This window comes from Papaver somniferum, chromosome 6 (genome assembly GCF_003573695.1).
Source record: "Papaver somniferum cultivar HN1 chromosome 6, ASM357369v1, whole genome shotgun sequence".
Classification (NCBI taxonomy): domain Eukaryota; kingdom Viridiplantae; phylum Streptophyta; class Magnoliopsida; order Ranunculales; family Papaveraceae; genus Papaver; species Papaver somniferum.
The window spans coordinates 175997626-176069714 of NC_039363.1; the positions used below are offsets into that span (position 1 = coordinate 175997626).

General features: G+C 36.4%; 3 protein-coding genes and 2 long non-coding RNA genes across 7 annotated transcripts; 2 read left to right on the forward strand and 3 right to left on the reverse strand.

The window, feature by feature from the left end:
• Nucleotides 1–19250: 19250 nt before the first annotated feature.
• Nucleotides 19251–20564, reverse strand: LOC113291871 (LRR receptor-like serine/threonine-protein kinase RCH1). Its single transcript, XM_026541355.1, has one exon. The coding sequence runs from the start codon at nucleotides 20562–20564 to the stop codon at nucleotides 19251–19253; it is 1314 nt and encodes a 437-aa protein (XP_026397140.1).
• A 3706-nt stretch (nucleotides 20565–24270) lies between these two features.
• Nucleotides 24271–25374, reverse strand: LOC113286468. Its single transcript, XM_026535088.1, has 2 exons — nucleotides 25202–25374; nucleotides 24271–24939 (listed from the first exon to the last, which is right to left on the reverse strand). Exon 2 carries the CDS (start codon nucleotides 24920–24922, stop codon nucleotides 24338–24340), a length of 585 nt encoding a protein of 194 aa, XP_026390873.1. The 5' UTR covers nucleotides 24923–24939; nucleotides 25202–25374; the 3' UTR covers nucleotides 24271–24337.
• Nucleotides 25375–29033: 3659 nt separating this feature from the next.
• LOC113286469 (F-box protein At5g07610-like) lies at nucleotides 29034–31050 on the reverse strand. The gene is made up of 2 exons (XM_026535089.1): nucleotides 29952–31050; nucleotides 29034–29801 (listed from the first exon to the last, which is right to left on the reverse strand). Exon 1 carries the CDS (start codon nucleotides 30915–30917, stop codon nucleotides 30036–30038), a length of 882 nt encoding a protein of 293 aa, XP_026390874.1. The 5' UTR covers nucleotides 30918–31050; the 3' UTR covers nucleotides 29034–29801; nucleotides 29952–30035.
• A 13121-nt stretch (nucleotides 31051–44171) lies between these two features.
• Nucleotides 44172–46179, forward strand: LOC113286470. 3 transcript variants are annotated; one of them, XR_003329310.1, is made up of 4 exons: nucleotides 44172–45678; nucleotides 45835–45933; nucleotides 46028–46040; nucleotides 46114–46179. It is a non-coding gene; the product is annotated as an uncharacterized LOC113286470 (long non-coding RNA). The 3 variants fall into 3 exon arrangements; XR_003329311.1 differs by having other exon boundaries at nucleotides 44172–44491; nucleotides 44593–45678; nucleotides 46028–46173; XR_003329309.1 differs by having other exon boundaries at nucleotides 46028–46173.
• Nucleotides 46180–46188: 9 nt separating this feature from the next.
• LOC113286471 lies at nucleotides 46189–48246 on the forward strand. Its single transcript, XR_003329312.1, has 3 exons — nucleotides 46189–46560; nucleotides 47870–47982; nucleotides 48107–48246. It is a non-coding gene; the product is annotated as an uncharacterized LOC113286471 (long non-coding RNA).
• Nucleotides 48247–72089: the final 23843 nt, after the last annotated feature.

The window sequence follows — 72089 nt, forward strand, 5'->3', positions numbered from 1 at the left end:
TTAATAAGATTCTAAGAGTAACAACTCAATCAAGGAACATTATATTATTAAAGGGTTATCTCTTTCTCTACATGTAACCAATAGTTAAACAAAAACGAGTCTGTAAGCCTGATTATAGCGTGAGAGAACTTGGATGGTACCAAAGACCAATCCGAGATCAATCAAGTCTTATACAACAAACAAGGTTGGACTTAACAACTGTTGATGGTGGTTTTTAGCTTAGGGCGAAAACCGTAAAAGTCTGTCTACTTAACCCAACATCAGAAATAGTAGACCTTGATATGTCTATATTCTGCAAGGAATTTGAAGGATATATCAAAATCTGATGAGTGCCTATGCCGCTCTTCATATTGTATTGAAACTCAAGCTCCTAGATGAATTGTTCACTAGTATAGAGCCTAATGAGTATTTAATCTCCCGCCTGCATTATCCATTAATGTATGGCTTATTGAGTATTTTTCCTAAGCAATGTTCCTCGGCTGAACCCTTAATATTGGTATGACATGAAAATTAGTGTTCACTCGTAGCTAAGTAGCACAAATTTCCCAAAGTATCAAGATTAAGGTCTGCATGAAGGTGCTCAATCATAAGACGCGCTAACAGCTATCTGAGAATATAATTAAAGAATTTTGTGTCAACACACAGAATTTATCAAATTTGTGATAACTCACAAAATTGAAATTTTGGCCTAATAGTTAATTTACAAAAATTAGGTTTTTTGCGCATGCGCAATATCTCGAACCATATTGGTTGAGGTCAAACCTAGGTAAGATAGGAAATTAATCCTCCTTGGACTAGTAGGAGCAAATTCCTACCAAAAAATCAGAAAACAAGAAATAAAAGTGGAGTTGCGAAAAATAGGAGCAGCAACAAGAGGAGGCATGGCCGGGCCACATAGCCGGCCAGTTCGCCCTAGCAAGCGCCACCGATAGCCGAATGGCCACGCTCCATGTTGCCCCTGTCGTCCCCCCTTTTTTCCATCGACCAATCAGGTCGCTCTAAATGCGCCACATGCACTTAGAATGTGGCCGGGCTCATGTTGCTTGCCGACCCCCTTTCCAATCGACCAATTAGGTCGCTCTAAATGCGCCACATGCACTTGGAATGTGGCGGGGCCCATGATGCTTGCCGGCCCCCTTTCCCATCGACCAATCAGGTCGCTTTAAACCCGCCACACGCATTAAATAAAGTCAAACTACGCCAACCCCTAGTGGTCGTCGCGTAAACATGGACACCATGCCAATTGACTAATCAACCTTCCAAATCGCGCCGACATGCTAATTGGCAAGCCATGCTATTCCAGGGCAGCAATATGCCAACGTGCCATAACAGCGCATCCGCGTGCTATCTCACTTTTCGTTCGTGGCCAACGCCTTAACAAATTTTAACCAAGATATTCTGATCAAAATAGAACTCTTGTTTTAATGGAATTGGTCATGGCCTGACTATTCCACTTCGGGCCCACAACATGCCACAAGCCATGTTGGGACCCAGAAGACTCTAAAGAATGGTGCCCGCGCGATATTATGGCTACCTATGATCGTTGATGAGTGCCAAATAGTGCATATTTCTACACCTTTTTATTGGAAATTATCTCATCTTTTGTGCTTTAAAATCATATATTATCCTAAATTCTGTATTTTCATTGTTTTGAAGAATAAATACTTGTACTAATTCATTTTGTGTTTTTAGGTATTAAATAAAGCTTGGATGAATAGAGAAGCCAAAGGAACAGAGAAGTAGAGACAACAAAGACTCGCGCTAGAAATCAGTGAAGAATGTCGTTTGCACCTCCTCCGCAAGTGAAGAATCTTATTTGCAAGACCTAAAACTAGGTGTGGGATTGAAATATTATCTTTGAAGAAGCATTGTGCCTGAGGTAGTGAAAGAACCCTAACCTATATCCAAACCCGGTTCATCAAGGTTTGATGCAACTGCTTAACACCCTAGCACCTACCACTCTTCCCTTACCCGAACAGAAGCCAAACACTCCTCTCCATTTCGTTATCATCTTCTCCACCCTCTGCAAGACCATCATCTCACCTTCACCTCCATTGCTCCATCAGTTACTTCCATCCCCGACCACTTCTGAGCTCAGCCACCCTATCCAATCAATTAACCTTCTAATATCTACCTATCTCCATCTTAGATTCTCTCTTATCAAAAGAAGTAACCCTAGAAGCTATGATCGAGAGGGATAGAGTTAGGGTTATCTTCAATAGAAAAAGAAAATATCAAATCAAGAGGTGAAGAGTCGAATTTCAGAAGGGGTTTGTCAGAAAAGGTGTTTTGGGTGAGTGGTGTTCTCTAATTATCAAATTCTAAGTGATTGAGTGATAATTGTGTATAAATAGAGAAGGAAGTGTGATGTAAAATTCATGCCCGGATTATCCGGTGCACCAAGCAGTAGTTCATGTTTGATTTTATCATCTCCATGATGTTCTAATTTCATAGTTTTGGTTTAGATCAAACCATTATTCCATTGCTTAGTTTAAGTCAAGTTTTGATATTGTTCTTGCTGTGCTATAATGTTTTGGATAAGTATAATCTGAGCCTTCATCATTTTGCCCTCACAGTGTATGTCATGTACCCATTGTAGTTAGAATAACACTATGTTGATTGTCATACAACTCATGCTTAATTGATTGTTGTTCGATCCTTTGACTAGTTGTTCCTTAATCAGACAGTTAGTACTTTGGAGGGATACCTTAGTTGCGATTAAAATATCCATATCAGGGTTTTTTAATTATCTAAGTGATTAATCTGCGGTTAGTTTTTTTTATGAGAGGGAAACTAATACTAGGATTAGGAATCATCTTAGTGACACTAAAATATCCTCCCGGAACTTCCCTGGATAGGAGGAAGACCACCGGTGTCCATTATAAGGGCCAAGAATAGCATTGAGACTGAACTGACTCAGTGTAGGTGGATTCGACTGCCCTAGCATCTTATTTATTTGCTTGTAGATTAATCTTTGCTTTCTTTTTTGTTATTTCAGTCACTACCATCATCTAGTCGTATCGGAAAATAAAACCCCCCTTATGGTTACTTTTGTTCCAAGTCAGTTGTAGTGAGACCATAGCTTCAACTCTACACCCACCTTGTCCCTAAGGATCGCCCTGTATTTTCCTTGTCTACAATAGGACGTTGTGCACTTGCAGTTTGACATAGTCGTATGTACTATTTATAAGCTTACCAAGTTTTTGGAGTCGCTGCCCTCACCATGACTTTGATAAGTGGCGATTGGTCGTTATCCTCTATGAAGGACTAGATTTTAATTCTTTATCCATGGTTGATTATATACGTAATGGTGAATTTATTGATAAAACTGTGGATGATGCATATAACTTTTTATAGTTGACATTGCAGAGAAAACCCATCAATGGGAATCCGTTAGGGAAACTAAGACAATGTCATATGCTAGGAGTGATCTTCATGGGAGGGAGTCTGATTTTGACTTTGATATAAACATGACGTGTATGGTTAAGAGAGTGAAGCTCTAGAGAGGGGCACAAATGAAGATGTTTTTGTCCCTAACTCATGTACCCAAACTGAACTATACGCTTGTGCCGTGTGTGGTAGATTAGGCCATATTGTTGAAAACTGCCCTATTTTGCATGACTTTTGGCAGTCCAAAGAACGTCATATTGATGCTCCCTATCAGAACCATCCCTAATCGCAGACTTGCGATTCAACATGGAAAAATCCGTATTTCAATGATACTAACAATGAATTAAATTTTGAAAATAGTATGTTTAGTCCTACTCATGCAACTGATATTGAATATGAACCTAATCCAGAGAAAATCGAGTCCACTAGAGACACTATAGTTTTGAATAGGGAAGTGCATCTTTGTTACGATGATGATGATGATGATAATGATTTAATGTTGGAAGGGCATGTATACTCTGAAAATGTTCTTATGAAGTCCCCTGTTTCTGAAACATTAGATTCTGTTAATGCTTCTTCTGATTTTCTTATTCGTAACACTGAATTTTTGGGTGATATGGTTACTCATCTTGAGCCTGTGCAACTGACCTGTGAAGAAGAGCATGACACACAACTTGTGCATAACTTAGGAAAGTCTGATTTTTTGTGGACATCAATAATTCTATGCATGAAGATGATTTTGGTATGTCTGATTCCCTACGTAAGTCAGAATCTGATGTTTCTTCTGACGATCCTATGCTTGAGATGAAAATTTTGGATGATCATGTTTCTGAATTGGGGTTTGATGTTTTGTTCTTTTAATGTGAGCATGATTTACCTGTTTCTGACTTAGAGAAAGTATGTGATGGTACTAACGGTCTTATACATGAAAACAACTTACATGTGCCTACTTTCTTGCCTAAGTCACAAACTGAGACTCTTCCACCCAACCTAAATTTGGTTTGTAACAAAACTGTAAAATCAACTTTTCTAAGAGTACATAATCTAGGATTGGAACTGTGTGCTTCCCAAGTCCTCTTGGACTATTTTTCGGCCAAATATGATACCTTTGAGGAACCACAGTTGGAATGCTGCCAAAGTCCATTTCGAATTAGACCTGATGCATGATGAACCACTGAAATTGTTAGATTTTGTAACCAAAAGTATATGTATTGAAAAATCTAGGTTTGGGGGTATCTCATTTCGTTTTGCATCCTCACTTGCATTTATGTCCTATTATAATTGTGTGAGGCTGTTAAAATTTCTGCACTTCGTCTTTTGGGTTGATCCTCAACTCTTTCGATTGTTGGTATATGGTGAGTCATCATTGTATAATCCAGTAGGTAATTTCTAGATCTTCTTGAATATATGTGGGATAATCCAATGTGACATCAACTGAGTTACCGTTGGATTCTATCTATGAATAATGAAGCCCTTATCTTGCTTTCGCCGACATCCGGTAATCTCTTCCCTTTTCTCTACTCAACATAGTTCTCATGGTATGTAGCTGTTTAAATTCTTATCATCTTTAGAAACATTGAGGACAATGTTAGATTTATGTTTGGGGGAGTATTTTGCATATAGAGTTTTTAGTCATTCGCATTAAAAAAAGATAAAAATAAAAAATCAAATATTCAAAAATTTTGTAAATACTTGCATAAAACATCCAACTTGTAGAGATTTTAGAGTCACTAGCGTGCTTCTAGCTATGTTTACATAGAGAGCCTGACCGAAATAACTGAACTTGGAAGAACTAGAGAACACAATCAGGTTTATTGTTTGTCTGAGCGTTAAAGTTGGATTTAACCATGCCGGTGGGCAAATTAGGTGCAACAAAGTTATTTGGTATTAGAGTTGTGATCATCCTTAGTGGAGACTACCTATTTTTACATCAAGCGAGGAACCAACTTTCATTTTTGTGACTATCTAAAAAGTCCTTTTAGAGTGTGTGTCACCGTACGTCAATTCCGGGTAGGAATGGTGAGCTACCCAACTTCGCACCACTTTCAACAATATTTTTGATCTCCTGAGTGCTAATTTTTCAATTATGAGGATGACGTCTAAAGATGAAAACTCGTTCTTGTAGTTTGATTTGCTGTTAGCACCATTCTCTTTCACTCGACAACATCAACAAATTCATAGAAACACATCATCATCAACAAGCAGAGCAACGCCAGATTCTATGAAGAAAAGTTGAAATAGTCCAAGGTTTACATGCAACAATTCAAGTAAGTAAAATTCTTATTCAAAGTGAAGATACTGTACACATTTGAAGAGATATTTTACAAGAGAAAAGAAAACAGAAAAAGATGAGAATTAGTGAAGTTCATAAAATCAAGGCAATACAGGTTGTGAAGAATTAAGTGATAAAGTCCTTCCTCCATGACTTTAGTGGTTTCTATTTATATTGTTATTTTCAGTTTTTTCATGTTAATAAAAAAAAATAATAAAAAAAACTCGTTGTACGGCTATCTCTAGATGGGTTGATTTTTGCTACGCAAAACCTGCACGACTTTATTATGACAGCTTCATCCTATCTTCTGCCAAGGCGTTCAACAAAGTGACCCACTGGGTCCCCTCCTTTTTTCCCTCACGCTTCACCCCTTGGTGAAAAAGATAGCTTCGCAGTGTAAGTTAGATTTACATGCATGTTACTTAGATGAAGGCACTATTACTGGGGACACAGTGGAGGTAGCCAAGGATTTAAAGCTCATATAGTCTTAATGTTTGTCTAGGGGGTTGCATCTTAATATTAAGAAGACAGAAGTTTTTTGGCCAACCGTTGATGTTAGAAGCTTCACTGAAGGTATGTTTCCTACCGACATTGGGAGACCCGTTGATGGTGTGAAGCTTCTTGGAAGTCCTATTAGTCTTTATCCACAATTTTTTAGTGATATGCTTGTTAACAGAGTTAACAAAACCATCCAGCTCATGACCTCTATTAAGAAGCTTAAGGATCCTCAGTGCGAATTTATTCTTTTACGTAATTGTGCTGGGGTTTCTAAGTTATAATTCACTATGCGCACCACCAAGCCTTTGGCGCTTCAACAAGGTATTGATATTTTTGATAATCATGTTTTGCTTTTTTTTGAGGAACCTTGTGACCGGAGATGGTGCTGGTTTTGGCCCTTTGCAGCAACGTATCTCCACTTTACCTATTAAGTACGGTGGTTTAGGGGTTTATACGATGTCAGACACCAGCAATTATTGCTATCTCGCTTCTCAGAACCAGTCCAGGTCCGTGCAGAATATAATACTTAGGGACCTATACTCTGCTTGTTGTGAGAATGGCCACACATACCAGCAAGCCTTGCAGACTTTTATTTAGGTTTGTGATTTACCTTCTTCCTTCAGCTTTGTAGAAACTTCCCCCTCTTCCATGCATACCCTGGCAGTTACATACTTTGATGATGTGAAGAAGAAAATCCCGAGCCAATTTGTCATGTCTGAAAGAGACTCGGTTTTGTGGCAATCTAACAGAATGAAACATGCGCAAGAGTACCTTTTGGCCGTACCAATTAGTGGGCTTCAACAGAATATAGGGCCAAGGCAGTTTAGAGCTGTTTTGTGCTATCGACTTGGTATCCTGCTTTTTCCAAAAAGGTGGTTTGTGTTCGTGTTGTAAACAAGATATGGACATTTTTGGAGATCATGCGATTCATTGCGCCAGTGAGGTCGGGCTCAAGTATCGTCATGATCTTGTTAGAGATGTTGTTGCTGATATGTTTTATAAAGCTGGTGTGCATGCTAGAAAAGAAGTATCCTTGGGCCTTCTTTCAAATGGCAAAGCCTTGAAGCCTGCAGACATCCTTGTTTATGGGTGGGAGAACGGGAAAGATATGTGTTTTGATTTTACTAGCGTTTCACCTTTTACTACTGCGGCTGGGAATGCTTTCATACCAGGTCAAGCCATTTCCAGTGCAGTTTCTCGTAAACGCACCAAATATTTAGACATATGCACATCTCATGGTTATGGATTGGGTGTTTTGGATTTCACTTCCTTAGGTGAGCTTGGTGAGGATTCTGTATTACTTTTAAATAGGCTTAGGAATTCCCTGGCTAAACTTGATGCCAGCAATGATCATGGTAGTTTTCTTTTTCATAGATTAAGTTTGGTTATTCAGAAAGATATTGGTTCATAGCTTGTGGCTAGGCTACCAACTGCTCCTTTGTAATCTTTTATCCCTTTTGATTCTTAATAATATGGTGGTTTTTTCAAAAATAAAAATAAAAAAATCAATTATTGTAGCTTACTTTCTTAGTTTTGTTTAATAACACCATGGTGAAGAAGAATTTAAGAGGAAATTTCAAGCAACAAGAAGTTAAAGAGAAGAATTAGAAATTGTCAAGGTTCTACGAAGTTCAGATGTTCATCATCAATAGTTGAAGACCGAAGATTGAAACGTTTCTATGGATGCTGTGAGAGTGGTGTTGATTGCCGATCGGATGTGAAGGTAAGTGAGTACTCCCATCATTTCTAATGGTTTATTTCCTTTCTTAGAGATCATCAGAAAAAATTCTTTTTGTCCACAATTTTGTGGAGTCACCAGAAATTATTTCGGAAGGTTTTCCTTCCCACCATTCAACGTGTGCCGGATTTCTCTCTTTAATCCTATCTGCACACATGAGAGACTAAAACAACGGTCTTTTTGAGTGCAATTATCATAAAAACCTTATTGGTGAGGCAGAAGTCGAGGCTTGTGATCACTCTCGAACCCAAATTCTTTTATATGGTATGGTTATTTCTCGCTCAACTCTTAACGATGATAGTGCGTTCTTTGGTAGTTCTAACTTCGTGTTACTAGCATGCAGAAACTCTATGTCCTCATAGATCTTTGGATGCTTGGACTCTATTACGCTCTGAAATTGGAGAAGGTTTTGTGGGTACACCTCTGATAAACCCTCACGAGACTACAACTCGTCCACTAGGGACACCTAAGGGTTTAAAGCCTTAGTGCATACGCTAAATGCATTCGATAAACCACGACAGTGTATAGTTAGGATTTCTTAATTTATGTTTCACTTGAGGACAAGTAAAAATCAGGTTTGGGGGTATTTGATGAGTGCCAAATAGTGCATATTTCTACACCTTTTTATTGGCAATTATCTCATCTTTTGTGCTTTAAAATCATATATTATCCCAAATTATGTATTTTCAGTGTTTTCAAGAATAAATACTTGTACTAATTAATTTTGTGTTTTTAGGTATTAAATAAAGCTTGGATGAATAGAGAATCCAAAAGAGCAGAGAAGTAGAGACAATGGAAGAGAGACAACAAATACTTGCGCTAGAAAGCAGTGAAGAATGTCGTTTGCACCTCCTCCGCAAGTGAAGAATCTTGTTTGCAAGACCCAAAACTAGGTGTGGACTTGAAATATTAGCTTTGAAGAAGCATTGGTCCTGAGGAAGTGAAAGAACCCTAACCCATATCCAAACCCGGTTCATCAAGGTTTGATGCAACATCTTAACACCCTAGCACCTACCACGCTTCCCTTACCCGAACAGAAGCCAAATACTCCTCTCCGTTTCGTTCTCATCTTCTCCACCCTTTGCAAGACCATCATCTCACCTTCACCTCCATCGCTCCATCAATCACTTCCATCCTCGACCACTTCTGACCTCATGCAACCTATCAGCCACCCTATGCAATCAATCAACCTTCTAATCTTTATCTATCTCCATCTTATCTTCTCTCTTATCAAAAACAGTAACCCTAGAAGCTATGATTGATATGGATAGATTTAGGGTTATCTTCAATGGCAAAAGCAAACATCAAATCAAGAGTTGTAGAGTTGAATTGCAGAAGGGGTTTGTCAGAAAAGGTGTTTTGGGTGAGTGGGTGTTCTCTAATTATCAAATTCTAAGTGATTGAGTAAAAATTGTGTATGAATAGAGAAGGCAGTGTGATGTAAAATTCATGCCCGGATTAGCCGGTGCACCAAGCAGTAGTTCACGTTTGATTTTATCATCTCCATGATGTTCTAATTTCATAGTTAGGGTTTAGATGAAATCATTAATCTGTTGCTCAATTTAATTCAAGTTTTGATATTGTTCTTGATGTGCTATAATGTTTTCGCTAAGTATAATATGAGTCTTCAGCATTTTGCTCTCTCAGTGTATGCCATGTATCCATTGTAGTTAGAATAACAATATGTTGATTGTGCTACAACTCATGATTAATTGATTTTTGTTCGATCCTTTGACTAGTTATGCCTTAATCAAACAGTTAGTACTTTGAAGGGATACCTTAGTTGCGATTAGAATATCCATATCAGGGTTGTGTAATTATCTAAGTGATTGATATGCGGTTAGTTTGTTTTGTGAGAGGGAAGCTAACACTAGGATTATGAATCATCTTAGTGACACTAAAACATCCTCCTGAAACTGCCCTGGATAGGCGGAAGACCACCAGTGTCCATTATAAGGGACAAGCATAGTATTGAGACTGAATTGACTTATTGTAGGTTAAGTAGTGGATTCGACCTCCCTAGCATCTTATTTATCTGCTTGTAGATTACTCTTTGCTTTCGTGTTTGTTATTTCAGTTACTACCATCATCTAGTCGTATCGGCAAACAAAACTCCCCTTTTGGTTAATTTTGTTCTAAGTCAGTTGTAGTAAGACCATAGCTTCAACTCTACACCCACCTTGTCCTTGAGGATCAGTATGTATTTGCCTTGTCTACAATAGGACACTGTGCATGCACTTGCAGTTTGACATGGTCGTAGGTACTATTTATAAGCCTACCAATCGTCCCCACATCATGGCCTTTCCATAATTTCTTTATTCAACGTGGCCACTGTAGTATATGCCAAGATATAGTGGCCGCAACCACGCCAGGAAGGCGCCACTCCGCCACCACGCCACTGGCATGCACCAAATTAATTACGCCACTAGAAGGCGCCACTCCGCCACTAGTAGGCGCCAATTACGCCACTACGCCACTGGAAGACGCCATAATCAACGACCACCCCCTTCCTTAAATTACAATCTCGACCGTCCAACTTCTCCAGCCGAATTGACCGGCCTAAATTAAATCTTAGGCGACCAAACAAGACTAACTTAATAGCGTCACACGCTATATCTTGTGGCAAGTCTCATTACATAGCTCGCCACACATGATTACCCGCCGCCTAACCGACTAGGTCTTGCACACAAAACCCACTTAGCAATTTGCTGCATATTTTCCACGAAGATACTCGATACATCAAACATGTCACAAACTGGAGGATGTTCATCAGGTTATTGGTCTGGCGGTTTACAGCATGTGGCGTGTAATGCTCCCATTAAGAGAAAGTGTCAGGAAAGGGCGGACGGTTAATGAGCAGTAGGTGAGTAGTGGGTGTAAGGCTGACCAGTCTTCCCCCGTAATGGAAACATGATGGTCACCACTTTTTACACGACTCAACTTCTCCATTACTTAACTATCTCCACTTCCTACGAGATCAGGTGTGCTCAATCATTACTTGTATATTTCGACCTATTTGGACAAGGGACAAGTGTTATCAACACAATTATCCAGAAAAAACACCAAGAACTTATAGCTTACATTCCACTAGCCAGTTCCTTATTCTGATACAAGTCATAAAACAACCACACCTTCAGAATTAACCATTCTGATCTCAACACCTTCTTCGCTACCCTCCCTAAATCAACCCTTCTCCTTCACGTTGTGACCGAAGCAAGACTGGAACAGTCATTTCTTGGTTTAGGTCAGGATTGTACGAATTGATATCTCGAATCTAAAGTACTCCCATGTAGTACATTTTTTTAGGCTTTAGATTCGTTTCTCAGCGGCACACCCAACTTTACCATTTCCAGCAGAATCAGTTTTTACCCCAAAACAACAACTTTGATTGATATATGCACAACCCTTGTTATTTCAATTATATAAACAAAATATATGAGAAAAAGAAATAACACAGACACCCGAAATTTTGTTAACGAGGAAAACGAAAATGCAGAAAAACTCCGGGACCTTGTCCAGTCTTGAACACCATAATGTATTAATCCGCTACAGAGTCTAGCCTACTGACAAATTAACTTCGGACTGGAATGTAGTTGAACTCTAACCAAGTATCACACTAATTGAGGCATAGTCGTGTTCCTTACAACAATTAAGGTACAACCCTAACCAAGATTCTAGCGTACTGACAATCAACGCCGTGAAGTCTAAAGCTCAACTACACACTTCTATCCTGATCCGAGACATGATTTGTAATAGAGTAGAAATCAAGATATAGTTTTGATCAACTAAATTGACAACAATCTTGAGGTAACAACACTTGTGAGTTCGACCGAGCAATGGTCTAAAAATCTCCCTCTTTGTCAGTTTTAGCAACAAAACTATCAATACGTATGAATTACAAAATAAATAAAACTTTGTAGCTTCTAATATGTTATGCTTGATTTTCTTGGCTCTTCAACTTCTTGAATTTTTCGTAACTTCAAGTTCTCCATCGATTCTGAATGTGTTCAACTCAGCATCATTATTGTTGAATATTCGTAGCGATAACAATAAGAAAACGAATGTTCTCAGTCATTGTCATACAGTTCATAGTATTATTATCTTTATCAAAGTCCAATTGTATCAGAACTTCGAAATAATAATACGGTGATATGTAATCTCCCCCTTAGTCAATACTTCCATCTTTTTCATAATAGGTAAAACCTATAGATATGAATCCACTCCCCTTTTGCATAATGATCCGTAAATCATATGTATGTAGTATGAACTACTAAATACTTTCCCCCTTATTGTCAATATCAATTGTCAAAGGTACGAAAACTATGGGATCATAATAAATTCTCAAAAGATAATTCATGACTAAAAAGCATATCAACTTTTACTTTAGATGATATCACAGAGTCGAAACTTAGTGTCGGGATTAGTTTTCCCAGAAGCAAGAGGTTCTCTTTATATATAGACTTTCAAGATCGAAGATTGCTTTAGGTTTAAGCTACGGTATCTTTATAAACAAGCAAACAATATTCACCGTTAGATGAGATTCGACTTGAGATTCAAGCTAAGATAACTTGGTAATCAAGTGATCATTATCCACCATTAGATGGTTTAGCTTGAGATTTATATACACATGATATACAATCTTAGATAAGGATGAACGGTACCTAAATGTGTATAATGAACTAGTTTAATTACGGTTAACAAAGTTAGCCATATGAACCATATAAGCTTTATCATTTTCATCCAATATTTTTGGACTCAATTTGATAATCAACCATAACTTAATATGTGATCAAAGATATCTAGTGTGTTTTGCAGAATTGTTCAAATGCATAATATCTCATAAAAATATATTTGAATGCATTCAACCAGTTAAGTATGTGACTAGGTACATATATTGTAACTAGTTCGTTAGCATTTATGCCATAGTATATAAATCGGGTATGTGTACCCTTAAGGAAATAAAAATTAAGGGAAATTAGTTTGCATACTGCGTACCATACCGCCGTAGCCGAATGTGAACTTACGCTGGTATGTTTACCGGGTCCGCATACAAAAGCTTATGAACCAAATGCGCATACTAGGTGCGCACTCAAAATATCCGAAACTAACAGTTGCACCAGTACGTGTACTGATTATGCATAATGTTCCGTTTCCAGAATTCAGTAGTTCAATAATTATCGATAATCGATTTGGAACATCCTTAGAAGACGACAATGATAATCTTACACATATCACTAGCTTCAAGTAATTTTCAAATGGTTATTTGATCGTCACACACATATCGTATAAAATGTCAAGGTAATTTTCACATGATTAATTTAAGTCGTAATTTAGTTACCAACAAATGAATCGTTCTTTACTAAAAATATTGAGTGGATGAAAGAAATGTTTAAGCTTACATTCATATTTCGAGAAGTAAATTTCACGAGATAAACTCACCTCGAAATTCCTATATGTGTTATAATTTAAAGTCCACATGGTCATACGACTTATTCTCAATTATGTATATAGAATAAACTTAATATCTGAGTGAAATGGAAATGAATTATTCTTCACATACCTTTTGTTAATGAAGTTCCTCTGAAGTCTTCAGTTTATCTTCTTCTTCAAATGGTAAACGTCGTGAAGTCTAAAAATCAACTACACACTTTTATCTTAATCCGAGACATGACTTGTAGTAGATTAGAAATCAAGATATAATTTTGATCAACTAAATTTGACAACAAGCTTGAGATAGCAACACTTGTGACTTCGACCGAGAAATGCTCTAATAAGTCCATCTTCTTATTTTCTACTTGCATATATTTAGAGAGATGCGGAAGAAAAGACGCATCAATAAACGTCAGTTGACATTGTCGGCATTAAAAAGCTCTGTCAATATAACTACTAAAATCAACTAATCAAGGGAAATTTAAACATTATATAAAATATTGGGATATGAGGTTCTTATTTTTATTATTTTTCTCAGTATCCCCTTAATTTGTGGAGATATCCCACAAATGTGGGTTCTTGATGAAGCCTTTGAATAAAAGATTTCTATGGCACAAATAACCTTATTTATGAAAATATAATAGATGTAAACTCTATACTTTACACGGTATAATTATCGAAAATGCTATATGACCCGCTTAATGAAAGCCGAGGAGCAACGATTCCGACGTGGCCAATATAGGAAAGAGAATGTTTCCAAATTTCCTGCGTCACTTTAAAGTTTAAAAAAAATACGAAAATACAACAATTAGTAAATAAGTAAATAAACATACTTAACATTTTCTTCTCTTTTCCTATTTTGTCTGCACTGTGCTATCAACGTATCGCAATCATTTTACATACTGTTTTTATTCGAACAGATCTAATCTAGGTTATTTGAACAGTTAATGAATGGTGAGGTAATCGAGTTTAACATCATGAACAAGCAAGCTTGCATCTTTTGGTTTGTTTCTCCTTATTGCATGAATTTTCAACTTTCATCACTGTTAAGGGTTGCCATCTATTAATGGTCGGCACAGAATTTTCAAATTTCATCACTGTATTATCTATAAAAATCAAAATTAGCACCAATAAATTATTTAACTAAGCCTCTAATTAAAATAAAATTAGAATGACTGATTAGAATTTTTAATTGTTTATAAGATTTAATCGATTAACAAAAATGGAGATGGAAAAAAATGGATGGAGATTAAATATTTTCTTTTCCGATTTCTAAACCTGATTGTTTGCTTATTTTGATTTTTTTATAATGATTCGGCGTCTAAAAAATTAATCTAGGATTTCAACTCCTGATTTTACTGTGAAGATGAACAAAAGAGAGCCACATTATCCCACGGTTGACTGATTCTATTTTTCATATTTTCATTCATTAACGTGACGTGTTAACAATTTTCTTTTCCTCTCTCCGCCATATCACTGCCACGCAGTCAAACGATTGTTATTTAGCTGTTCAAGTAGCAGGATTGTATAATTATCAAACCAACTTAAATACAACAAATCTCTTAAATCGTACGTAGGAATTTGACAAATTTTACATATTTAGAAAGCTTTTTGAATGACCTATACGGTAAAAACGAAGGATTTGTTTAGGAGCTTGGAAATGGGAAAACATAGCCCATAATAGGTTAATTTAATTTAAGTTATGATAACTTTGAGCTTGATCAGTTTTAGTGTTGTTTCCAGTCTTAGATTAACTCAACCTGTATTTGTTTGACACTTAATCCAACAGTAGATTAACCTTGAAATTGATCATTTTTAACTCTACTTACGAAAGTATATCAGATATCGAGGTAAATTAGTAGGAGTAAGTGACAAAGTAGTTTTCCAAATATTTAAACGGTGGAGTTTGTGGCTCTATCGTAAGTTGGGAAATGGGAAGAACATGTTTTTAAGAGAATACCATAGACCCAACTTTTTAATCTCCGAAAACCAAGGATGGATTAACTGTCCTTATCCCAACCTGGAATAAAATGTAAAGAAACACTTTTCAACCTTTTTTTTTGTGATAACCCAACCTGGGTTGGGATATCCCAGTTCCAAACACGACCGATGATCTTTTCTTTTTTCATGTTTTATTCCTTAGATAATTTTGAAGTTTTTTCTTCGTATTTTTTAGTGTGCAGGTATTATCCACAAAATTTTTAGAATACATCTATCATCCACCATATTTTCTTAGTATGCAGATATTATCCACATGTTTTTTTAGCGTGCATCTAATATCCACAATGTGTTTCTAATGTGCAACATTATCCACAATACTAATTAACCTTTCGTATTTGTTTATATCGTGGCATATACATCATTGTAGGAGCTATAAATTCTCTTTTGATTCCATAATTTGTGAAACATATATATACTCAAGTAAATATGTGAAAAATATATGCACAATCAGTCAAAACAAAATCAGTTTAGAAAACCTTCTTTTGAAAGATGAACATGCACATCAATATGAAGTTGAGAGTTGAATTTCCCGGATTTTATTAATAAAAGTTCTTGACCCGACTCAGATTCAACCCAATAAGTATTTATGTTTGATTCTTTTATCATATTCAATTCTTATGGAACGATTTTATTTTCTTGATTTTTTATTTGTATTGGCTTTTACAAATAGACCAATTTAGTGATAGCTATATATTAACACCAATTAGTAATTGTTTTTGAAGTTGATGTCTTGATCAAAAACTTGAAAATGAACTAGCTTAGTCTAATTTAGTAACACTCCTCTAATCATCCTTGATTGGAGAGGATTGTCTTTTATGGTGTGGCAAAAAGCCATATTGATCTGATTAACAAAAATATAATCATTAATCTAATTTAATTTAATAGAATTAACAAAAAGTATAAACAATAATCTAGGTTAATAGCAGAACCGCGTAAATGTGAAGGGAGTTAATATTATTCATAAAATCATTCAGTTAAGAATTGAATAATAAAAAAAAATTAAGGCAATGAGGGGTAGGGAACACCAAAGTGATAATGATAACTACCAAGAAAATATCCGAAGCTTCTCTCAATATGAATTTAATTTCTTCTCCATCACCATATCCTTCTGATTTTTTTAAGATCACCTTCTTCTAATTTCTTTAAAAAAGTTTAGTTTCAGCAAGTTATGCTTCGCAATACACCCAATTAATCCTAAAGGTTTCTTTATTTTCTCGGTTTTATTTAGTTATTTTTACAGTAAAAAAGAAAATAATAAAAGTAGACTAAAAGTGATATTTAACCCAAATGTGGGTTGCATTTAGTCACAACCTTTAAAAATTAACAAAATAATTTATAATAAGTGAGCCATGTTTTCAATAAGAGTGCTGAAGCGGTACTATTTCATCTTCTTTTTGTTCATCTTCATTTTTTGGTACTTCTATTGTTTTCCTGCGTATTATTGCCAGTCTTGTTGGAAACAAATATCGGGAAAAAAACATACTTAATTACTGTATTAATCTTGATATCCACATTTTTTGAGGGAACTGTATTCGAGAGTGTCCAACTTTTAAGAAGATAGTAATTAAACTGGAAGTTAAGTTTAGAAATCACACCATGTATTAATGTATAATGTTTTCATTGAAATTTTCGTTTGTGCAACTTGATAAAACCAAGATTTTCTTTCAAAGATTTCCATTGCCCAATAAAATTTGCTTAGTTTTTGATCTAAAAATGGCTTTAACTTCATGTTGGACTAAGCACACTACTTTATTTTCTCCCCCCTCCACAAAGTCTAGCAAATGTCAAATAAAATCCCAACAGAAATTAGTTTTTATCCCACTATATTTGTCAATAGGATGTTACCAAGTAGAGGGTAATTAAACTAAGTGCATCCTATAATCAGGTTCATATAATTAGGCGCCAACCTTTTATCAAGTTCGGTATCCTCCACCACCTCAAGATTCTGATTATCCCTCCTATTCAATATTCAAATATTAATTGATCTTTCTAGAATATAATGTTAGGATTTATGGTAAAATTATTGAAGAATACGCTAGCTGAGAATAAAAATAAAAATTACTATTCGTTTTTGGATGGATATTATTACGTGAAACTAGTTGGAAGCGCCTAACAAACTAAGCTCCAAATGGGGGAAGGGGGCTGAGATTGTGTCACAAGGGGGCAAACTAACACTACCTTCCATATTAATTCCTGCAATATTACGCCATTGAGGACTCGAACCTGGGATCTTCTGAAACGTATTAAACTTCGGGGAACGAGATGACCAGCTGAGGTAGGTCCCATCTTTCTTTTTTGTATTTTTTTTTAATAAACAAAATTACCATCCATTCACTCACTCACAAACATCTAACGCCATAAACACCTTCCATGTGCATCAAAACCAAAACCGTCTATAATCCATATTCCGGTCAGTTATCACGGTCAGCCGTAGGAGTATGTGTTAGCCGTTCATTTGAACAATCAACGGTTCCAATTTAACCCTAATGTACAGGGGCAGATATCTATCCCTTTATAAGCAGGATAGTTTTCCCTTATTCACTCATCTCTTCAGCCGCCTATGTATTGAAGAAAGAAAGAAACCCCAAAAATCATCAAATAGCAGATCTAGGTCTCTTTGATTATCATCACAACCAAATCATGATCGTTTCAAACATCTCCAACAATAACAATAATACAAAGCATAATGATATTTCCTCTCAAGAAAGTAAAATTTCTTTTCATGTAAGTTGTTCAACAGATCCGGATAAGCTGGTTTGTGTTTCTTCCGTTTTCCGAGCGCCAGAGATCGTGGGTGAGGAAAGCTACCTGAGGTCTATATGCCGGTGAAAGTAAAGTGCTCGGTAGAGAGTCTTTCGTTCACTCTAATATTTTTTTGTTTTCTGTTCTTTGTATCGGAAGACAAGAAAATTGAGGATGAAAAAAGCTGTGTGAGGTCTGAATGCCGGTGATATTGAGGGTTAATTGTTTGCATTTTGAGCTCATATAATGTCTGATAAGTTTTAATGTCTATATCCCTTTCAAATCTGTCTTCAATTTGTGTTTTTATTTATGAGAAATCTGGCATCACCACTTTCGGTTGGAAACAGTCTCCCCGTTGGTTTTGGGTTCCCTGTAAATCGTCGTTGACTGACTGACACTGGAAAATTGTTGGCCATATATAATTACAGCCATTGACAACTTAACTACCCCGTTGTAAATGCAAATAGCCCAGTGCTTTTAATTAGTGGTTGTGCTGCATTGGAATTTTATATGATTAATCTTCATGTGAGTAGCTCCTTTATGAGCTTTGTATTGGCAAGGAATTATGTCTGTACCAATTTATTAGTAGTACTCTTTTAGCTAGGAAATGCAATGGCATTGTTATTGGCCCAGTGACATAGGTCTTAGTGTGTGCATTTTGAACTGTTCCTCAGCACCGCAATGTCTAATAATTGCAAATTTCATTTTTATTTCCCCCCGTTCTGCTATATATGACCTCACTAGAGATATGTTCCCTGTAACTACTAGGATCGAGACTTCGTGCAAAAGTGTGAAGAATCTGTCTCGCATCAAGTTGTTTGTATAACAGCAAATTAAGAGGCTCCGGCGTAGACTATACGTTGCACTGCAGTACATCCACTTAGAAAAAATATCTGACACTGCATACACTTTGCTTTTTCTTTTTGTTTGTTGTGGACTGGAGGCTCCAACACGAAGACTATGCAGTGCACTGAATTAGCTAGTGTGACTTGACTCCACTCATTAAACTTTGCACTACATACTAGTCATTCATTAAACCACATAACTTAATATCAAATTAAACAAACAATGAAATTTTGGAGCAGCAATCACCAAGTTAATTTATAAATATTATCATTCAAAATATTCAAAAGTACAACAGAAAAGAGGAGTACATTGTTACTAATAATTATTATGGATTTAATCAATTATTCGAATAACAAAAGAATCAACCAATCTCCAATATGGAAACCACCAGTTTTGTTTCTTAAGAAGTAAAACAAAGAACAGGCCCCAAAATCCAACTGCGAAACCCAAGGCAACAATTGCGTACAACAACAACTTCTCTTTCGTATCATCGTCTGCATCGATTTCATCAAATTCATTTGTAAGATTCGCATCACTGGTGCTAGTATTGCGATCACCCTCGCAAATTTTCTCTGTAGGATATCCGCATAATAAATCATTCCCAACAAATGCTAATCCTCCCAAACTCAGAGTATCAAAGTGAACCCCTCTCGGAATCCTGCCATTCAACTTATTGTAAGATACGTTGAGAAACTGTAGCCAGTCGATTCCTGTTAATGATTGTGGAATATGTCCAGACAGCCTATTGGAGCTTATATCCAAAGACTCTAAACCAACCATCTCTCCGACACTCGTTGGGATGCTACCGGAGATACAATTATGAGACAAATTCAGCACACCAAGTGCTTTCAAAGTACCTATCTGTTCTGGAATGTTTCCATCAAGAATGTTACATGATAGATCAATTCCTGAACTATAACTATGCAACTGCTCAAATTGTAACATAATCCCCTTAATCACCATTTGTAATTGCAAAGGATCATTATCGTATATGTTGACCAAGAGTGTATCATTAGGCCTACTCAATAACCTCTTCAAGTTTCTCATCTCCCTAGGTATCGGTCTGGAGATATTGTTCATCGGTAAGTCTAATATTTGGAGTTCTTGCAAATGAACAATTCCTTGCGGGATTGAACCTCTCAACTTGTTTGACCTCAAAGAAAGGATCTTAAGGTCATGGAGTGAGCCAAGACCAGTTGGTATACTACCTCCAAAGTTATTATCTGCCAAGTTTAGAGCTTCAAGTTTGTGAAGTTTACCGATGATATCAAGTGTACCATCCAGATTGTTGCCATTTAACTGCAGAGACGCCAGTGATGCTAGTTCAAGCTCATTTGAAATATTTCCAGTGAGATTGTTGTTGCCAAGGTTTAGAGAATAAAGATTCTTGCATTGCCCTATACTAGCAGGAATAACCCCCGAAAGTAAATTGCTGGAGAGATCCATTAAACCAACACGTGCATAACCTCCTGGGTCTGTGAGACATAGAGAAGACAAACTAGGACCTGAAAACTTGTTACCAGATAGATTGATGTACTCACAACTAGTTAATCTCTTTCCTGTTTGTATTGCAATTTCACCACCGAATTGGTTATTCGATACATCTACAGTATATATACTTTCAGGTAGAAGAGGGGAGACGACCATGAAGTTTGTTGTTGGACAAATTTAACCAAAAGAGACTTTTCATATCGGAGAGACTAGAAGTGATGGCCCCCGTTAAGTTATTATGAGACAAATCTAAGAGATGAAGGTATTTGTTTTGATGCTCTACCTCTTCCTAATTGACATTCTGGACAAGAAGGAAGAGGTATCAGCTCCTATTTCAGATGTGGAGATTTTGGAGAGGGCTAGTCATCGTCGACATTATAATGAAGTGCTTGTCTTGATAGCGAAGAAGTGGAAATTAAGGGCTAAAATCCGTTGGCATGAGGATGGGGAAAGGAATACAAATATGTTTCACAAAATAGCGAATGGGAACAGAAGGAAAAACGCGATGTTTAAGTTGATGATTGGTACAGAGGAGGTTGTGTGTCAAGATCGAATTATCAAAGAGGTGACTGAGTTTTATGAGAAGTTGTATAATAGAGATCAGGAGGAGGATGTTGACCTGGAAGAGCTGTCTTTCTCAACTATTTCAGAGACGCAGAGCACTTGGCTTGAAAGAGAAATTTCTGAAGACGAGATCATGTCGACTATCAAATCTTTCAAGCTGAATAAGTCTCCAGGGCCCGACGGGTTTCCGATTGAATTTTACAAAGTTTCTTGGGAAGTTATTAAAAACGATTTTATGAAAGTGGTGAAGGAATTTAATGAGATTGGGGGTGTCAATTGGCTCTTAAACTGCACTTTTCTTTCATTGATTCCGAAGAAGAAAGACGCTGTTCAGTTGAAGGATTTTCGGCCTATTAGCCTGGTCATTACTATCTATAAGATCTTTTCAAAAGTTCTCGCCAATAGATTAAAGGTGGTTATCCCAAATCTGATTTCTCAATCACAAGGTGCCTTTCTAGCCGAGAGACAGATATTAGACGGAATCTTAATTGCAAATGAGCTAATTGACTCTAGAAAGATACATGGAAAAGAAGGGATTGTGTGCAAGTTGGATATGGAAAAGGCTTACGACCATGTTCTCTGGGGATCCGTAGAAGGTGTGCTTAAGAAGATGGGGTTCGGTTGGAAATGGAGGAGATGGTTTAGAAATTGCATTTCAAATGCTAGGTTTTCAGTTATCATCAATGGAGCAGCGAAAGGGTTCTTTAAATCTTCTCAGGGTCTCCGGCAGGGAGATCCTCTATCTCCGTTCTTATTCCTTTTGGTGGCTGAAGTTTTTAATAAACTTATGAATAATGCGAAGTCTGAAGGTTGTCTAAAAGGTTTTTATGTGAAAGAAAATGGTATGGAAGTCTCTCATCTTCAATTCGCGGATGACACAATTGTATTCCTAGATGCGAAGGTAGAAGAAGTTCAAAAGCTTATGGAGGTGTTAGAGAGTTTCAAGGCCAAAACAGGTCTGAAAGTTAACCTCGCTAAGAGTGCCATGATGGGTATTGGGGTTCAGCAGGAATATATTCAAGAATGTGCAGGATTAGCAGGGTGTGCAGTTGGAGAGTTTCCAAATTCTTATCTTGGGATTCCTATTGGGGCGTCTACTAGACTAAGATCTGTTTGGAATGTTGTGATTGAAAGAATGATTCCGAAGCTAGCTCCTTGGAAGAGAAGGTACCTCTCGAAAGCCGGAAGGGTTGATCTCATCAATAGCGCGGTAGCATCCATCCCTTTGTATTATCTTTCACTTTTTCAAATGCCTATTTCAGTAGCGAAGAAATTAGAAAAATTGATGCGGAATTTTCTTTGGGGAGATACTATTAACAAGAAAAGCCTTCATTGGAGGTCGTGGAAAAAAGTTTCTGTCCCTAAGAGTGAAGGCGGTCTGGGCATCAGAAATTTAAAAGTTAACAACGACGCTCTGTTAACAAAGTGGTTGTGGAGATATGGAGAGGAGAATATGAGTTTGTGGAGGAAAATCATTTTTGAGAAATTCGGCGGCATTGAAGAAGTTTGGTTACCTAAAGACTCAAAAAGGACTTTTGGGTGGGGGTTATGGCGGGGTATTCTCAATCAGTCTGCTTTCCTTAAAAATGGGTCCAAAATTTCAACAGGTAAAGGAAATAAGACGAATTTTTGGGATGATGTTTGGTGTCATGAAAAAACTCTTAGAGAGTTATTTCCAAAGCTATGAAAAATCAGCAGAAAGAAGGAAGCTACAGTTGAAGATATCTACATCGATGACGGGGCTGGACCGTCTTGGAACATTGACCCTTGTAGAAGGCTTAAGGATCAGGAAATTCAAGAAGTTACAGAATTCTCTAGACTTTTATACGATCGAGGAGCTCCTGTTGCAACCGATGATAAACGGGAGTGGACTTACAGCCCCAAAGGTATGTTCTCTGTTAGTTCTTGCTATGCTTGGCTTATGCATGATCAAGGACATATCACACCTCCAAAATTTTCAACTCTTCAACAACTCCACTAGCTGAAATCTCATCGCATGTGTGCATGAATACAAACCTTTACTGTGTTTAGTGGATTGAGAATCGGTTGTAAAGACCTTGTACCAAAACCTACATAATCAAAACCGTCTATATAGATGTTTCGGTCAGTCATCACGGTCAGGCATAAGGTTATGTAATAGACGTAGATTGAGTAATCCAACGGTTACAGTGTAACCCTAATGTTAACGGGCAGATATCCATCCCTTTATAAGCAGGAAAGTTATACCCTATTCACTCCATCTCCTCTGTCGCCTCTATAGCAAAAGAAAGAAACCCCAAAAATCAACGGAAAGCACATCTGTCTTTGTTGGTTATAATCACAACCAGATCATGATCGTTTTAAACATCTTCAACAAACATTATATTAGCATAATGATTTCTCCTGTCATAAAAGTAAAATGTGTGGAATCATGTGCATTTTGAACATTGGATGGCCTCTTTTCAGTTTCTTCTATTGTCCGAACAGCAGCTATGGAGGCAGTGAAAATAATAATGGATGGCGGCTGTGTTAGGATCCGCTAGTGTCCAGTGTTTGCATTTTGAGCTGATGTAATGTCTAACGATTACATATTTATTGAAAATTAGTTTTGGTGTTTATTTTCCCTTTAGATCTGTCTTCTAATTTGTGTTTGTATTTTTTATTTTATTTTTAAATTGGCATCATGAGTATCAATTTGTGTTTTTAGAAATAGTCTCTCGATTGTAAATGCGATATTATATCCCAGTGCTTCCGATTAGTTGTTGTGCTGCATCTGAATTTCTATGATTATTCTTTGTATGAGCTTTGAATTTGCAAGGATTTTCGGAACTAATCCCCTGCACTGCAATGTCGAACGATTACAAATTAGATTCAATTCGTTTTTATTTTCTCCTTAAATCGGCCTGAAATTGCTAGTCCAGCCTGGAGTTGTGCCAGTACTGCTATTAAAGAGGTTCCCTGTAAACTCGTCCGAGTCTGAGCATGTGCAAACTAAGAGCCATAGAAAATAAATAAACCACCAAATTCCATGTATGTATATTTTGGTGAATATTGTTAAGTCACCAAAAGACCAATAAGCATCAGCCATTGCCCCTTGCCCTTCTGCGGAGTTAGCACAAAAAAATTAAAAAAATCTGCGGATGTGTAATGTAGTTCCTCGGTGAACATAAGATTATATATCATTAGTTTCATATAAGCCACGGTTGGATGGCAAGATTAAGAAAAATTTGATGGAGATACAAATTCAATTCTTTCAATGAAATTGAATATTACATATATTGTAATATATAGTTTTCAATAACAAAATTTATTGCCCAATACAACCATGCAATACAGTATTCTTATAATGTAACATACTTCTTATATTCATTCTCCTATTCATCTTCCTAGTCAGAGCCCCATCCTTCAATAACCTTTTCATCCTTGTTGGGCAAATAATCGTGAGCAAACCAATCATTCCCTCCTTCATTAATACTGGCATCATTCATATATCCTCGGTCTAAAGCCAATGATATCTCCGGATCTATTTCTGGATTCCAGTCAATATCTGTATCATTATACATGTCAGCAGACTCTTCGTTTGTCAGAGATTCGAAGGGAAAGCCATTTAGTTTACGCCAGTACCAAGCCTTTGCTTTTTCTAACGCTTCTTTACCCGATGAAGCGTCCCAATCCCAGCATCTCTTAAACTCATCATCCAATACCCAAGATTTCATTAACGATTGAGTTTTCGCAATCCGTTTCCAAGGGATTGATCCCTCTTCTTGGCAGTACTTAATCTCCCATGACGCTGGCACTTTGGGCCGCCATACCATCGTAGACGTTGTTGGCATTTCGGGACGCCATACCATCGATGTAGACGTAGATGGACATCCAGTACCTGCTCTAAACTTGCGCCACTTATGGGCAGACAACAATGATGACTGTGAGCATGATGGGGGCAATGATTTTTTCGCTCCTTTACGGGCCATTTGAAAATATCTCAAACCTGCTTGCACATGCACAAAACGATCCATACAAAATATGAAGTTAATGGCAAAGTTTAGGGCAAAAACTAAACAAACCAAAAGATGAAGTTAATGGAAAAGTTTACTGCTAAGAAAACAAGAAAAGAGGACAGAAACTAGATATCGTAGACAGGGCGATGGTGATCTTTATAAAAACAAAAGAAGATGATCTAAGAATTATCATAAGATGATCTCGTGGATAGAAAGTGAACTCAAAATCATAAAAAAGTTACAGAGTATTACCTTTTGATACAGAGAATATAGACAGAATTGAATCACCGAGTTTCACCTTTGATTGAAATGGTCCGCATTTTATGACTGTTTATATAGGCAGGCAGCATGATCTTGAAGGTGTCTGCTCGTCACAAACACACAGATCCTTTCAAAATTCGCAACTCTTGGAAGAATGCCCCAAACGTTTTGGTGCCTCTCTCTCAAGCGATGCAATACCAAAAAACACGTACCATTGTAAAGTGTAGAAGTTTCTAAAAAAAATAAAAATAATAAAAATAACTTCCATCTTCTTCGTTTTCACCTTGATGTCCGGATTTGATCTGATTTTTCGGATCTTCTGGGCAGATTAAGATTTGTATTCATAGTTTGTATAGTATTCAATAAAACAAATTGTTGTTCCAACAATTTTTAGGGTTCTTTTTATATTTCTAATCAATCAATGGCTTATGTATGCCATCTTGATTTCTTATTATTTTTTTCATAACAACTAGATTTGTACCCGTGCTACGCACCGAGCATATTGCGGAGAAAATACATTAAATAGGTGAAAAATATATATTTTATTTGTTTTTTATTTTTAAATTGGTGAGCGTGGGGCTTTGCCCCGCCCCGTGGTAATTCAGTTTTGATTTGGTGTGTGGGGCTTCTTCCCGCCCCATGAAGATATATTTTTGATTTGATATGACGGAGAACACACATTAAATAGCTGAAAAATATGTGCAAATTTTATTTTATTTTATTTTTCCTTTTAACTTGGTGTGCGGGGGGCTTAGACCTTCCCCGTGGAGGTGTATTTTCGATTTGTTGTGGCGGAGAAAATACATTAAATCGGTGAAAAATACATATTTCATTTGTTTTTTCCTTTTCACTTGGTGAGCGCGGGGCTTCGCCCTGCCCCGTGGCAATGCATTTTTGATTTATTGTGCGCGGGACTTCACCCGTCGTGGAGATATATTTTTTATTTGGTGTGGCGAAGCAGATACATTAAATAGGTGAAAAATATGTGCAGACTTTATTTTATTTTTCCTTTTAACTTGGTGTGCGCGGGGCTTCTCCCTTCCCCACCCCGTGGCAATGCATTTTTGATTTATTGTGCGCGTGGTTTCGCCTCGCCCCGTGGTGGTATATTTTTGATTTGGTATGGCGGGGCAAATACATTAAATAGGTGGAGAATCGGTGCAAATTTTATTTAGTTTTTCTTTTTATTTTCGAAGAATATATGTGGATTTTTTTTCTACTTTATATAATAATTTGGAAAAATGAGTCGTAATGTAGTAGTTACTCGATTTCCAAATTGAATTTGGACTTCCATAAAATTGTAAACACGATAAGTTAGGTTTTTCTTTTAAGTTTGTAATTTTTAAACCAATCATACGTTGCCAATTGTGCTCACCTAAATATTGTAACGTCATGTATTCCAAATTGAGATTGTTTTTTTTTTAATTTTTTTTTTAAAACCAATCATACGTTGCCAAGTGTTCTCGCCAAAACGCTCGTATCACAAAACTCACAAAAGGCCTATTTCGGCTATTAGGAAGCGAGGGTTTCCTCACCGTTTAACGTGGGAGCTTCATTTATCTAGGCCTTTAAGACTTTAGATTTCATGTAGCCTTCAAGGCGGTTGTATCGATTGTTGTGATCGTTTTAAAGACATCTTCGAGGGTGAATCACATTGGCTTGACGTATATCGCATTACTGTGAAGATCCATGGCTTCCGGATGTTATCGTGTTTTGGATAAACAACGCATATTACTCTTCTATTAGGGAGCATCAAATCTTAAAGAAGAAGATAAACTTGTTCACAATGAAGAACAACAATTCAAATGGTGGAATCAGAAACTTCACACCATTCCTCAAATAGCATCGATTTCCTCGACAAACTACATGAATTTAGTACTTTTGTTGTATTCTAGGATACATATATTTTGTATTTGTTCATGTATTTCAATTAAAATGTATTTGTTTCTTGTAAGAAATCTTATCATCAATATATGAAATTGGGAGCATTTGCTCCTATTCCTTAAAAAAATAAATAAAAAGCATTTGCTCCTATTCCTTCTAATTACTTGACAATTAAACTGAATCAAGTGACTTGAGTCTGTCCCATGCATCGTAATTGACTTAAAACCCGAGCCGACAATTAGCTAATGGATGCGGATATCCAAAAAAGATTTAAGCCAACACCCGCATCGAATCCAAACTCCCGCACTCCTCTAATGCGGGTGACAACGGTACCGTCCATAGAAGCAACGACGGGGTATTCGGAGATCTAAACAAGATAATCTTCTCCTGTTTAACTACAAACCTAAAACCCTAATTCCATCTGTTTCTCCGTGCGTCGCATCATCACCGGTTTGCAGCATGAAGACTAGAACGAGAGAGAGAGAGACGAACAACGTTACATACACCAATGCCAGATCTTCCAGGTGATATCGTCGACGACATGCTATTGATCTTACCTGCAAAATTAGTATGTAGATTCAGGTGCGTTTGCAAACACTGGTACAACTTATTACATGACCATGATTTCAGGGAAAGTCGTTATAAACACAGTATTGAAAGCGAAAAATTAAATTGTTTTTCAATATAAAATAATTATAATGCACATGAATGATACATGCATATCACCGAATCCTTATCATTATATTCAGTATTTGCAAATAACCATTGTGATTATGTTAACATGAGTTTGAATTCTTTATTCAAAGATACAAGTCTACGGATAGAAATTGTTGGTTCTTGTAATGGTTTGATTCTGATGAGAGGCGTTAAAGGTCTTTCGGCGGTAAGTCATTGACTTTGGAACCTATATAATATATACCAAAGAGTGGAAAAAAATATTAATTATAGAACTAGGTAGTGTTACATATGGGGTAGGTTGTAGTTGTGATACCCATGATTACATGATTGTGGTAACTACCTGTTATCCTTTTGAAGTGAGTGGTGTTCGTCGTGGTTGTCAAATTCAGGTTTATACATCAAAATCGAATTCATGGAAACTCTTTCCCAATACCTTTCCGTATGAACTTAGTACAGACGATAAGGCTGAAGTAATATTTGTTTGTGGAGCTTTTCACTGGATAGCAAGACGACTTGGTCGGTCCAATAAAACGTGTATTGTTTCTTATGATGCCGTAGCGAGAAATTCAAAGAAGTAGCAGTCACCCATCTAGTTGATAGAAGATTAAATGACAGAAATTATACTCACAAGGCATTGGGTGTTTTAGGAGGGTGCCTTCGCGTAATAGGAGCATATGGTGGTTTTAAGCAATGTAGTTGATTTCGGGTTCCGGTTTGTCTCGGTCCCTAACGAGACACTGGTACAACGTTGTCTCGGAGAGATTCCGTTTTCAAATCTCGGTATAATTTCGGTTCCGACTTCTATATATAAATAATTTCTATATATCAAAATATAATGAAATGCTATCAAATTAGCCAAAACAAAAACTAATATTCACTAAGAAAGCACAAATATTCATCAAGAAAACAACCTTTATACTGTATAACTAACACACGTAATCCAATACATAATTCTCATGTACCACAAGTTAACACCTGTTCGCATGCCTTTCGGTTCAATTGAAAGGAAGCACCGTTGTTAGCATTAAGAAAATGAAGGAGAGGAATGAGAAGATGGAATATACGATTAACTGGCTCATTTTTCTTTACAACTAAGTGTCTCTCTTTCTTTCTTCGAACCCTCTCACATGAGTAATTTATATGGAAGCATTAAGGTTAAGACTTTGGTTCTGCTTACTGAGATCTTCCATGGAAAAGCTCGTTTAATGGATATTAGGTTTGGAGAAATTAAAAAGAGAATATAAAAGGAGATCAATGAAACAAGATTAGTGAGAGATTTTTAATATCAACAGGGTTGATGACGGTGTTAGATTGGAAGAAATCTTCCTCACTAAAACATACGAAGGTCCTGCAATAGAGGTTTTTAGTGGGGTTTATCGATTGGGAAGTGGTTATATAGATTCGTGTATGGTGTTTCTTTTGATTATTTCTATCGGTCTCTCTCAAGAATATTAGTATTATTTGATTTTTAGTTCAGAAAATAAAATAAAGGACTCATGAAAACCATGATATCGTCAAATTGAGGAGCTTCAATTTAATGGAAACCATGGAACAGTTAAAGGTAAAACCAGATTCCGTCCGAGATAGCAGCCGAGATTGAATAATTCCGGCAAGAGTTCCGGTGAGATATCGTCTCGGCGAGAATGTTCTTATCGGCTGTCCAATGGCCGAAACCGGAAAAATCGCCGAGATTGACTACGCTGGTTTTAAGATTGTTGTGTGGGTGATGAAAGATTACAATGTAACTGAATCATGGACTACATTCTTCATTATCCGGTTCTCAGAAGTTGCAAACCACATAGAGCATGTGAAATTATTATGGGAATTCAAGAATGGTGAAGTTTTATTCGTAACAACCAAGAGATCAAATGGTGAGAATTGTCGTTTAGTTTTATATGATCCGGTGAGTCAAAAATATCGAGTTACCGATATCCAACATAATGCCGAAGGCAGATGGAGTATAGAAGCTTTTGCTGAAAGGAGTCCAGTATCACTTAACTCAATCAACGAGGACCTCAATAAGAACATGCTGCACCCACCAAGATCAAGAAAATTAGGACGATATCTTAGCAGGAAACTATCCCTTTTAAAGGAATTGGCTTCAAAGTTTGTATCAAAAATGAATATAATAATCAAGCCGTTTTAGGAGGATTTTTGACAAAGATCAATAACATTATACCTTGAAGTGTGTAACAAGCACATCTTATTTTTATTTTTGATTTATAGTAGTAATGAAACAAGCAATCCAAATTTCTTCAATCAATCAAACGCAAGCAAGTGACTCGATGTATTGATGAGCACCAAGTAAAAGGGTTTGCGATGGTCCCGTATGGAAAAGACTTAGTGGCAAATCATGTGTTTCCTTGATACTCATGTTCTTAAGATCATAAGAAATAATCTTATCTGGTATATGGATCAGTATGGTTGATGATTCTCCTCCTCCTCCTTCTTCTTCTACAAGTAATATCGAGAACTTGAGACCGAACAATTGTTCATACAAGTCTTCATTCTCCCAGGACAGGCGTTCATTGTCAAAAAATGTCTCTGGACAGGCAATTAACACTTCCGCTAAATTGACCCTGTACTTCAAATTCCACTGCTTATAGTGATTGTCTTCCATCTCAAATATGTAGAAATCCGCATCATATTCATCATAATTTGGAATAAGATGCAAATGACCCTTGTACTCGCCAAAGTAGCCAATTTTCTTTTTATTCCAACTTTTCCCTTCAGGTATTTGCGGAACCGGCATATCCATCAATATTTCTCGATCAACGTCAAAGTAAACAAAAGATTCCTTCAAGCTAGTCGAACCAGGATAGCTGGTTACATGGACCCAATGCAATGACCCATTCCAAAACACACCAGACTTGGTATGCAGAAATGGCTTATTAGAGAATGTTTCTCCAGATCGCCGCCTCCAAGATGCCGTTTTTGAAGAGTAAATATCAATCTGAAAGATCTTATCTTCTTTCGACAAAACGCAGACGACTTCATAATGAGGTGATTTCAGTGGATCGAAAGCCAAGCTAGCATTCCCAACTTCGAAACCATCTTCTCTTGATGGACATGGAGATAGGATTCTATACTGACTTGTGGATGGGTTGAATACATAGAAAATTCTGTTAATTATCTTGTCATCCATATTGCTGATACTGCACAAGATAAGACCATTGCACGAGTGTGTTCGGTCATCATAACCGTGGATTCGCTGGAAAATGGTGTTTTGAACGGCAAAGTACCTATAAAACTCCTTCCATCAGCAAAGAGAAATTCGAATTTCGGTTCAACACCACCAATAGACATTTTGTGCAAAAACAATCCACGATTCGAAAGGCGGTGATTTCGATGGGTATAGCTCTGAACGAAAAGTGGGTCTTTGAATAGAGATAGCCAACTTGTTGATACGCACTTGAATAGCATCAAGGATTTCATCGGCACACACAACAAAATCTGTTTTAAAAGATCGCAATTGCTTGCGACGATATATGCTGATGAATTCTCCGACTCCAAGTCATCCTCAGAAATATCACGGCTAGTTGAATCTTTAGACGAAAACGAAAGCATTTTTGAGTACTTGGATTTTACGATATGGAAATTAGAACTATATCGGAATTGAAAAACTTCAAAGAGAAGGAATTAGACTTGTTCTACATTGAAAGATTCTTTCCCACGTCTTGCAAGTTGATAATTATTCTTTTGACTTTCTTATTGTCTACGGAGACAGATGTGCACCAACAAGAGGTATGTGTAAGGTGGGAATGTAAAATGAGGTCATCGAGCTCAAATACATCAATTAAGACATGAAAAATAAATAAATATATACAAATGTCGTCTACCACAGTACTAAATACATGAAACAACAATCTTTATTCCTATTTGAGTTTTTTATATGTTATTTGTTACTCTGGAAGCAACTAACAGAAGACTTGCATTAACCACGGTCTACCTTTTATACAACACAAGGTGATAAAGGTAATATGGAGGTCCTTCAAATCTAAGTTACCCTCAAAAACCGAAGTCCAAACCAAGAATATATCCCATTCATTCTTTTGGCATCTCCAATCCATGTGCACTTCATTAGTTTTTAGCTTTCGCACCGAGCTATAATGGTTCCATAGTGCGCAGTCACAAAATGGTTTGGTTTACAAAAATCCTAGGCAGTTCGAGAAGGAATTACCGGCTCCACATAAGGACAAATGGGTGATGGCTGATGCTTATTGGTCTTTTGGTGACTAACAATGTTCTCTCCATCGCGGGTGTTATGGAAATAGTTGCATGAAGAATGTGCACATACTAATATAAACACCTTGATGAGGTTCTTCAAAATTTCAATCAATGTTTCCGACGAGTTACAGCCTTACAGGGAACCATAGCAATACTTGCCCAACTTCTGCACAGTAACAGGCTTGAATAGCAGATTAAGCCCGATTTAATGGGAAAATAAAAACGAATTAAAACGAGTTTGTAAGCATTAGACATTGCAGTGCTGAGCATATGTTCAACAATAATGCCAGAAATTCTTGCCAATACAAAGCTCACTGAGGAGCTATTGGATCACCCGAAGATGAATCTTAGGAATTCTGATGCAGCACAACAACTAAACTGAAGCACTGGGTTCATTGAGTTATATAGGGAACCAAAAGGGGAATTTGTGATCCCAGATTTCTCATAAATGAAACACAAATTGAAGACAGATTTGAAAGGAATATAAACATTAAAACTAATTTCAGTATGCAATCAGTAGACATTACATGAGCTTAAAAAGCAAACACTTGTTTAATATAACGGCAGACGAATCATACCTCACATAGCTTCTATCATCCTCAATATATATTCTTGCTTACAAATTTATTTTGCCTTCTCTTTGCTGGTGTAAACAGAAACTTAAGAAGGACCATAACAATCAGTGTGCTGCTAAGACACCGAAGAAATAGAGGAATGCTCATCCAGATGCTAAACGAAGGAAGGTTAAGACGAATTATACAATTATGAGAGGCGAAATCATTATGCTTTGTATTGTTGTTGTTGAAGATGTTTGAAACGATCATGATTTGGTTGTGAAGATGATCGAAATGAGAGATCTGTTGTTGAAACGATTTCTAGGGCTTCTTTCTTTCACTAGATATAAGGGAGGAGGCGACGGAAGATAGAGAAATTGTTGCAACACTTTCTACTTATATTATAAGGGATAGATATCTGCCCGTCTAAAATTAGGGTTAATTGTAATCGTTGATTTGATTTCATCACTGGATCCATCGGATGATATGTGTCCTCCACTGACCAAAATATCTGACCGGCACATCTGCTTTAGAAGGTTATGATTGTATTTCTGGTTGATGACTGCGCGGCGTTTATGGCGTTGGATGTTTGCGGGTAAAGTGAACAAATTGTAATTTATTCTCGGCTGTATTATCTCTCGACATGTTTTGGGATAAAATTTGAATCCGGGGCTTTAAATAGGAGGGGATTTTTGGGGGTTATGGGGTCATGAAATAACAATTCATAGAGCCCCTTATCATGGTGTTTTTGTAATACCCATTCTACCCAATATATGATTAGTACTAATTATATTGACTAAGCTAACTAATATGTATTAGTGAATGAATTAGACTAATCAAATAATTAATTTTTTGGAAATCAAAACTTGATTTTCCTTGATTTTGATTTTGATTTTGATTCCGAAGAAGGAAAAATGGTGATTTTGGTGAAATTTTTTCAAAAAAATTGAAGAAAAATGATGAAACCCTTTGTCACAAAACTCGGGATAACCTTATAATCAACTCCCAACATCAATTTATCGATTCAAATGCGTAAAAAATCAGAGTAAAAATCTGAAATTTTTACATGTTACGGCTGGGAAATTGTACCGAACCAGCCGTAATACCAAAGTTACGGTTAGGATATCAAGAATTCTAAGCGGTTAACACAAAATACGGATGGGAAGCGAAGAACTTCTGGCCGTTATTCTTCCCAGAATCTCCTGAGTCTGTTTACGGCAGGGATAACATACTTTTCCCGTCCGTAACTGAATATGTAAGCTGAGAAATTTTGATTTTCAACATGAATACATACTACGATTGAAAATTAGGAATACTTTCATTAAATAGACCACAATAAAACCCATTACATACTTAATAGATCCCCATTACAAAGTTGGTTTTGAGAACATCCCTTTCTGAAAAAGCGGGGGTCTAACAAAATCACCCAATATTTCGCTTAGCAATGTGTATGGACTAACTCCGAAATACTTTGCTAGAGAATCAACTAAACAGCCAGACTCAATCTAGATTAAAGTATCTCAAGGAGTCAATATCTCTCACTTCTTTTGATTTACTCAAGCTAAAACAATAGCGAGTCTTTAATCAACCACAAGGAATAACTTGGACAGTAACAAAAATCAATATCCAAGGATCAATCAATATCAATCAACGACCAAAGATTGGATTTCCAATTGATGATCTTAACGCACAACCTGTATTATTTCAATTATATAAAATATAATGCGGAAAAGAAATAACAAAGACACCAGAAGTTTTGTTAACGAGGAAACCGCAAATGTAGAAAAACCCCGGGACCTATTCCATATTGAATACACACTGTATTAAGACGCTACAGACACTAGCCTACTACAAGCTAGCTTCGGACTGGACTATAGTTGAACCCCAATCAGTCTCCCACCGATCCAAGGTACAGTTGTACTCCTACGCCTCTGATCCCAGCAGGATACTACAAACTTGATTCCCTTAGCTGATCTCACCCACAACTAAGAGTTGCTGCAACCCAAAAGCGCAGAATTGATAATAAACAAATCTGTCTCACACAGAAAAGTCTAACAAAGGATAAATTTGTCTCCCACAGAAAAACCCTAGGTTTTGTTCCGTCTTAAGATATGAAATCAAGGTGAACATGAACCAATTGATAATCAGGTCTTATATTCTCGAAGAACAGCCTAGATTAATCAATCACCTCTCAACAATCCTTATTGACTACACAAGCGGTTTGTCGAGGAATCACAAACAGTGAGACGAGGATGTTTGTGAATTCTTTATCTTTCCTATCGGAGAACTCTCACGATCTCAATCCAATCAATAGATTGTACTCGTATGATAGAAGATACAAGATCAGATCACACAACTACGATAAAAGTAGTATCGGTCTGGCTTCACAATCCCAATGAAGTCTTTAAGTCGTTAACCTGGTTTTAGAGAAGAAAACCAAAGGTTAAAGGAGAATCGACTCCAGCGAGCGCACTAGTATCACACAAACATGTAGGTATTAGTTTTGCACAATGCTAGATGTTTCCTTTATATAGCCTTCAAATCAGGGTTTTGCCTTAGTTACAAAGCAATCCATATTCAATGTTAGATGAAAACCTCATTAAGATTCAAGCTAATATTTCTCAACCGTTAGATCGAAAAATTAGCTTGTCACACACACTTGGGTAGACGTTTACTGGGTTTGCGAAAACCATGCCCAAACGTGTATGTGCATGTTGGTTCAACATAGTAATCCAAAAGGTTAACCATATGAGCATTTCATATTAACCTTGTTCTTCTTCACCATAACTAGTTCAATTGACTCAAATGAACTAGTTAGAGAGTTGTTCAATTGTTATGAGATCTTATGTAACTACACAAGACACAATTGAAACAAAGATGATTCGATTCGATTTGAATCGGATCATGAACTTTATAGCCACAGTTTGCATAAAGCATTCCTTAGTAATTTAAGTTTCATGTTCAGAGCGCATCTTTAGATCATAACCACTTAAGCTCACAAACAAGTTCGCGGACTTAAGGCAACCGACAGGGTGTTCCAAACTCAGCAGAAAATCTCGGCAAAGAGACTTCCGCCAGTTCCGGACTGAGTTCGCAAACGAGTTTTTGGAAAATCCCAGCAGAAATTCTAGGTAAGAGAACTTCCGTCAGTTCACGGACTGGGTTCGCGGACTTGGCAAAGCCAATTCCTCCGGTTTCTCTCAATCAACAAAGTTCGAAAACTTCGGATTAAGGAATACATGGTTATGTAATCTAAACTCTCATTCCAATCATTGTGACATTCTCGGAGGACGTTATATAGCCGTTATTCACAGACCGTTTCACGTCAGAGCAATTCTCAAAGTAATTGAAACTTTTCATGACTTTCGTCACTGGGTGAAGATAAACTTGATCAAAGCGAAACGCTTTACTAACACATGATTTCGAGATATAGATAGGCGAGATATACTCAGCTCGAAATATCAAATGTGTACGATCCAGTCTATATAGCATACGACTTTTTGTCTCATATGAAGTAGGAGATAGAAGAGATAGATTTTTGAGTGATAGATAAGTTAAAGTCTCCACATACCTTTTTGTTGATGAAGTTCCACGGTTCCTTGAGTAGATCTTCGTCGTTGTATGATGAATCGCCATGAAGTCCTTGAGCTCAACTACCCTTTTCTATCCTAGTCCGAGACTTTGCTATGTAGACTAGAAATCAAGACTCATAGTTTTGATCACTAACATTGACAAACATGCTTGAGATAGCAACGCATGCGAGGTCGAACGAGCTATGCTCTAACAATCTCCCCCTTTGTCAATTTTAGTGACAAAACTATTAATACCTATGAAATACAAAGAAGATAAACTTTAGTGGCTCTTATTCCATAGTCTAGTCTTCAACGTTCCCTGAAATCTTCGTCCTTCCAAGTATTCCAATGATCCCAAAGGTTGTAAGTTTAGCATCACCGTTGTTGAAGATCCGTAGCTATATCAATGAGAGAAATCGAGATTCTCGATCATCATTATACAGTGACATAGTATTATTATGTAACATCAAAGTCCAATTGCATCACGACTTTAACAATAATACTACAGTGATATGTATCACTCCCCCTTAGTCAATACTCCATCTCACATGGAAACCACTCCCCCTTACACAATGATCCGAAAACCATATGTATATGTAGTATAACTGCACATTAATTCTCCCCCTTTTTTTTCAATAAAATTTGCAAAGGTACAAGAACGGGATCCTAATGAAATTTCCGAGAAGAGACGTTTCATAGACTAAAAGAAAAAATACATACCAACTTAATTTAGATGCAATCATAAAGCCGAAGCTAAATGCATTCATCAAGGAGTTTTAAGATACAAGATAACCCCTATAAAATTCCACACCCGCACACCCCGCAAGATATTACCATTAAGCACAAGTTCAAAAGAACTCTCCCCCATTTGATGTCATTCCCGAAAGAACAATAAGAGCGACCTTAATTTCGAAAGAAAAGAAGGATTTTTTAATTGGACACCAAAAACCATGGAAATGATTTTCTATATCCAAAACTCAATCAAATTAATCACAAGTAAACCCGTAATTAATTTAATTGGAATAATAACTAAATCAAATCATAAAAGTGATTAATTTAATTGATTGTGCTCAACATAAGAAAACTCACTGAGCTACGACTAAGATAACCACACGGAGATGACTACCTTAATCGTTCAAATACTCAACATAAGGAAAACCTTAGGGAATATATGACTATATCAACAAGGAATAACTTGGACGGTACCAAAAACCAATATCCAAGGATCAATCAACAACCAAAGGTTGGATTTCCAATTGATGATCTTAACGCACAACCTGTATTATTTCAGTTATATAAAATATAATGCGGAAAATAAATAACACAGACACCAGAAGTTTTGTTAACGAGGAAACCACAAATGCAGAAAAACCCCGGGACCTAGTCCAGATTGAATACAAACTGTATTAAGACGCTACAGACACAAGCCTACTACAAGCTAACTTCGGACTGGACTATAGTTAAACCCCAATCAGTCTCCCACCGATCCAAGGTACAGTTATACTCCTACGCCTCTGATCCCAGCAGGATATTGTGCACTTGATTCCCTTAGATGATCTCACCCACAACTAAGAGTTGCTGCAACCGAAAATCGCAGACTTGATAATAAACAAATCTATCTCACACAGAAAAGTCTATCAAAGGATAAATCTGTCTCCCACAGAAAAACCCTGGGTTTTGTTCCGTCTTAAGATATGAAATCAAGGTGAACAGGAACCAATTGATAATCCGGTCTTATATTCCCGAAGAACATCCTAGATTAATCGATCACCTCTCAACAATCCTTCTTGACTACACAAGCGGTTTGTCGAGGAATCACAAACATTGAGACGAAGATGTTTGTGACTTCTTTATCTTGCTTATCGGAGAACTCTCACGATCTCAAGCCAATCAATATATTGTACTCGTACGATATAATATGCAAGATCAGATCACACAACTACGATAAAAGTAGTATCGGTCTGGCTTCACAATCCCAATGAAGTCTTTAAGTCGTTAACCTGGTTTTAGATAAGAAAACCAAAGGTTAAAGGAGAATCGACTCCAGCGAGCGCATTATTATCACACAAACATGTAGGGATTAGTTTTGCACAATGCTAGATGTCTCCTTTATATAGCCTTCAAATCAGGGTTTTGCCTTAGTTACGAAGCAGTCCATATTCAATGTTAGATGAAAACCTCATTTAGATTCAAGCTAATATTTCTCAACCGTTAGATCGACAAATTAGCTTGTCACACACACTTGGGTAGACGTTTACTGGGTTTGCGAAAACCATGCCCAAACGTGTATGTGTATGTTGGTTCAACATAGTAACCCCAAAGGTTAAACATATGAGCATTTCATATTAACCTTGTTCTTCTTCACCATAACTAGTTCAATTGACTCAAATGAACTAGTTAGAGAGTTGTTCAATTGCTATGAGATCTTATATAACTACGCAAGACACAATTGAAACAAAGATGATTCGATTCAATTTGGATTGGCTCATGAACTTTATAGCCACGGTTTGCATAAAGCATTCCTTAGTAATTTAAGTTTCATGTTCAGAGCACATCTTTAGATCATAACCACTTAAGCTCACAAACAAGTTCGCGGACTTAACGCAACCGGAAGAGTTTTCCAAACTCAGCAGAAAATCTCGGCAAAGAGACTTCATACAGTTCGCGGACTAGGTTCGCGGACTGAATTCGCGGACTAACACGCAAACGAGTTTTTGGAAAATCCCAGCAGAAATTCTTGGTAAGAGAACTTCCGTCAGTTTGCGGACTGAGTTCGCGGACTGGGTTCGCGGACTTGGCAAAGCCAATTCCTCAGGTTTCTCCCAATCAACAAAGTTTGAAAACTTCGGATTAAGGAATACATGGTTATGTAATCTAAACTCTCATTCCAATCATTGAGACATTCTCAGAGGACGTTATATAGACGTTATTCACAGACCGTTTCACGTCAGAGCATTTCTCAAATTAATTGAAACTTTTCATGAATTTCATCACTAGGTGAAGATAAACTTGATCAAAGCGAAACACTTTACCAACACATGATTTCGAGATATAGATAGGAGAGATATACTCAGCTTAAAATATCAAATGTGTATGATCCAGTCTATATATCATACGACTTTTTTTCTCATATGAAGTAGGAGATAGAAGAGATAGACTTTGGAGTGATAGATAAGTTAAAGTCTCCACATACCTTTTTGTTGATGAAGTTCCACGGTTCCTTGAGTATATCTTCGTCGTTGTATGATGAATCGCCATGAAGTCCTTGAGCTCAACTACACTTTTCTATCCTAGTCAGAGACTTAGCTACGTAAACTAGAAATCAAGACTCATAGTTTTGATCACTAACATTGACAAACATGTTTGAGATAGCAATGCATGCGAGGTTGACCGAGCTATGCTCTAACACTTTCCATGTATTAAGAAGTCTTTGACGATGGCGAATTGAGCTTCCAAGTTGAAATTATAACCTTTCCATTTTCTCCATTCCTTCTTAGCTTGAGCTGTAACTTCTCTATTAGTCTCACCTCTAAGTCAAAGTTGGTTGCACATACGACGTAAAGCCATATATTCTTCCACTTTTTTTGCGTATGTCTGAAAATCGAAGATACAATTCAACCCCATCTCGGTTGTTAGTGTTACCTGTTTCACTACAAAAATTCTCAAAAATATTACTCCAATACGATTGACTTGGTAAACCGCATTTCCTTCGTTCTTCTCCCTTCTTTGGATAGCATAGTACAAAATTTTTGCAAAGAGATAAGTCTTCTTCCAAATTAAAGTTGGGTTTATCCTTTGAGTACATTCCATTGAGTTTGTACGAGTTTTGGTGGAGATTGTTGATGTAGAAGGTGTGATTTTGTATTGGAATGGGTGGTTATATGGAGGTGTAGTTATTTCAAGTTTAAATAAGCGGTTGAACAACTAGAACCTTCTATAGATCAGTCTTCAAGCGGATCTATTTTTCAAAATTCAAAAAACTAGCCGATATGATGTGGTATTCAAAATTATAGGTATTTACGGCTAGGAAAACACAAGATAGACCCAGCCATAATTCTGTATAAACCTGCAGGGTTTGTGGTGTGTCAGATTTGAGGCTAGGTATTTCGGGCCGTAAATAATAGTTGTTAATTATTGTCAGAGTTATGGCCTGGATGTATAGCCCATCTAGATGGACCATCTAGCTATGATGCCCATCTAGGTGGACCTAGCCGGTTTCATCACAAAATGGTTTGGTTTACTAAAATCCTGGGAAGTTCGCGATAGGAATTACCAGCTCTCCAGAAGGGCAAATGGGTGATGGCTGATGCTGGTGACTAATAATATTCTCTCCATCGCTGGTGTCAACAAAATAGTTGTATGAAGAATGTGCTGATACTAATATAAACACCTCGATGAGGCACATTCTTCAAAATTTCAATCAATGTTCCCGGCGAGTTACAGGGAACCATGCATAGCAATACTGGCCCAACTTCTGCACAGTCTTAACAGTCTTGAATAGCAATTTCAGCCCATTGAATGGAGAAACACCATGTAGACTAAAATCCTTGACAATACAAAGCTCACTGGGGAGCTATTGGCTCAAACAGAGATTAATCATAGGAATTCTGATGCAGCACAAACTAATCTGAAGCATCGGGCTATTATTGCGTTTACAATTCATTGAGTTATTTATATAGGGAACCAAAACGATTGCCAAATTTCTCATAAATAAAAACAAAAACAAATTGAAGACAGATTTGAAAGGGAAATAGAAATTAAAACTAATTTCAGTAAATATGTAATCATCAGACATTACATGAGCTTAAAGTGCAAACACTAATAGCATGACTGTGTCATGTATGCGTGTGTGAGCATAGTATTGTGAGAGTGCCTGTCGCACGTGCTCAATATATAAACTCAGTCCCATCTCTGTAATCATTATCTTTCTCTTTAATCAAATTGATTATCAAAATCTTTTCTAATACAATGTAGACATTCATTTCGATTGAATATTAAGAAAGATAATGATTACAGAGATGGGACTGAGTTCATATATTCATCAGAACTCGATCTCTCAACTCAATTACTCACGTGCGACAGGCACTCTCACAATACTATGCTCACACACGCATACATGACACAGTCATGCTATTAAACACTTCTTCAATATAACCGGCCTTCGGACAAATCAGACTTCAGCTTCTATCATCCTCAATATCATCGATTTCAATTTGTTTTTCGTCTCTTTTTTGTTCCAAAGAACAGAAGTGACACATCGATGAGAACATAAAATTAAAGCGAAATTAAAGACCCTACTAATCAAAGAGGGGGTAAGACGGCCACCATGCATTAGTATTCTCCCCTGATTTGGCTACCTCAAGTGCTACTGTTAGGACATTGTTCAGACAATGAAGAAACAGAAAAGAGCTTATCCGCGCCCTAAATGATAGTGGAGGAAGGAAGATGATACTTTTTTGAGAGAAGAAATCATTATGCTTTGTATTCTTGTTGTTAAAGATGTTTGAAATAATCATGGTTGCGTTGTTGTGACGATAGCAAAAATGAGAGATCTTTTGTTTATTGATTTTTAGGGTTTCTTTCACTATAGATACAGAAGAAGAAGGAGACGACGGAAGATACAGAAAGTGTTGCAACACTTTCCTACTTATAAGGCATAGAGATCTGCCCGCCTAGAATTAGGGTTAATTGTAATCGTTGATTCGATATCCTTACTGGATTCATCGGATGACACGTATCTCTTGACTGATCAAAATCCTGACCGGGAGATCTGCTTTAGAAGGTTATGATTGTATGTTCGGTTGATTGCATGGTGTTGTGATGCAGGGCGGAAGCGTTGAATAAAATTAAAATCTAAAACCACATATTTCCGAGATACCACTCTCAAGGAAAATACTACTTTTCAATTAATCAAAATCTTCTCCTCTAATATGAAAACATGGAGCTCTTTATATAGATAACTTCCAGACAAATAATCAAAATACTTATTCCTTAAAATAAGAGATTTCTAAACTAATATATAAAATCCCTAAATAAACAATTATATTTCTAAAATATTATTAATAAATGAAAACATCTTAATTAATTACAATATATCTTTCTAGATAATTAAAATATATTAAATAATAATGAAAATATCCAAGCATATTTTCATCCCATGAATACTCCACCATTCTCCCCTTCTCAGAAAAAATTCGCCCTCGAATTTTGCCAGTATTAGTTCTTGTATAAATAATTCGCCGATGAAAATATTTATAATCCGTCGACTTAAAAAATCTTGGCATAATTGCTATTGGACTCAAAAATATTTGCGCTTTGAAAATGTGAAGTTGATGTCGTTGATCCACCTGACTACATACTGCTTTTAGAGAGTATGAATCAACATAACTAGAACATAATATGATCTCATCATCAGGATAAATATCATAAATTGGTGGTAGATTCCAATCCACGGCAACATTATTTTTCTCAACCACAGAAAAAGAAAAAATTCCATCAAACCTTGGGATTTCAAGCTTTAATCCGGACTCCAACGAATCTCGTGGATCATGTGCAACTCCTTGAAATCCTTCTTCCTTGTCGCCAAGGAAGTTTTTTTGTTCATCACCGGTCACTTCCTCCACTCGCTGTAGGCTAGGACCATGATGGGGCTCTTGCTGATGATGCATTTCAGCCAATTGGAGGGTGAGCGCCTTAACCTTCCGTTCTAGATCATCTATTACCGCTTGCTCTTTCTCATCGCTGAGAGCGGCTCTTCGAACAACATCATAATTTCTTCCTCGAAACATGATGCAGGAGCGTTGCCTGTCTCTGAACCAACTGATGCAGGGCGGAAGCGTTGAATAAAATTAAAATCTAAAACCACATATTTCCGAGATACCACTCTCAAGGAAAATACTACTTTTCAATTAATCAAAATCTTCTCCTCTAATATGAAAACATGGAGCTCTTTATATAGATAACTTCCAGACAAATAATCAAAATACTTATTCCTTAAAATAAGAGATTTCTAAACTAATATATAAAATCCCTAAATAAACAATTATATTTCTAAAATATTATTAATAAATGAAAACATCTTAATTAATTACAATATATCTTTCTAGATAATTAAAATATATTAAATAATAATGAAAATATCCAAGCATATTTTCATCCCATGAATACTCCACCATTAAGATATATTAAATAATAATGAAAATATCCAAGCATATTTTCATCCCATGAATACTCCACCATGTTGGTCATAGGGTTGGATGTTTTTGGGTACAGTGAAAAATTTGTAATTTATTCTCGGCTGTTGTATCTCTCGACATGTTACTTTCGAAAAGTCTGTAACTGAGGTTTACAAATGGATTTTCTCAATAATATTGCTCACTTAATTTTAAAAGCACTTTTTACAATGTCTACTCGTCTAATTTGAGGCTTTGGCACAGACACCCGTATTAATCTAAAGAGACCCTTGATGTCGGGAGGAGCAGTAGAAGCTTTCCTTGACCTACACTTTTGGTTCTACGACGACATTAAATGGTAGCATGTAACAACCCTGTTAACACTAAAAACAACCTATTAAGAATCATAATCCAAAGACTCCAAAAGCGATGGTGAATGCCAGGAAGAGAGTATTACATTTTTAAGCAAGTGACGCACATATGTACTTAAGTATGGACTTACAAGATAGGAAAGGATCCAAGATAGCTAGGACCACTTTTGATGTAAACGGACTCACACGAGAAATTATCGTAACTCATGAATCTCCACGGACCTTGTACGGCCAATTTCTCATAAATAAAATCACAAATTGAAACAGATCTAAAGGGGAAATAAACATTAAAACTAATTTCAGTAAGATAAATGCTATCCCACACGAATTTGCCGGATGGCTTTTCACAAAAGCAGCTTCTAAGACGTTGGATGAGCATAAACGGTTAGATTTGCATTCAGTTTAGGACTTATCACTTTCAGTTCTGGACCCACCATTTTCTTTAAAGGGTTCATGAGTTCTAGATTTGGGTTTTAGTTGTGGGATATAGTGATCTAACGGGAGCACTTGATTTTAGGGGTTTTAGTTGTTAGGACATTGTTTCTTCTAGATTTGACTTCTGATGCTGTGAAGAACACGGGATTAGAGTTCAGATTTCTGCTGCTGATTCATGGCGAGAAAGAGATGAAGAACTGAAGATTAAATAGGGATTTCTTCTGGTGATTGAGTTACAGAGATGGGTTCAATTGATTTTAGGGGTTTGAACTGATTTGGATTGAGCAACTGATGATGATTTAGGGTTTGTAGAAGATGGATTTATGCTCGATTTGTGAGAAGAATAATTGGCAGTTTATGTTTGCAATTGGGTCATTCTCAGATTTCGGTTAAATCTTAAACCCTGGCTTCTATTTCTTGAATTTTGTTTTGAGATTTTTTTTGTTTAATTGTGTGTATTGGTTATCTGTTGATCCAACCCTTGAGCAGTGGGAGAAAATCAGGCAATGAGATCGCAAGGGTGGCTACCTTTCTTTTACAGTGCTTATCAGGTATACTCAAGCTTACCTGGATTCCAACCAAATTAGTATTGTTAAGCCTGATTGTGAATTTTATAGTAAATTAGTGACTATGTGACTATTTATGTCATTATAATCATGTGGTTCACTGACATAGAATACTTAAACATCTTTAAGGGTTTCGCAAGTGGATGTGCAGGGAATCTCTTTGAGGAATCTTTAGCATTCAATAGATGTGGAGTGGGATTGTTTATGATGGTTAGCTTATGTATTATCAGAATCATCGGGGTTTGATTCAATATAACTTCTTGAAATAGCTTCTTAAAATTTCTTGATTCAATGTAACTACTTAATCTATGTGCTTATCGTTTTTTAGTGATGCTCACTTTTCTGGTTAACAAAATCGGGGAGCTGCTGCAGAACATGGAGATTGTTTCTACACATACTGACATTCCTGATATAAGAACTAGGATCACTAAGCTAGCAAAGTGGTTTGGATGTTGCATCCTTTTGAGTTTCATTTGTTATTATCTCTATCATGTTTGAGTGACTAACTTCGCTGAATGTCTGGGTTTTGACCATAAGCTAACCAATAAGATTTGGTAAACTCGACTTCTTCATGTGCAACCTAATCGCCACGCTGTTCTTAGTGCTTCAGAATCACGACCAGATTTGGTAAACTCGACTTCTTTTTTGTGATTATCGTTTTTTTTTGTTCAAGAAGGTGAGATGGATATTTTGTGAAGGATTCAAAATCATTAAGATGTCAGTGACTTTGATGGTTTTATACATTAGGCCTGGCCGTATCATTATCTCATTTTGTGTGTCAAGGCCTTGTACTGCCTGGGATCAAGTGAGTGTAGTGAATTTTTTAACATCATTGAACAATCTCTTCTTAACTTTACTCAGATCATTTTTTGTGTATTTGTTGAATGTCAACCCCAAGTAGATCTCCTCCAGCGTGTAAATTTTCTTGTTCGCGATATGGATCAAGGATTTTGGAGTAATGGAGGGTTTTTAGTTCATACAGGCAGGCAATTAGCATCACATAAAGATGGTTTGTATTTATACTTGCATCTTCGTCATCTAATTTTCCTTTTTTGTCAATACACATGTTAGATTAATATGGTTTGTATGATTTGGTTTTACATTATGCGGTGTTTTAGGCAGTTAAGTGCATTACTTAATGAACTCTTGGTTTTTGTTGTTGTAGCCTGATATCCAAATGCCTAGTGACAAGACTCTTGGCGGAGGAGATGATGCATTCAACACTTCTTTCAGTGAAACTGGTGTTGGAAAGTGAGGAAAGAAGGTTGTTCTGTTTTTTATGCTTGACTTGCTTGATTGTCCAAGTGATTTGGTGCATAGGACTAATTTAAGGGTTTCATCCTGTTCGCATTTTGCAGGCTCTGACTGAAGGTGAGCAAAGAACTTGAATCCATATGTACAACAGACGAATGTCTTAGAATGACCTTTTTCATAAAACCCTCAGGTGCCCTATACTGCTGCATCACTCGCACCGGAGGTTCAGAATGCGATCCCAGCATGACTTGTTAGGTAGAGCTCTTATCTCACCAGTTTGAGTAAATGAGTGTTTAGGAATTCTCTTAAGTTCCAAGCCAATGACTTAGTTGAATATGTCATAGAATTTCATTGGATTGAACCAAAAAATAAAAAAAAAAAAAAAAAAAAGTAAATCATCAGTGCCCCTAACCTTGGTTTTGAAAAGTTAGAAGTTTTCCCATGAAAAAAAAAGATATTGAATTAGATTTTTTTATTGCATTTGCAAGTAATACTTGAACTGCCACTTTTCTGTGTGCAGGCGCTCTATTTTTGTGTTCCTTTTCGTGAACAATTGCTTGTTAATTATGCAAATAACAAAAATCCTGGTGATCCAGAAGAGAACCTTTTGACATGTTTGGCAGATTTGTTCACTCAGGTAAGGAGTCTTTTATATGTTTGAATGTAATAGTTGACCATTGTTTGCCACTTCTAGTGAAGAACTAAAGATTATGCATTGATGTATCATGTATGCTTAAGCTTTTGTACATCTTGAACCATGATATTGATGGTAAATCCGGCTTTCAATCATAGATATACAACTTTATTTGTAGGCTCTATATTACAAATTTATCAAAGTCAGTCCAAACCTTCAAAATGTTATTCATCTGCCATATGTTGCTTCTTGTTAGTGGTTTATTTGCGAAACGAAAAATTTGGTACTTAGATAATTCCAGTTCTTTTTGATATGAATTGATTGAAGATATTATAGTTGAATGTGAATGGATTGAAAGGTGTATCCAGGATGTTTGGAATTCCGGCTGAAAATGAACTGCAGGTCAATCTTGACTGGCAGTAATTTTTTTGTTGTTACAAGAAAGTTCATAACGGCTCTGAGCTGTTTCAACTTGCCACGTAGTAACAGCTTTAAGATGTTACGAGGCTTTGTTGCAAAACCATTAGTAACGGCCTTCAGCTGTTACCACGTGTCATTTCGTAACGGCTCTTAGCTGTTACTGAAGCAGTTACAACCCAGTCGTAACGGCCCCATTGTCGTTACAAAAAATGTAACACCCCTTTAGTAACGGCTCATTTCTGTTACTAACCCGGGAATTTGGTGTAGTGGGAGTCCCAAGTTAGTTGAGTCCTCACTGTGTAAGGAAAGAGAAAAACTCTCCTTAGTGTGAGTAAGAGGGAGCTAGGCTCTACCTTACCCGTGAGTATGTAGTGGTGATATGGGTCGTTTGAGATGAGTGGTTTGTGCGGGTGATTAAGTAGTGTGTGTAAAGAGTTCAGTGCACATGAGTGTTTTGTGAGAGATGTACATGTCTAGAGTTTGAGTGTATAGAGATAGTGTAATGGATTTTGGTACATAATTAATGAAATTGTTATTGTATTATAATTATGTCGAAACCTCAACTCACACTCTAGACTTGGTATCGAAATTTCCGCGTGTTAGACTCAACAATTGGAGGTATTGTTGATGCTTGGAGCCACCATTCACTAGCATTACCACCTTTTCCTCAACCGGGACTGCTGGTGGTCGGAGAAGCGGGAAACTAAAGAAAGGTTATTCAGATTCTAGAAATTTCCACCAGAGCACATACTTTACTTTATTAAGAGGAGAAATCTTATGCTTCATATTGTTGTTGTTGAAGATATTTGAAACGATCTGGTTGTGATGGTAATCAAGAAAGACAAATCTGTTTTCTGTTAATTTTTTGGGGGTTTTTGTCTATTCATTGCAGTGACGTCTGAGGATAAAGAAAATAGGGAAAAACTTTACGAGTTTATAAAGGGAGTCAATGATCAAGAAGAAGTCTCTGGAGAAAAATCGGGCGACTAAGTCGGACAAAAATCGGTTTATCTCGTTCTTCAATTTCTCTCTGATTTTGATCCTTCAATGTTGATCTAAAAATTTAATTTATGTTATTTGTTCTTAAATCTATGTTGATTTTAATATTCTACTTCTTTCTTCTTTCTAGGTTCTGATATTGATGCTTGAGGAAGCTTTGGGATGTTGGAGTGGTTTTTCCTAATATTCTTCCTTTCTCTCTTCTTTAAGATTTCTACACAACTTTTGATGTCTGAATTACATGAGATGTTATAAAACCCTACTTTGCAGCACTGTTCATCATATAGATTTCTTCAACAACTTTATTCTCTTACATGTATCCTCGGGTTCCATGTCTTCCGACAAACAAGTCGCCTAATTAATAGTTAACCCTATATTTAATCTATCCAGATGTCATACGAAATTTGACATGTGTTCAACATTCATCAACCAAAACAGAGGTGGAGAATTGTTTATATTACTTCTACACCTCGTTTTCTTCTCCCATAATATCTCTTTTTATTTCTGCAGTTCTTCAATGGATAATGAGATAAGAGAGGTCCAACAAAGAATAGAATACACTAAAAGAGCCTCAACTTTCCTCTAAAATACTGTTACAAGGTGCAGATCAATTCAAATTCAGCTTTCTGGGAAAGGCATACTCTTACATGGTGTATACAGTTGGAGATCTTGATAAAGAGCTAAAAAAGTTGTGGTCGAAAAGTAAGGATATCTTCATCAAAAAAGAAGACAATGATTGTTGGATGATTAATTAAGTTCCATACTCAAGATGAATATGAGATAGTTCTTAAGTTTCGTTCATGGTTCATAGAAGGAGATTTGCTTGTTTTGGAACCTTGGAATCCAAAGATACTGAAAAGCAAGGTAGATTTAACTAAACAGTTATTATGGATGCGTCTTTATAACATGCAGCCTTGTTTTTCAACTCCGGATATTGTAAATGGCGTTGCTGCTGCTATGGGAGAAGTAAAAGAACTAGATCCACCTGACTTTATAGTACTAAAGGGTAAGGTTCAAAAATATTTGGTTTTGATTGATGTTCGTGATCCCCTGAGAAGAGATTTTTGGATGAAGAATGCAGTAGGAGAAGAAATCTGGATTGGTCTTTTTTATGAAAAACAACCTTTCAACCTGTGTGGATACTGTTATACCATTGATCATAAGGAGTCAGAATGTGGAATGATAGAAAATTTTATTCTTCAACAACAACGTGGTTATCTCTCAAGTAATTATTTTCTAGATCCTCTTGCATGGACGAATACTGAAATGAGAGGTGTAAAAAATGTTCATGTTAATATGCATGTTCAACAAGAGGTAGAAAATCCACAAACTTTGGTTAATGAAAATCAGCATAATGAATTGATCTTAAATGAGGATGGCTGCATCCATGCACAAGAAGTTAATGTGAATCATGTATCTGCTACAATGACTCTACCAAAGAATATTAATATTGGTCTTCTGACTCAGCATGAAACAAACAATGCTGAGTTAAATATTCCTTTGGAGCCTTCTGAGTCGACTGCTACAGTTGGTTGTGATAATCAAGGTATGTTAAGGGTTAACTTTAATTCCTCCATTATTGGGCAAGAAGTGGTCCATAGACATGCGAAGAGAATTATAATGGAAGAAGGTGGTCCTAGTAACATTAATGATAAGGATAAACAATTCATACATGATCTAGGAAGTTGTGATACTCTAGAAGTTAACTCAGGTGTTAATGTGGAGCAACAACAGCAGGCTTCAAGTCCACATATGGGTCAACAATCTGGATTCGGATCTAATATGGATCTCTTCAGATCTTATATTGCATTAGGAGATTTTGATGTTACTTTTGAAGATTTCAATGTCAATAACATAGATCCAGACTCATTTCATCCTACCAGAGCATATAAAAAACCATTGCAAGAACTTATAGCTCAATTTGAAGCCAACATTTCAAGTCATAATTCTGATACATCTGATGAAGAACCCTCAGCAAATGCTCATGTCAATCTAGATGATACCTCACAATCACCTAACTTTTATCATTCCTTTCATGGGACAGTTTCTGAGCAAAACTAATCCAAGAGCTTCCACATCAGGCACTGATATTCATGTACAATTCACACATTTCAATCTTTTTTATTATTCAGTACAATCAGTTTTATTTAGCTTTATATCTTGGGTACTTTAGTAGCTTTAATTACAAGCATACGATTACTCCTTTCTGTTTTGATTGCTCAAATAATAAAATGAAGGTGCTATCTTGGAATGTTCAAGGATTAGCTTCTAAAAAAACTAGAGATTATCTAGGAGATATTATTCAGAGGCATAATCCTGATATTGTTTTTTTAATGGAAACTAAGGTGTCAGAAGCTAGAGCTAAAATTTTAACCCAACAATATTGATACCCTAAATCTTTGTTTATTAGCTCAATTGGTCTCTCTGGAGGTCTGATATTACTATGGAAAGAGGGTTTCCCATGTGATATTGTTGTAGCAATAACAATATAATTCACTTTATCATTTCCTCCAATGCCTCGAAACAGGAATGACTTCTCTCATTGGTTTATGGTTCAACATATTATGAGTTGAAACAAAAGAAATGGGAATTTCTTAAGGAACTTAGTGAAAATGTGTTCCAACCTTGGATGGTCTTGGGTGATCTTAATATCCACCTAAATAATCAAGAGGCTTCAACAAGTAGAATATTTTTAGATAATCAGGTATGTAATGTCATTAATAGTGCTGGACTAATGGATATGGGATACGTAGGATCTAAGCATACTTGGAAAAATAGAACAAATAAAAAGGTTACAAGAGAGCTAGGATAGATATGGCCTTACAGAATTCTAATTGGGTTAAAGATTGTCCTAGTTCTAAAGTTTTGCATCTTCCTTTTTTGGGTTCAGATCATTGTCCTTTACTTCTTATAACAGAGGCTAATACTGTTAAACCGATAAATGTGTGGAAATTCTACAGATGCTGGTTAAGGGACTCATCGTGTACTGAATTAATTTCACATACTTGGGATACATCACTAGAAAATGTAGATATTAATACTAAGCTTTTTGCAGTTAGGAGAAACCTATCAAAATGAAATAGACAACATTTTGGTAGATAAATGTTCAAGTCCAACAAATTCATCAGTACCTTTCTCAGTTGCAAGCTCTACCCTATAGTGATAATGTTTCTGATGAGATATGTCTCACTATACACAAGCTTGATTAATGGAAAAGAGTTGAAGCTGACTTCTGGCACCAAAGATATGGATATCATTGGATTAAAGAAGCGGACAGTAACATAGCATACTTTCATACTAAAGCGAATAGGAGAAGATCTAGGAATCACATTTCTGCTTTAAGGGATACTAATGGTCATTGGCATCATACGCAGAAGGATCTTGAAAATATTCTCACTACTCATTTTGCTACAATTGCAACCTCTACTAATCCAGAGTTCAAGCCTGACTCATATGTTAAATCTAAAGGAAACTCTTTTACCTCTATCAAGGATTCTTTTGAACATAGGCTACAAGGTTGGTGTTCTAAAACCCTTAATTTAGCGGCTAGAACAACTCTCATTAGGTATGTTCTCAACTCAATACCGGCGCAAAATATGAGTAATTTTAAAATTCCAAAGGATGTTATTACTAAATTAGATTAGATCCAGAGAAATTTTGGTGTGGTCGGAAAAAACTAAAGGCTATAGTCCTATTTCCTGGAACTCACTTTGTTATCCTAAAGAAGAAGGAGGACTAGCTTTTAGAAACTTGGAACTGTATAATATTGCTCTTATAACTAAGCTAGCATGGAGACTGTGTACGGAAGAGGATAATCCATGGACTCGGATAATGAGGGCCAAATACTCTCCCTACTGTCACTTTCGTCATCTACACGAGTCACATAAAAACTCATCATGGATTTGGAAAGGACTCGAGATTGGTCTTCAATATGTTAGAAAGTTTCATAGATGGGATATCAGATGTGGAACAAAAGTTTTATTCTGGTATGACAAGTGGGTTAGGGGCTTGGATACTCCACCAGTTCCAAAGGATAATTACTCAGATTCAATTAGAATAGTTTATGTTTCTGATCTCATGCTTCAAAATCCGAGAAGGTGGAACTCGCAACTGATTCAGAATATTTTTCCAACAGAAACAGCTGAACTTATTCTCAAAATGCACTTAGTGCATTTTGGAACTGACCTGATTTGGTAACTAAGTAGATCAGGGAATTCACTGTTAAATCTACTTATAATGAGCTTGTAAGGTAATCTCAGGTCTCTACAATAACCAGAAATAATGATATACCTAAGACAGTCTGGAAAAAAATGTGGAAAATGAATGTACCACATAAGGTTAAGATTTTCATTTGGAAATGCATTAAGGACATAGTACCCACTAAGGTGAAATTGAACAAATACAAAAATGACATTCCCTATTTTTTCTAGATGCATGCAATCAGATGAAACCTTGAATCATCTTCTTATTGAGTTTCATCATTCAAGATCAGTCTGGTTAGGAATGAATGTTAATGTTTCCTCCTTACAGGCCCAACACATTCAAGTCAAAGACTTGATACTTTCTTGGTTCTCCTCTCATAGTACTGGAAATGTACAGGTTTCATCTAGATGGATCTCAATGGCAATGATTACCGCCTGGTTCTTGTGGAAAAATAGGTGTCTCAAAGAATTTGAAAACAAAAACCAAAATCTACACTCTACAATATACTCTATTAAAAACATGATGCAACAATACATAAAAGAACATAACCATATTTCAACACAGACTGTTGCTCACTGGTCACCACCACCTACCTCTGAAGAACTAAAACTGAATATTGATGCTTCATTTGATCATAATTCTTCATATGTTGGTGTTGGCTTAATAACTCGTAATTCTACAGGCACCTGCGAAGGGATCAGAGGAAGATTCTTCGATGGAGGAGTAAATCCATAGCATGTGGAATGCCTAGCCTTTAAAGAAGCTATCTATTGGGAAAAAGAAAGGGGTACGCATAAAGTAACTTTTGAGGGCGATTGTTTAAATGTTATTAACTCGGTGAAATATGCCAAACCTTCAGTACATTGGATGAATAAAGGGAATAAGGCATCTATTATCATCCTTTTCTTGGTATAATGTTAATTATATAAAAAAACAGGCAAACAATGTGGCACATGTAATTGCGAACAAAACAAGCACTGGCAGAAACTTTTTTGAATATCATTGTAACATCCCTAAGATCTTTATGAAAGAAATCAGGAGTGATCAATCTGCTGCCAGTACTAGTTATATGTAATTTACTCTTTGTAATACATGTAGTTTGTTTGCAATAATTCTTTTTTTTATAAAGGGATAGATACCTGCCCGTTTACATTAGGGTAAAATTGTAATCGTTGATTGATTTTATGATTCAATTTAATAGCTTACACGTACCCTTATGCCTGACCGAGATTGCTGACCGTTATATATCTATGTATACCGTTTTGATTTATGGGTGACACGTGAAAGGTGTTCACAGGGTTGCAATCTCAAGTTGTTTTTCACAGATCACTTGAGATTGAGGGAGGGTAATAGCATAAGAGAGTGTAGTGTGTGAATTGTGTTTGTATGAAATGCGAATGTGCAAGTTATATGAGAGTCGCACGTGTGAGGTGTAAGAGTCGAGAAAATTCAGTTAAATCGTTCTCAGTTAAACATGTAGACATTCATTCATTGAATGTTAGCATGGTATCAGACTCAGAAATCATGAATTTCTGAGGGTATCGATCCATAGCTTCCACTGTTCTTGGTCTCTGATTCATCTTCAAGAAGATTTGTTCCTCAATTTGATAAGGTTTTCAAGAAGTGAAGATTTAAAGGAATTGGTGAGGAGTTGTATTTGATCCTGATGCTTACTACAACATCGTCACTTAGGATTAAGCATGTTTTTTGGATCTAAAATTCGTTTTTAGAACTTGGGCTCTTGGTGATTTTGGATTTCCGGTTGGTTGTTTGGATCTGAAATTTCTCTACCTCAACAGCTAAAACTCGAATCTGTGCTGGTAATCTCCATCTTAATCTTTAGATTACTTTAGATTTGATCTCATGTGTTCAATTTCTACATCACTTTCTCAACAAAATTCAATTTCGCCTTCAAATTATGTTTTCATCATAACTTGGGTACGATTTTAACCTAGTTCTTTTATCAAATCCTACTGGTACTGATTCCTGGATCTATTCGATCTTAGCATGCCTATTTCTGCTACAATAGTTAGTTAGGAAGAAGCTTAACTTTGTTCCATTGGATAGTGGAGATAGATTCTTCTTAAATTCAGTAGAATGTTGGGGTACGTGTGTGTGTTGATTGTTTGCTGCATTATTGTATGCTTAATTTTGCTTCAGTTAGCTCCTCCTCTAAATATTACTTTGGTACAGTCCTCACAGTAGTGGTATGTGAGTGAGTTGGTTTGTGTGTGCAATGATGGAACTAAGGATGCTGTTTCGGGATTGAAATTGGTGAGATATATAAGTACAGATTTAAGTTCTCTTTGATGAGTCTAATGAGCGTGCAAACACTTCATTTTTACATCTTAATTTATATTTATGTAGTTCTTTATTTTTTCCAATTTGATGGTTTTATTTGAGTTTTGTAAGATTTCATTTGTTTTAATAAGAGTGGAAAAACTGGAATTACTATGAGCACCCATGAGAAATTAATGCGGACCTATGCAACCATCGTCTAAAGCTTGAGCTCTCATAGTCAATTGTGGTCCACCGTCTTGATCATGCAGCTAAAGGATGAAACGAGGAAAGTAATTAAGGAAAGATTATATTGAACAGTCAAGTGAGAATATATTCTACAAATACGTGCAATCCAAATCCAGACAAATTTGGAAGGCTATACATACTCAATTAATTTGCATTCAATTAAATCTTTGGTGGATTAAACAATTAAGTCAAGTTTTGAATGGAGATGCCAATCACAATTGTCCGAATATGTTTACACCAAAGGCATAACCTGCTTATAAGGAAAGAATATAATATTAACATCATTTCTATGGGGTACGAAGGATCACCTAGGTCTGCACAACGGGTAGGATGGGTAGGATATGCCCTATACCCGCCACCCTACCCGTTTACTGGCGGTTAAGAAAATCTTTATCCGCCACCCTACCCGCCAAATAATGGATAGGGTAGGATACGGTTAAAAAACTGGCGGGTAGGATAGGATTGGCGGGTATGAGTAGGGTATGTGCACCCCTAGGTAGGGTGGGTAGGATATGGCCTATACCCGCCACCCTACCCGTTTACTGGCGGTTAAGAAAATCTTTACCCGCCACCCTACCCGCCAAATAGTGGATAGGGTAGGATACGGTTAAAAAACTGGCGGGTAGGATAGGGTTGGCAAGTATGGGTAGGGTATGTGCACCCCTAGGATCAGCGGAATTAGTATGTCGACATCATAAGAATTATTTTGCCGTGTACACAAGATTTGGCGTTAAATGCATACTTTTCTAATTAGGGAAGTATAAGGAAGTAGTGAGTATATAAAGGGGGAGGTCGTTAGTTTTGGACTTACAAAAAAGTTTGGGAAGCTGCCCATGTTTTACTTCGGAAGCTTTTGGTCTTTCCATTATTTGTCCACTGTTTGGTGCTCGGTAAACTAAGAAAAAGAAGTGAATAAATCCATTGTAATCAAAATCAAGGCGAATATTGCCTAGTTACATTGCTTGGCACCGAAACGGCTCTGTCTTGTAAGCATTTTTATTCAAATAAATATGATGATTTATTTCTTTTTTTTTGTTTAATTTTGCCATGAGTAGCTAAATCATTTTCTAGGATTAGAGACGAAGTCTTACTATGTATGCTAATATGTTTTGATTATTTCTATAACAATTTTCTTGGTCCTTATTCTCGATTTGTCACGATAATGATTTTTTTCATGTGCCCTATAATGCTTAAATAGTGACTTATATATTCTTTATTAGAGACTAGCATTTTATAGTGAAGAAGATTGTTAATTCTTTGAGAAAAATAATTATTTGGAAAGATTTATTTTCCGAGACGTAATATTTATCCTAAATCGTCTTGTGTAATTTTGGGAGAGTGTTATAGGGAATAGTTACAATCATTTAGCACGCGTAGTAGTGATGGAATCTTGACATCCTAGAATCCTTTAATTGAATACAAAAATCATTTTTAACATTTCCATTATTTTAGAGTTTTATAAAACTCACCATCTTTTAAGTCTAAAAAAAAACGAATCTTTAAAAAGTCCGAGAAACGAATTCTTACTTCCACCGTAAAAACTACATCAGTTTTTGGCGCCGCCGACGCGGACTTGCCTTTAGGTTAGGTTTTTGATTCCTTTTCTTCTTTTCTTTCGATTATTATTATTTTTTTTAGTATTTTTATTTTTTTATAATCTTTGATTTTACTTGGGTATATTCTTGTTTTTGTTGTGCAGGTATTTTATGCATTTATTATGGAATTGCTTACCAAAAGAGGTAAGTAATAAAACTCCAATCTTTGTATCAATTATTTCATTATGTGCTTAGATTTTAGAATCAATTTGTATATATATCCTTTATTTTTCTTTTATTTATTAAAAATATATATATATACGTGCACACACCAATTGCATTATTCGTCTGGTACCGATTTTAGGAAAACACGTGGTTTAGTACGGTGAACCCTCTGGCCGTCATCACCCGAAACAATGAAAACCTCAACCATGTACCTGTGACCATTCTTTAACTGTACGTATATTTTTGCTGTAGGTAACCCAAGCTTACCTGAAATAGTGAACCCCAGCATTTGCATGTGCACGATTTTCTTGCTTCACTAGCATTATTGCTTGTGTATGCGACGTTGGAAACGGGTAGGAGATAGACTTGTAGAAAACGACCTTTTTGATTTGAGTCCGACCCGTTACACGGATTTCGGTAGTACTTCTATTTTTACCGAAATGGTTAATGAAAAAGATGTGGGTGAAGTCCCGCCAACCAAAATCCTTAGGGAACGTTTGAACCTGTCTAGAGTGATACGTCAACCTGGGGTAGTTTTAGCGGCCACTACGGTTAAGTTTGATATTAAACCTGGGACATTTGGAATGCTTCGAAAATTTAGGGGAATACAGAACGAAAACCCGTATACCCACGTAAGGGACTTCGAAATGATCTGTGACACAATGAGTTACCCGAAAGTCCCTAAGATGTTCTTAGGTTGCGTTTGTTTCCTTTTTCCCTAGAAGAGAGAGCCAATGGGTGGTACCATTTGATTCCTTCTAAAACAATCACCACTTGAGATGGCCTTATAGAGGCCTTTGTTAAGAAGTTCTACCCACATCACAAGACTGCTTCTATTAGGTAGTTTATTCAAACCTTTAAGAAGAAAATAAGTGAGAGCCTACATGATTACGTAGAAGGATTTAATGAATTATTATACCAATGCCCGCACCATGGCTTTGATAAAGGCCACATGGCCCAAATATTATATGAGGGCCTGGATAGTGAAACCAGAATGCAGGTAGAAACAATGAGTGGTGGAGAATCCACCCAGCAAGACCAAGATGAATGTTTTGACGAGTTCATCGAGCTAGCTGATAAGACTCGTCAATGGGATTCAATGAGGGAGCCCGGAATATCTAGGAACCCTATCCATAGGGTCAATAAAGTCGATAATGGGTCTGATATCCTTAGGCGTCTAGAGGCCTTAGAGATGAACCAAGGGTCCAACCAGACTATGAGCTGTAAAAGTGAGCCCATAACCTATCCATGTACCATTTGTGGTGATCAAAGTCATATTGGACCTCACTGTCCTTTTTTTTACCCTAGTGGAACTACTCGTGACAAGGTTAGTGTCCTACATGGTGGTATGAACTATAAATATGAGAATCGGCCCAAGTTCGACCCATACTCTAATACCTATAACCCTGGTTGGAGACATAACCCGAATTTCTCATGGTCTAAAGGTAACATCAAGGCGTCCCATCTAGCAACCCACCACCAATTTTTTCTAGGAACCATCCTCAACCCCAAGAACCAAGCCCAGTTGATCATAAGTTGACATCTCTAGAGGAATCTATGAAACTTTTAGCTCAAAGTGATATCCAAAGCAACCAAAGGTTCGATGAATTTGTCCAAATGAGTCAGCGTAACCAGCAGAATAATGCCCAAGCTATTAGCAACTTAGAAACTCAAATAAGTCAACTTTCAAACAGGTTAAATGATAGGGAGGTCGGGACATTTCCTAGCCAAACGACTCCAAATCCGAAAGGAGTCAACCAGGGTAATATGTCATGTAGTTCTAACCACAACGAACATGTCAAAGCAGTTATCACCCTTAGGAGTGGTAAAACATTAAAGAACTCGGTAGAACCACCTAAGGATAGTAGTCCAGCTGCAAAAGAGACTGAGGTTGACCAAACTTTGCCTAAAGACCCTATTGATCCTGAGAGTGCTAAGAGTCCAAGTGAGGAAGCTACCCCTGAGCGAGTGTACATACCACCTGCACCATTTCCTCAGAGACTCGCTAAGAAAAAGCCTAGTACATATGCTGAAATCCTAGACATATTTAAGCAAGTTAAGATCAACTTGCCATTGTTAGATGCAATAAAACATGTACCGACTATGGCCAAGTTCCTAAAAGAGATGTGTATTGTCAATAAAGACGTGAGTTTCCATAAGAAGGCCTTCTTGACCCAACAAGTTAGTTCCATAATCTCACAAAAGTATCCAGTCAAATTTAAAGATCCTGGTTGTCCTACTGTCACATGTGTCATAGGTAAATAAACGATAGACAATGCTCTATTAGATCTTGGGGCTAGTGTGAACCTTTTACCTTTCTCGGTATATGAACAACTTGGACTAGGGGAGATGAAACAAACTAGGATAACACTACGGTTAGCCGATAGGTCAGTCAAAATCCCATGTGGAATTATTGAAGACGTTTTGGTTCAGGTAGAAAACTTTATCTATCCAGTTGACTTTGTGATTTTAGACACACAACCTGTCTCTAGTCAAGATATCAATATCCCAATAATCCTAGGTCGTCCGTTTCTAGCCACTACAAATGCAGTCATACATTGTCAAACTGGCCTAGTAGAATTTTCATTTGGGAATCAGAAAATCTCGGTGAACGTTTTTAAGGCGTTACAAGCCCCACCGGATCCCGAACACTATGATTCTATATGCATGATTGATTCTCTAGTTGAGAATACCTTTACCACCAATAGTGTTAGCGATCTTTTAGAGGCGTGCTTGGCCCACTTTGGAGCCTACTATGATGAGGATAGTAATTTTGAAGAAGTTAATGCGTTGTTAGATTCTGCGCCGGTAATGAATTATGGTAAATGGCAGCGTAAACCAGAACCTCTTCCGCCGACCATAGATAAACCCCTCCCATCATCAGTTAAGGCCCCCACCCTTGAATTAAAGCCGCTACCAGATACACTGAAATATGTATTTCTTGGTAGTGAAAATACTCTTCCTGCCATAATTGCCTCTGACTTAGAGCCCGATCAGGAAAGTAGACTAGTTAGTGTTCTCCGAGAGCACAAGACTGCAATAGGGTGGACCATAGCAGACTTGAAAGGAATTAGTCCTGCATATTGTATGCACCACATCTACCTAGCAGAAGGTGCCAAAACCTCAAGAGAAATGCAGAGACGTTTAAATCCTAATATGAAGGAAGTTGTTCGCACTGAGGTTCTCAAGTTATTAGATGCAGGTATCATATACCCCATATATGATAGTAAATGGGTCAGCCCTGTCCAGGTTGTCCCAAAGAAGTCTGGGATTACAGTAGTTGCGAATGAGAATAATGAATTGATACCTACACGTGTTACCACCGGGTGGAGAGTATGTATAGACTACCGTAAGATGAACCCATCCTCTAGGAAAGACCACTTTCCTCTACCATTCATCGACCAGATGTTAGAAAGATTATCTGCCCACAACCATTATTGTCTCCTAGATGGATACTCTGGTTATAACCAAATCCCTATAGCACCGGAGGACCAAGAGAAAACAACCTTCACATGTCCATTTGGTACTTTTGCTTACAGGCATATGCCTTTTGGGTTGTGCAATGCATCCACAACATTCCAACGTTGCATGCTAAGCATCTTTTCGGACATGGTTGAGCAATTTCTCGAGGTTTTTATGGACGATTTTTCAGTTTTTGGATCCTCTTTCGATGAATGTTTGCACCACCTTACACAAGTTCTAGAACGTTGTAAAGAAAAGAACTTAGTCCTTAATTGGGAAAAATGTCATTTTATGGTTAAATCTGGAATAATGTTAGGACATGTGGTGTCCTATAAGAGAATAGAAGTTGATAAAGCCAAGGTTGACCTAATTTCAAAATTAAGACCACCTAAGAATGTAACAGATGTTAGATCTTTCCTTGGCCATGCTGGATTTTACCGTCGTTTCATCAAAGACTTTAGAAAGATTTCCTTACCTCTGTCAAACCTACTTGCTAAAGATACTGCCTTTATATTTGATGAAGCCTGTGTTGAAGCTTTTGAGAAGCTTAAATTTTTATTGACTTCTGCCGCTATCATCCAACCACCCGATTGGAACCTCCCATTTAAACTCATGTGTGATGCGTCCGATTATTCGGTTGGTGTTGTCCTTGGCCAACGACGTGATAAAGCACCTAGTGTGATTTATTATACTAGTAGGACCCTAAACGATGCCCAGTTGAACTACACAACCACTGAGAAAGAAATGTTAGCCATCGTTTTTTGCTTTGGAGAAATTTAGATCATATCTCTTAGGGTCTAAGGTCATAGTTTACTCTGATCATGCCGCACTCAAATATCTCCTTTCAAAAAAGGACTCAAAACCTCGGCTGATTAGATGAGTATTGCTTTTTCAATAATTTACTCTAGATATTCGTGATAGGAAAGGGTATGAAAATGTAGTGGATGACCATTTATCCCGTTTCCTTGATGATACTAGAGATGATGAGAGACCGATCCTTGACACGTTCCCTGATGAACAATTATTTTCCATCTCTGAGTTACCCTGGTTTGTTGACATTATTAATTATTTGGTACCTGGTAAAATGCCTGACCATTGGTCTAAACAGGATAGAGTTAAATTCTTGTCTAAGGTTAAATACTTTTTCTGGGATGATCCGTACTTATTCAAATATTGCCATGATCAAATCATCCGTCGTTGTATTCCTGACAACGAAATCTCCAGTGTTTTGACTTTTTGTCATTCTGGAGCTTGTGGGGGTCATTTTAGTTCTAAGAAAACAGCTGCAAAGGTTTTACAATCTGGTCTCTATTAGCCAACACTGTTTAAGGACTCCCACATATTTTGTCAAAGTTGTGATAGATGTCAAAAGTTAGGAAAGATGACCCGACGTAATATGATTCCACTTATTCCTATACTAATAATAGAAATACTTGATGTGTGGGGAATAGATTTTATGGGTCCCTTTGTCAATTCCTATGGTAACTTTTACATTTTATTAGCTGTTGACTATGTGTCTAAGTGGGTTGAAGCAATAGCTACCAAGACAAATGATCGCCACGTTGTGATTAAGTTTGTTAGAGACAATATTTTCTCTCGATTTGGTATGCCTAGAGCAATCATTAGTGATGTAGGTTCCCATTTTTGCAACTGGTATTTTGAGTCACTCATGAAGAAGTACTCCATTATCCATAAGGTTTCTACACCTTACCACCCACAAACTTGTCGCCAAGTTGAAGTGTCTAATAGGAAAATTAAAAAGATTTTAGAAAAGACCGTAAACCCTACCCGAAAGGATTGGTTTCTGCGCTTAGTAGAAGCATTGTGGGCTTACCGAACCGCTTTTAAGACTCCACTTGGGATGTCTCCATATAGACTTGTCTTCGGTAAAGCCTGCCACTTTCCTGTAGAATTAGAACACTGAGATTATTGGGCCATTAAACGACTAAACTTTGACCTACCTACTGCTGGTGATAACCGCAGACTTCAGCTCAATGAGTTAGAAGAAATTCGTAATGATTCTTACCAAAATGCGAAAATTTACAAGGAAAAAACCAAAGTTTTTCACGAAAAATCGATTCTTCGAAAGCCGTTTACACCAGGCCAGAAAGTTCTCTTGTATAATTCTCGCCTTCACCTTTTTCCTGGTAAGCTTAAATATCGTTGGACTGGCCCATTCTATGTCAAGACCGTGTATCCGCACGGTGCTGTTGAGGTTATGAACAATGATACTGGAGAGACTTTTAAAGTCAACGGTCATCGGTTAAAACCATTTATCTAATTGACCAATCCTGAAGTGGAAAATACAAATTTACAGTATCCCGTTTATCACGACTAATTTTCTGTAGGTACAGTCAAGTCTGTCTGAAGACATTAAATTTAGCGCTTTTTGGGAGGCAACCCATCTTTGTGGTACATGGTCCTGGTAACATCTTTCCCTATCTCTTTTCTTTTGATCAGCATTTCTCTTTGTTCATGCATTCATATTTTTATATTTGGAACATCGAGGGCTATGTTCAATTTAGGTTTGGGGGTAAGGGAGAAAATTTTGAGTTGTACCAAGAATATCCAACATTTAGAGTCACATAGTATTCTTTTATATAAGTTTACATATTGTTTCTCACCGAAAAGATATAAATTGGAATTGCTAGGGATAATATTCTATTGAGACATTAGAGAAAAATATATTGAGATCTTTGACATTCAGGAGAGAACATGTTCCTTTTAGAGGATAATCTTGATGGACCTAACCATCCATGATGGGAAGACAATTAGGTCAGAAGGAAATGCCAGAAAGACGAAGAAACCTCCCATGTAGTCTTGGTTACTGGATTACGACTCTCTTTCAGTATAAACTTATCATCACCAACAAGCAGAGCGACATCAAAATCTATGAAGAAAGTTGAAGACGTTCAAGGTTTATAAGCAACAATACAAAGAAAAGAAAAATTCAAAATCAAAGTTGAAGACTCAGAGCAAAGAAAATGAAACGATGTAAGTTGTTGAAGTTCATGATACAAGATATTTCAAGTTGAGAAGATCCAAGTACTAAAGTCCCTGTATCATGGCCATGTAAATATTAGCCTTGTTATTACTGCATACCCATCAAAAAAAAAATAATAATAATAATAATGAAAAATGAGAAGAAAAAAAAGTACATTGTTTTGTTCAATAAGGCCATAGGGAAGTTCAAGCAAGAAATCGAAGAGAGGAGTTAATTGTCAAGGTTCTACGAAGTTCAAGAAGTTCAAGAGTCTATCATCAACAGTTGAAGCCGAAGAATTTCTACTAATCACTATGAGAGAGTCAAAAAGAGATGTATATTGGTTGCTTTGTTAGTCCTCTTTCCATCTGACAAAATATCTTTCTAGCACTGGTTCAACTCATCACACGTAATTTGTCCAGCTGTAGCAGATGTCCCTTTCATCTTTATCTCTCTCCTAATCTTATCCAGCTGTAAAGCGGATGCATCTTACAATGTTTATCTAGCTGTATAGCGGATATCTCTTTGTCTAGCAGTGTTGCGGATGTGTCTCCCCTTTTCCTATTCAGCTTTAGAGCGGATATCTTTAATATCTCTGGCATTCTAGTTACTTGGTGATAGGTTGAGAGACGTTATGTCCTCATAGCTCTTTGGATACTTGTGATTGATCATTGGAGTAGGTTTGGGGGTATTTGATGAGTGTATAAACACTTCATTTTTACATCTTAATTTATATTTGTTTAGTTCTTTATTTTGTACAATTTGATGGTTTTATTTGAGTTTGTTTTAATAAGAGAGGAAAAACTGGAATTATACGAGCACCCATGAGAAATTAATGCGGACCTATGCAACCATCGTCCAAAGCTTGAGCTCTCATAGTCAATTGTGGTCCACCGTCTTGATCATGCAGCTAAAGGATGAAATGAGGAAAGTAATTAAAGAAAGATTATATTGGACAGTCAAGTGAGAATATATTCTACAAATACGTGCAATCCAAATCCAGACAAATTTGGAAGGCTATACATACTCAATTAATTTGCATTCAATTAAATCTTTTGTGGATTAAACAATTAAGTCAAGTTTTGAATGGAGATGCCAATCACAATTGTCCGAATATGTTTACACCAAAGGCATAACCTGCTTGTAAGAAAAGAATATAATATTAACATCATTTCTATGGGGTATGAAGGATCAGCGGAATTATTTTGCCGTGTACACAAGATTTGGAGTTAAATGCATACTTTTCTAATTAGGGAAGTATAAGGAAGTAGTGAGTATATAAAGGGGGGAGGTCGTTAGTTTTGGACTTACAAAAAAGTTTGGGAAGCTGCCCATGTTTTACTTCGGAAGCTTTTGGTCTTTCCATTATTTGTCCACTGTTTGGTGCTCGGTAAACTAAGAAAAAGAAGTGAATAAATCCATTGTAATCAAAATCAAGGCGAATATTGCCTAGTTACATTGCTTGGCACCGAAACGGCTCTGTCTTGTAAGCATTTTTATTCAAATAAATATGATGATTTATTTCTTTTTTTTTTGTTTAATTTTGCCATGAGTAGCTAAATCATTTTCTAGAGAGGAAGTCCTACTATCACTACAACAAACAACAATATTCGTGACATTATATTCTCAACACCCGTAAATGTGTTATAAATATTATGCATTTGTGATATTTCTTGTATCACACATATATAGCGTTAGCTGAGTACAATGATAATGTTAATATATTAATTTGTGGCTCTCGTATAGGCGTAGGAAATAGTATTCGTGTTAATAAAAAATTTAAAAATAAATAAATATTTTTTTCAACGTTATTAAATGTGAAAAATAAAATAAAGGACTGATAAAATAAATATTAAATTAAATTAAATTATTATTTTTTATTATAACCGTTTTAAAGGAGGTGTAGGGATATCCTTTCTTAAAATCATTAACTAATCACCATGCTTAAAGGAAAAGAAAAACTAACTATTCACCTACGTGTAACCGTCTTAACTTGCCAAGGAAACTTGGTGGATTCATAGGATTACACGTTAATCATTTCTTTTCAAAGTCAGGTTTTTTAATTTTTGGTTAACAAAAATCCAGCCCACAAATATTTGTTTCCATATATTTGTTTAGGAAAGATATTTCTCTTTCCATATATTTAGAGTAATTAACCCTAATATTGGCTTATCATCTTCTTCTCTTTTTTCTTTCTTCTAGTTTTTCTTCTTCTAGACCTACATTTAATCAAAATCAGCCGCCACTACGAGCATTAGACAAGAGGATTAAACATAAAACATACTCTCATGAGTAAGAAGTTAAAGATCTAATTGATGTTAAAGTAGGTGTTCCTTGTGCTTCAAAAAAGAAGAAGAAGTAGGTGTTCCATCTATCTGTTACTTTAGATCAATCGAAATCATTATTTGTTTTATGGGATTTTCGTTTTTGTTTTTCTACTGTCTTTAGGTGGAGTTTTTTTACTGGTAAGCAAAAGATCTTAATCTTCTTTGGAGAGAAGAGACAAGTTATTTGAGTATGATTGTCGAAGAACCACAATTAGAACCGATTCCAGATTCTTCTAAGCAACAACAACTGTGAGGATGAGATCAAGAATTCGGTTGTCCAAAGCTAATACGCTTTAATTATGAAAAAATCACAAGATTTAGAATGTATAAATATTTAGTTCAACAAAGTTTGTATGTATTTGGTATTCCTTGTACAATTATTTTTTCCGATGGAAATGTACTATGTACAAAGTCAATTGCTTTGTTTGTATGTTTAAATTCTATTTTTTGTTAACTGGAAATTATATCATCATTTTCTGATCGATGTTCAGCATACAGTGTCTGCTCATGACCTTTGATAACTATTGATTATTCAGAATTTTTTATCGAAGATTCTTAATTAAGAACAACAAATTGTAAATTTTCAGAATTCTCCGTAATGCATTATCATAAAAATAAAATGTCATATTAATTAAAAAATAATAAAATAATAAAAGTTTAATTTTTATGACAAAAATGAGTAATTTATCAATAAATGGAAAAATAGACTTTTCTGACGCATAAATTGATTTTGTGATAGAAAAGTATGCTACAAAAAACCCTCGGCATAAGTGACGCTTTTAGCGTCGGTCGGATTATTTGCAACACCTCCTTTTATAACCCATTGACTGACAGCAAAAAAGCGTCACAACAATAATTTTGTGACGCAAAATAAAATATTTTCGACGATATTTTCCATTGTAAAAACCATGTTTTGTTGCAGTGTATGTATGCTAATATGTTTTGATTATTTTCTATAACAATTTTCTTGGTCCTTATTCTCGATTTGTCACGATAATGATTTTTTTTCATGTGCCCTATAATGCTTAAATAGTGACTTATATATTCTTTATTAGAGACTAGCATTTTATAGTGAAGAAGATTGTTAATTCTTTGAGAAAAATAATTGTTTGAAAAGATTTATTTTCCGAGACGTAATATTTGTCCTAAATCGTCTTGTGTAATTTTGGGAGAGTGTTATAGGGAATAGTTACAATCATTTAGCACGCGTAGTAGTGATGGAATCTTGACATCCTAGAATCCTTTAATTGAATACAAAAATCATTTTTAGCATTTCCATTATTTTAGAATTTTATAAAAATCACCATCTTTAAGTCTAGAAAAAACGGAATCTTTAAAAAATCCGAGAAACGAATTCTTACTTCCACTATAAAAATTACATCAGAGTCCACATTCAATTCTGATATAGCCTGCTTTAGTTATCTTTAATAATGCCAGACTATCTCTTGTTCGCTGGTTTCGTTATTTCTTCGATTGGAAATAATATGGGTACTTTAATAAGTGCTTTCATAAGTTGCTTCAGCTTTTGATTGTTGAAGTTTTAGAATAATACTACATTTGCTGCTGCAAAATGTTATTTTTTGTGTTGATGAATGGAGCTGCATCGTTATAGTGTGATGCTGTTACATGAGTTATACAGAGAATGCTGAGCTATGCTGTTTTTAGAACCTTTCATGGGAGTGTTGCTGCTGGTGTGTACTTCTCTTGGTGTTTGTGCATTGTTGCTGGTGCCGCTATTCAATGCGTTTGCTGGTGATCGATTGCAGCTAAGTCAGGGACAAGGATGTTTCTCATGTTTTTCCAAGTGTTACTATGTTATTTATGCACCAATTGGTCTTGTTCTGCATCTTTTATGTCCTACTGCATCAAACATTTGCATTGCTGCAACAATTACTACACCACCTGTTTTTGCGTTTCTGCAACCAGCACAACCTGATGTATAATGACTGCAGTTTCTAGTTTGGCCATTGCTTTCAATTTAGGACACTACTGGGAGTTTGTGTACTGCGGTGTCAACTGCTTTAATGATCACCTATTCTAGTCCGTTTTCTGCTGCTGTGCCACATTTAATCTACTACTGCATCAACTATACATTGCTCCAGCTTATACTGTTGCTCCAACATCTTTGGGTACTGCAGCTTATGAATGTTTTCAGTTCACTTGCACCAGGTCATATTTTAGCAAGGCTACTTCAAACTTGCTGCAAGCATATCTTCAGTTTCTACACCACCTGCAACATCTTAGTTTGCACCTATATCTACTGCTGCATCACCAAAGCCCACATTTTTCATAGTTTTCGACAGTTTCTGCTTCTTTACCAGCTGCATCAACCACTGTCACTTATCATTCTATTTACAACTGGTACCCTGCTGTGCAAGTGCATCTATTGTTCACCAAATGTGCACTTCAGGATTAATTTTGCTGATGGTATGTGCTCTTATTTCTCTTCCATTATCTTTCCCGCGCTACATCCTGCTCCTGCCAGTGTGCTTCTATCTATTACTACACTCCTGCAACTACTACATCAACATGGTAATTTTATTATATGTTTGGCTATTTATATCACCATCAACTGCTAGCACAAGAGAAGCGAGTATGTAGTGTGTGAATTGTGTTTGCAATCTCAAGTTGTCTTTCACAGACCACTTGAGATTGAGGGAGGGTAATAGCATAAGAGAAAGTGTAGTGTGTGAATTGTGATTGTATGAAATGCGAATGTGCAAGTTATATGAGAGTCGCATGTGTGAGGTGTAAGAGTCGAGAGAATTCAGTATATGTACTCGGTACTGCCTCTGTAAACATTATCTTTTCTCTTAGCAATTCAATTGATTAAATCGTTCTCAGTTAAACATGTAGACATTCATTCATTGAATGTTAGCAAATAGTTCTTCAAAGAGCCCTTAAATCAGTTAAACAATGTTTATCTATGTACTTTCGAAAAGTCTTGAATTAAGGTTTACAATTGGATTTTCCCAACAATGATATTTGGTTTACAAGGCTCACTTATTTTCACAAACACTCAATTATTTCAATGTCTACCCGTCTACTTGAGACTCTGACCTAGCTGATAGAAATGGATCATAGAAAGTCTTGGGAGATGGTGGTGGCACACACAAACGTATCTATTAATCTAATGGGACCCTTGATGTTGGTGAGGGGAAAGCAGTAGCCTTCCTTGACGATAGAAATAGAACTCTACCACCAAAAAGAGGCACACCATCTACACAATTCCCCTCGCTTATTCTCACATACTGGCATAGTCTGTTGTGCATTATATGATATTGGGTAAGTTTGATTCAGCTTCCAGGATCACCTACAGAGAAGCTTTATAGTTTTGGAAAGTCACTTTAGTACGTAGTCTATTTACATTTTTCTGGAAAGTCGTCCACAAAAGCAACTAAAGTGGTTTTTGGGAAATCACCGTACAGAGAAGCTTTATAGTTTTTGGAAAGTCACAAAACATATATATATTCGCCTCCTGTTCAACTACAGACAAACCTAAAAATCCTTGTTCCATCTGTTTCTTCGTGGATCGCATCATCTCCGGTCAGAAGATGAAGAATACCCTGAGAAAGAGACAAGGAACCCCAAGAGAGAGATGGACAGCGTCACAAACACCGATGCCGGATCTCCCAGGTGATATCGTTCGCGACATACTGTTGATGTTACCTACACAATCAATAGGTAGATTCAGGTGCGTTTGCAAATACTGGTACAACTTATTGAATGATCGTGATTTCATGGAAAGTCGTTATAAACGCAGCATTGAAAGCCAAAACCTAAACTGTTTTTCAATAGAAAATAATCATATTCATATCACAAAATCCTCATCATTATATAAAATATTTGAAAATAACCATAGTGAGTATGGTAAGATGAATTATCCATTCCAAGATACAAGTCCGCATATAGAAATTGTTGGTTCCTATAATGGTTTGATTTTGATAAAAAATCTGAAGGTTATGGTACGGAAAGTCATTGGCTTCGGAACCTACATACCGAAGAGTCGGAAAAAATATTAAATCCAGAAGTTATATATGAACCAATGTGTTATCCAAGTTACTTATGCAGTGTTGGATATGATGTTGCTTATGATTGCGATACCAGTGATTATACAATTGTGGCAGTTAGTAATGTGAATGATTTTCCTTTGTAAGATAATTTCTTATGAGATTAATTATCTTTATTGGTCCCATGTGAGAATCTTGATCATAACTAGGATATTGCTAAATATCTATAACTTGTGTTATATAAGGAGTCAGACTCCTAATAAATCTCTTCTTTGATGGACGGTCGAGATCTAAAACTTATTACTAAAATCCTAGGAACTTGGTCCTCTCTCTACATATAAAAGAGACACAATAATTATCAATGTCATGTCTAGGGAATTACTCATTACGATCAAGGTGAAGAGAGAGAAATCATGACCTCCACAAAGGTATTATCGCTGCTCCAGGTTGATCGATCAGATACTAAAGATTAGCGTTATAAGGTATTTCTCATAAACCATTCTTACATATTGATTGTGTGATTCTCAAGAAGTTCATGATCCTATAATTAACGATCTATAAATTAAATCTTATAGTTGGCATCTAGATCAAGTGTTTAGAACTCATGGTCGTCCGTTGATAAAATGCAATAACGTATTTATTTATTTTTTGTCTATGATTATGGTTTCAAATTTTACATCAAGTTATGTACATTTCATAGTGATCATGTTTTCATGATTTATGAATCCGTAAAACTTAAAATCGAAACTGAAAATATGCGCATTAATGCTTAGAATTTGTCTATTCCCTAAATTTGGAAGGCAAAAGAGATCACCACTACTGGACCTGTGGATTTAGGTTAGGCAATTTTTATTCATAACGAGTGTGGGCTAATAATGGTAGTATGCTGGTAATTAAAATATGGATTTAATTATTAATGGGATATACAAATCTTTCATAAAATTATTAATGGTAATAAGCAGTTAAAATGATCATAAATGTCTGTTTCATAGTTAATGAGGGTCCAAAAACGTTTTGTTTTATTGTAACTGTTCTCTTTTGGCCTTGTCCTTGACACGTGATTGACCAACCATTCATCTTTCGACATATGCTTCAGTGGTGTGGTGTTAATGTGAACGCATACTAAGTTTCAAAGGAATTAATTAAAGTTAAGTTTATTTAAGGGTCAAAATGCTTGGTTATTTAATTGACCATATATATCACTACTGATTAAGTTTAAGATAATTTGGGTTTAAAGATCTAATTACAGATAGCCTAATAATGTTCTAGGTCCATTAATCAGGACCGATTAAGTTTGACTAGTCAATTGTTGACCAAGTTGATTTGACCGGACCAAGTTTGTATATTGATCTTTTCATCTGTTTTTGCTCAATTGGATTAACCTTGGACTAGGTTATTATAAAAACACATTTTCACGAGCGAAATCAATTAATAATATGCTTCCGCTTTATCGAAACACTAAAACGATTTTTTATCGAGTTTCGTTATAAATTTTAGGATTATATGCAGAAGTAGGCCTGGTCTGGACCCTCACTTTCATTTCTAGGCCATTTTTTTTATTTCTTGCAAAACTAGGCAAGTTAAACGGATTCCATCCACTTTAACCATCTCGGTCAATTTATCGCGTTGACTTGTCAATATCTCGCCAAAATATCATATAGGGAGATCTCATAGATGTGGTGAGATTACTATACTACCCTTCTTGTACGTGTAATAGCAGAATAGAAAGAGATTGATTCTCACTTTCTTCTTCCTTCTTCTCTCTGGTTCTCTCTGGTGCATGTAAATCAATTTTTTCTTCTGCTAAAATCGAGAGACAACTTGGGGATTTTTATCATATCAAACCTAATTAACATTAATCGTGGTTGTTTATAAGAGATTGAGTCACTGTATTGAAGATTTAGTGTAGTGAAGATGTTGAGACGAAAAAGACAGTTTAAGGAGAGGTTAATCACAAACCCACTTCTGTTTTTGATGATTTTTATCTGATTGTTATATTTATTGACTTTTTGGTGATGAAATTGGATCAGATGTAGAGGAGACTCAATTTCTTAAGAAAAATAAAGTGTTACAAAGATGAATTCATCGTCTGGTGGTGGTATAAATGAAATTGAATGAAAAAAATATCAAGTATTGGAAATGGTTCAACAATGGTGTCTACAAAAGAGGAGGTTATAATTGTAGAAGAAAGTGTTAGAGAGATAGTTATTCATTTGGTGGTAGAATATTAAGGTGTGGTTTGAGTGTTTGGGACATATTAGGAATATGGGTTGATGTTAAATTTGGAATTCAATGCAGGGAAGGAGATAGAGGGGGTTCACGAATCACCAGCAAGTGCATTTCATGAATCACCAGCAAGGTGTTTGAGAAAATACGTGAGAGACAAGTTCTTCCTGAGTTGAAATATCTGTGCAGCAGCTGCAAACGAGGTAAAAAAAATTGAAATTGTATCGATAACAGATTTTTTCATTGATAGTCCTTTAGTCAATGCTAGCACTACTTGATGAGGCGTAAGGGTGAAAATGAATGAATTTGCTCCGTTTTGTTCTACTTTTATAGCAGTGTATTAAGGTTGTGATGAGTCTAGGAAGAATGGGTCGAATTAGTTGAGTTTCAAGGTGACAAATCATGAAAGAAAACAAGTTTTGAGCTGTATTTGCTACCGGAAATCAACCACTACTCTCATTAATTTTATATGATGTATTGTGTGGAATTTGAAGAAATTAGTGTCTGCATATGTTTAGGAATATTTGGTTTCCCTTGAATGTGAAATTGCTCTAGGAAGGAGATAGAATGGGCTTAAGAATCCTCAGGAAGATCAAGACTGTATCACCAGCATAAC

Bases quoted from the DNA above. Each gene is read 5' to 3' on its own strand.
- LOC113291871 (XM_026541355.1), bottom strand. From the start codon at position 20,564: ATGGTCGTCTCCCCTCTTCTACCTGAAAGTATATATACTGTAGATGTA.
- LOC113286469 (XM_026535089.1), bottom strand. From the start codon at position 30,917: ATGGATGACAAGATAATTAACAGAATTTTCTATGTATTCAACCCATCC.
- LOC113286468 (XM_026535088.1), bottom strand. From the start codon at position 24,922: ATGGCCCGTAAAGGAGCGAAAAAATCATTGCCCCCATCATGCTCACAG.